General features: G+C 35.8%; 2 non-coding genes and 1 pseudogene across 2 annotated transcripts; 1 reads left to right on the top strand and 2 right to left on the bottom strand.

Annotated features, from left to right (window-relative positions):
• Window positions 1–728: 728 nt before the first annotated feature.
• LOC146937235 (small nucleolar RNA R71) lies at window positions 729–835 on the top strand. Its single transcript, XR_015033666.1, has one exon. It is a non-coding gene; the product is annotated as a small nucleolar RNA R71 (small nucleolar RNA).
• A 13,110-nt stretch (window positions 836–13,945) lies between these two features.
• Window positions 13,946–25,821, bottom strand: LOC146937234 (uncharacterized; annotated as a pseudogene).
• Window positions 25,822–42,586: 16,765 nt separating this feature from the next.
• LOC146937233 (small nucleolar RNA R71) lies at window positions 42,587–42,693 on the bottom strand. The gene has a single exon (XR_015033610.1). It is a non-coding gene; the product is annotated as a small nucleolar RNA R71 (small nucleolar RNA).
• Window positions 42,694–72,089: the final 29,396 nt, after the last annotated feature.

The following is a 72,089-nucleotide window of genomic DNA, read 5'->3' as shown; positions in this document are numbered from 1 at the left end:
GACCAGGAAAGACTCCCGGTGTTTGAGAAAGAGTGGACACTTGTTGGGATATTTGGGAGAATTGTGTTTCAAGCATTTTAGAATGAGTAGAGATAGAATCAACCTTGGTATTGAGTTTGGAGAGAGAGTCGTTTAGAAATCCGGTTTGGTTTTTAAGTTCTTGAAGTTGTTTATTTTGGTTGGCAATAAAATTTTCCAACAAAATTTCCAAATTAGATTTCTGAGCGACTCGTTGGTTGATTGCATAGCCAGGTGGTGCTACTTGTCCATAGGGATTTTGATTTTTATAAAAATTTTGGTTTTGTCTCATCCCTTGGTTGTATTGAGCATAGTTCATTTGCTCAACACCATTAATAGCACCACCTAGTTGGCAATCAGCACCAACACGACCAGTTATACCACAGATTTCACAAGAAGAAGATGCAGGAGTAGAAGAGATAGCACTAACATTGAATTTTTCAAATTTTTGGGTTAGTGTATCAATTTTAGCAGCAAGGTGATCATAGTTAGAGACTTCGTACATACCTGCCTCCTTTTTGGAGGATGAAGAACTAGTGATGGCTCTCTCGTCGGTCCACTTGTAATGATTTTGAGCCATATCTTCAATTAAGGCATATGACTCCTTGTAGTTCTTGTTCATTAGAGCTCCACCTGCAACTGCATCAACATCCATCTTAGTGGTATAAGACAAGCCATTATAGAAGGTGTGGACTATGAGCCAACTCTCTAAACCATGGTGGGGACAAAGTCTGAGCATTTCTTTGAAACGCTCCCACGCATCATAGAGAGACTCCCCATCTTTTTAATTGAACCGAGTAATTTGGTCCCTTAGTTTAGCAGTTTTGGATGGGGAAAGAACCGGGCAAGGAATGCTTGCCTCATCTGATCCCATGAAGTAATGGAACCGACTTTGAGGGAATGGAACCAAGCGCTAGCTCTATTCCTTAAGGAAAAGGGAAAGAGTTGAAGTCTTACAGCCTCTTGGTTCTCCTTCATGGTTCCACTAATTCGTAGGAAAATAGAGATGTGAAGATTGGGATCCTCGGTGGGGGATCCCGAAAATTGGTTTTGCTGCACCAAGTTAAGTAGGGCAGGCTTGATTTCAAAGTTGTCATCCTCAACCGTTGGGTACACAATAATAGCTTGTTGCTCAGCCGTAGACGGCGTTGCATACTCTTTAAGAGTGCGATTAGCCATGGCGGTATTATTTTGTGCCTCTCTCCTCCTTCTATGTAAAAACCTTTCGATCTCGGGTATGAGTACCACTCGATTTCTAGTTCTTCGCATAAAAGGTTGAGAACCCAAGAAGTTAATGGTGACCAAAATAAAAGAGAGATAAAAGAAGAAAAGAAAAGAAAAAGAAAGAGAATTCTAATCTAAAAGAAAATGTTAATTAAATTAGTTTACTCCCCGGCAACGGCGCCAAAAACTTGATAGGCCAAACCGCAAGTGTACGGTCTATCGAAGTAATAGTAGTAAAAGAGTATCGTTCCGCTAGGGAGTTGTTCAATCTAATTAACTTTTAGAAAATGATTAGAGGAGAAAAGAGATTAAAAAGAGGAGGTTCAGTTGGTTGAAATCAAATAACAATAATAAAAAGAGCCTTGAGATTATTGGTTTATCGTAATGACGAATCCTTTACTAGCCAAAACATTAACTTCTAATTTTATACCTAATTTCTAAAGACCGATTTTCCTTTAGCCCCTCACCTTTATAATCAAATCCGGTGAGAGTTCACCCCTAGCAACCAAGCCTATTTCACTGACTTGATTACTAGAAGATGCTTATAAGGATTGAAACTACACATGTCTCAAGAATTGCAAAGAATATTTCACTGCCTTTGCAATTCTTGTCTAAATTCACTTGTTCCAACATCAAAGCTCCGCTTTCGCATTATGAATTGATGTTTCAGATGATGGATTAACAATTATCAAACCCTCCACTTTCGCTTCTACAGTTTGATAATGGTTAATTCATGTTAAAACGGTGAATTTAGATTAGAAATTAGAGTTACATGAAATTAGGATTAAAGCTTGGTTCGATTAGGATTACGTCATTATACTTTTCCAATAATCCCAAAACAATGAAGTCTACTCACTCATGTACATTGTAGACATGGGGAAGAAGAGAGAAAGCATAAAATAAATTGCAAGAAAGAAAGAAAAGAAATAAAAGAACTTTAAAATAATTGTAACTCATAAATTCTAAGAATGAAAGGTGAATGTTTATGATGGAGTGCTACTCTATTTATAGCTTACAATTGACTTAAAATCTAAGCAACTATAAGGGCTAATCAGTAAAACTAAAACAGAGTAACTTAGGCCCGAAGAAAAAGCAGCAAAAAGCTTCCTGGAGGGTGGCACGGCCGTGCCAAGCTTCTGACTTGTGGGAGACATATTTTTGTCTCCGTATCTTCGTATTTTTGCACCGAATTTGCTCCAGACTCCTTTCTTTTGCTCCAAGACTCCTTCCATCATATATTCGTTCCTGAAATATAATAAAATGCAATTTGAAGTAAAAGATTCAAAAAGGAAATAATATTGAAATAAAATAAAACTAAATCTAAATAAAATGATACTAAATAATATATTAAAATAGACTAATTAATGACTCATCAAAAGAAAAGGGGGATGAAACCAAAACCTTCTCATCAAGTTGAAAATCTAAAGTTGGACATGCCCAACCTATTCCTTATGTACTCTCCCCTAATAAAATCAGGGATATCATTACTCCAAAATAGATCAAAATGGTAGTATACACGGTAGGACCGTACCAAAACGGTCCATATCTACAACAATCTAATTGTGTAACAGTAGATAATACATTTTTAATAAAACCTAAGAAACAATAATAAAATTTGTTTTTATTTAAAAATAAATAAAAAACAAATATTTTTTTTCTGCCAATAGAAAAATAATACATTGATTTTCTTTGATCAAACTAACCATAAATTCATTGGTTCAAAAATGGATCTAAAAGACATACCCATTATCTTATCTTAACCCAACGATCTAGGTCCACAATAGTGTAATGGAGTAACTGCAGACAATACATTTTTGATGAAACCTATGAAACAATAAGAACTTTTGTTTGTTCAACCTGAAGAAAAATCAGACAAAGATCACCCAGATGAAAGTTAACCATGATTTCGTGCAAACATATACCACCATATATGCTGAATCTTAACCAAAGTCTTGAATTACATTATTAAAAAATAGATCTAAAAACCGAAGTGGAAATTATACCCAAAATCTCAATCGAGCGATCTAGATCCATGATTATAGATATAAAAAGCTTGTATTTGTTTTAAAAAAATGGATCTAAAAAACAAGCGGAAATTATACACTGTCAGATCTAAATCAAACAACCTAGATCCATAGTCTAATGGTGTAACTGCAGAAGAAAAAAAATGAGTATTACTTTTCCCACCCTATGGCCTTCTCGCGCGCCTTACAAAAATTCCAAAAATACCCCTGGTCCGGATTACATTTTCCGAACAAGATTGTTAGTTTTTCCGGAACATAAATTCCGGACAAATACGGTATTCATATTTTTAACTGTCTTTTTGAAGAAATGTAAGAAAGGATGTGAAGAAGAATGAAGGAAAATGTTGAAGATCCAAGCCTTTTTATAGCCTAAAACAAGTACTAGGTGATTTGTAAGTAAAAGAAAACGTGTTTTTCATTCAAAACCGTCCAAAAAACGCTTTAAAACTCAACTAACCGGCCAAACCTTTTGGTGAAACGTCACTGGCCAAGTTGTTACTGAGTTCTTCCGGATTATATAATCCGAAATGTATGCAGTATTTCCGAATTATATAGTCCGAATGGCACCAGAATAACATAAATAATGAATCTTTTGGGAAGGTGGTTCGAAGAGGAGCTTTTGAACTCGATCTTGCCGGCCTGCCAACTGACATGTTACGATCGGCAGGCCGACATGATCGAGTTCATAAGAACCTCTTCTTATGAACAATGCAATAAAATCATAATTTTCATAACAATAAATACCAAACTTTTTTTTGTAAATCTAGAAGGACTATCTATATATTTTTGACAGCATGCTCAGGATCTTCATAATGCCGTCAAATAGAGAGCTAACTCATCCATTCGCGACAGCATTAGAAAGACCCTGAGCTTGATGACAAAAATTTGCATGGTTTGCTTTGGTGTGTTTGTGTGTTTTGCTGGTATTGAAGATCAAAACCGGAGAGGGTGTATTTATAGAGGTCCTTGGATGTTTTGGACCACATAAAATCTTAGTGCAATGTGGTCCATACAAAAGAATCCTATGCTGAAGCAATCCGGATTATACAATCTGAACCAACCCTCACCATACACAACGTCCCAAGTTTCACTTTGGGACACCCCATTATCGTCTTTTTCCGGAATACGTTATCTGGAATGCATGTGTTATCCGGATTATATCTTCCGGACTGCACCAGAAGCTTTAGGCCGGTGGTCTGCACCACAAAGAAAACGTTTTTCAAACGTTTTGGGCGGTGGTCAAGTGTAAAAACACGTTTTTTGACCGGCATTGATGGCCTCCCACACATTTTTTAACCCCCTCCCCTATAAACATGGTTCATTTTCTCAAAAAATTTCACACCTTCTTCTTTCTTCTCTTCTCCTCTTCTACAACGATGTGTTACCATCGTTGGCCTTTCATAGAAAGAGGCCTCTTTGGAAAAGCATCAGGGGTCATATGATCGGTCAATAGGGTGGGGGTCAGTTTGAATCTGAGGTTGGTTTGCCTGGGTGTCATGTTGACCATCATGGTCTCTTGTTCCCTAGAGGCCCCTGTGCCCCCTCTGTCTCCCCACCAACAGATTTTCTTCTTCACCGCCATCTTCTTTCCTCCCACCCTCTTTCCTCTTCATCAGTGGCTGGAGTTAGAGCTGGAGCCACTGGTATAGCTTATGTAATAGGATAGGATTAGAAATAGATTTAGGATATTATGTAATAAGCTTAAAAAGCTTGAAAGCTTGAAAATTATTGTAATGTATTGTTCTTATATTAATAAAATGATTTTTTTTTTATGTTTTTGTCTTTTTATTTATGTTTTTTAGTTTATTTGCATTTTCTTTTACGAATTGTAGACCTTACAATTGCAAAAGTTCTAATAAAACACTGTTCCGGAATATACAATCCAGATATATCTGCAAATAAATCCGGAAAACATAATCCGGACAAGGGGTAAAATTGGAAAAAAAATAGGGCGCGCGAGGAAAGGCATAGGGTGGGAAAAGTAAAACTCAAAAAAAATTTGTCGAAACCCAAGAAACAATAAATATTTTTATTTGTTCAACCTGAAGAAAAATCAGACAAAGATCACCCAAATGCAAGATAACCATGATTTCATGCTGACATATACAAATATATGCTAAATCTTAACCAAAACCTTTTTAATTTTTTTAAAAGTGAATCTAAAAAACGAAGCGGAGATTGTACACCATATCTTCATCGAACGATCCAGATCCATTAAAATGGATCCAACAAATCTTGTATTTCATTTTGAATAATGGATCTAAAAAGCATGCGAAAATTATACACTGTCAGATCTCAATCAAACGATCTAGATCCATAGTGTAATGATGTAACTACAGAAAATCAATTTTTGATTATTTTTTTATGAAACCTGTGAAACCATAAATATTTTGATTTGTTCAACCTTAAGAATAATCATACGAAGATCACCCAGAAGCAAGATAATCATGATATCATACAGACATATTCAACCATGTATGCTAACTATCAACCAAAACCTTGGATTTCATTTTAAAAAATGAATCTAAAATATGAAGCAGAAATTATACACCATCTGATCTTAATTGAACGATCTGGATTCATAATAGTGTGGCTATATAAGGTCAATCCATTTCCCTAAAATTCAACTCATTAGAGAGAAAAATTTCACAGAAGGGAGGATATTGAACGTTTTGCAAATATTCAACAAAAAATCGGACATCAACAAATAAAATCACATAATGGATTGATTTAAGCATATCTCGTCTCCTAAGCTCCTTGCAAAGGTTTAAGTTAATAAAAACCTACTAACAAAGGTTGAAAGGACCTAGCAATGTCACTCTTTTAGATATATGGGGACGAATGGAGTGAGTACTGTAATCGAAAATACTTTGAAATATATAGTCAAAGACCATGAAATGAAAATTAGACCACAACAAGGCAAAAAATATTTGATTTATTTTCTATCCTTAATTACTTGAATAATATATCACACCTATTTGGTAGTAAAATTATTTTACCTTGGAAATTAAAATATTGTTTCAAATGGCTATCCAACCTTTTTCGTCACCCTTTAAAAAAAAAAAAAACTTTTTTATCACTGCCGTAAATGATTGTAAAAAATAAATGTGGCTGGTTCGCATAAAAGTTAAAATGTTAAATATTTGTTTATGAATTTTTCCAACTCCTTATAAGGACTATCTTTGTTAGGAAACTAATGAAATTTTGTAATAATAATAATAATAATAATAATAATAATAATAATAATAATAATAATAATAATAATAATTGTAAAAGGGAAGATCCTCTCATAAAAAAACTGTAAAAGGAAAGATATGTAATATTTTATTAAATTTTAGAGCAAATTGCATTCATCTACCCTAAAGTTTTATTAAAAGACATTCACACCCCCGTCTAGTTTGAAAAAAAAACCATCCACCTCCTTAAAGCCATTAATAGTGATTATGTTTTTTTTAATCATCATGCTACTTGCCTCTAACATCAGATATTATACCCTAATTTGTTTCTTCTCACCATTGCTGGAAATATGAAACGTCCACACTGCGGCCCAAATTCATCACCTCGCCATTAATTGTCTCTTGGTTCTTGATACTTAGGTTTTTTTTTCTTTTTTACTACTAGTTCTGCTGTTGGACTGGTTTGCATTCTATGCTTAGCAGTTTCTGTTAGTGACATATATAGCTAGTGTTGTATAGCTAGTCTTTAGTGGTAGCCATTGGTGGAAGTGGTCTTTGTCCATTGGCCCGCTCTTGGCTTTTATTGCTTTCTTGTGCCCTTATAAACACTAAACACTCATGCTATAGTATTCCTGTAATACTTGTATTATAGCTTTGTTGTGTCATGAGTTTATATATTAATTAGCCAATTTTTAGTCAGGATACCAAACGAAAATACGCCATCAGTATCCATTCATTTGCAACCTGGACGTTCCTTTTAGTTTGATTGAGACAGCACCAAGAAATACATTTTTTTTGTGAAAGAAAACCAAAAAAATTCTATTTGAGGAATTCCAAACTACCGCAAATTAAAAATTACTGAGCACCAGACTTATATAGTCACATTATCAGCGACAAAACACACTAATTTTTTCAATAAAATTTTGTTTGAGTATTCCCAGCAATAGTATAAATGGACCACAATATTTGGAAGAGTAAGAAAATAAAACTGCAATAGTGCAGCTTATCTTAAAAAAACCGACGCTAGTGTCAATGGGGAAGGTGCTTTACTCATGGAGTAATTAAAGGGAGGTGAATGTTTTTTCTAAATTAGAGGAAGTGTGAGTGTCTTTTAGTAAAACCTTAGATGAGATGAGTGCAATTTGCTATAAAGTTTAATAAAGTGGGAAGAGCCCACCTTTAGACATTTTTTAGAGGTCCATATGATAGACCTATATTTTATATACACTTATATTTTTTTTTTTAACGGCAAAATTTATTAAAAACTAAATCTCTGTTCAAGACGGACAGAGAAAATAGTGACTACAAAGCAAACTTGAATCAAAGAACTGACTCCCGATCTCGAATAAAAAACGATTGGTCCACTAGACTCCAAAAAACAAATTAGTAAGGCACCCCACACCCTCAATGCACTGGAAAGGCACCATAACTAGCTAAACAAACTTGTAACTAGACACTAACTCCCAATATCGAAGCAAAATTAATCGTCACACTAGAATCCAAAACACAAATTTGAAGGCATTCGATAGGGATGCATTGTGGAGAAAATATTAAGCGTGACACCTACAGTCGAGGCACTCGAAGGGTTGTATGTCGCATCCATTCTTGATCAAAGAGAAAAAAATCCACGTCAGGTTCTATCAGAAAGTTCAGTGAATCTTTATCAAAAGGCATGGTTTTTGGTTTGATGAATGTTGAAGCTTCGGAATCAATGGCCAAAGCTACTTCTTGAGATGAAGATGCCATAGTTGAATAATTTTAGGGTTCTAAGGTTTTTGCGGGAAAAAAAATAGAGTTTTGAGAGTGAAGGCTTGAAAATAGAAAGTGTAGGGAGTGAAGTGAGAGGTGTGTTTTTGATGAAAACGGTTAGAATTCAGACAAAAAGAGAAAAGTAAAAACACATTAATGACAAAGGAGGCGCGAGACACTACATTCAAAGCATTTTCATCATTGCCCATCAGCTATTACGTCAGAAAAACTATCACAGTAACTGTTTTATTAGTGGGCTAGGTGTACAAAAAGTAACTTCCACCTTTTCCAATTACAAAGCTATCAGAGGCAAAGAGTCTAGAGTCTGGAGTTCATAGTCTAATGACTTCAGAAGCTAAAGTTCTTCAAAGTCTTAGTCAAAGTTTGATAGACCTTTGCTTCTGAACTTTTTCAAAGTCTGAATTCCCATTCAAAGGCAAGCATTAATTAGAGTCATAGTGCATGTTCAGAATTTTCTTTATAAAATCAAATCTTTCTTTAATTAGGGGTGTAGTGAATATATCAATCTACTGATGATCAGTATTAATGGATTGAATATCCAAAACTCTTCTCTGAACATAGTCTCTTATAAAATGATGTTTAATTTCAATTTGCTTGGCTCTTGAATGTAGAATTAGATTCTTTGACAAACAGATAGCAGCAATATTATCACAATAAATGGGAATATTGTTTTCATTAATTTGATAGTATTCTAACTGATGTTTCATATAGAGTAGTTGCGTGCAACAACTAGAAGCTGAGATGTATTCTACTTCTGATGTTGACAATACAATAGTGAATTGTCTTTTGCTAGCCTAGAATATCAGATTCTCACCAAGAAACTGACAGTTTCCACTGGTTTATTTTCTTTCAATCCTATCACCAGCATAATCAGCATCACAGAATCCAACAAACTTATAATCTAAATATTTCTTATAAATAAGTCCAAGATTAATTTTTCCTTTCAAATATCTAAAGATTCTCTTAACAGCAATTAAGTGAGATTCTCTATGATCTGACTGAAACCATACACACAAGCATACACTGAATAAGATATCAGGTCTAGACGCAGTTAGGTATAACAGTGAACCTATCATACCTCTGAACAACTTCTGATCTACCTTTGCTCCTTTATCTTCTTTGCTTACGGTGCAGGTTGGATGCATTGGAGTGGTCATCACCTTACAATCTTCAAGATTGAACTTCTTTTGAAGCTCTTTTGTGTATTTAGACTGATGAACATATACTCCATCTTTGCATTAGTTGATTTGAATTCCAAGGAAGAACTTCAATTCACCCATCATGCTCATTTCAAACTCATCCTGCATTAACTTAGAAAATTCCTTGCAAAGAGATGCATTAGTAAAACCAAATATTATATCATCAACATAATTATGCACAATTAAGATGTATTACTCAAGCGCCCTTCTGAAGAGTGTTGTGTCAACTTGACCTTTTTTAGATTCATTTTCAAGTAAGAAATTACTTAGTCTATAATAACAAGTTTTGGGAGCTTGTTTCAGACCATATAGTGATTTCTTAAGCTTATCAACATAATCAGGATGTTTTAAATCCTCAAAACCTGGAGGTTGTTTGACATGTACTTCTTCAGAGATCACACCATTGAGAAATACACTCTTAGCACATAATTGTTTTGACCATATATATTGTTCCATCACAAGAAGGATGTCCAAGTAACTTCAAGAATAATTATTTTATATAATGGGTGTACTATTTGACAATATTTGACAATAATTGTTTTTTAGACAAGGAAGTCATCTTGGAAAATATTTGAAATAATCAAATATCAAGTGTTCCATCACAAAACATTTCTCCAGGTAATAACTTAAAGATCACACGAATATATTGTTTACTATGCATCTTTCAATTTGTGGCTTTCTTTTTATGTTTTCAACCAATGAAAAAGATGAACCCAAAAAGATGTGCTTGCTAGCAGACATAATTAATGAATTAGGTCCCAAAGAGACAAAATGTCATCTGAATGAAAAATACATGATAATGGAAAAAATTAAGGATCAAAGGTAGAAAACCTAAATGGTCCGTGGAAGAAGGGGGCAAAAATATAGAAAATGGATTTCCAAAAATAAACGAGGGTCCAAAAGAAAATGTGATGAGCATAAAAAAGACTAATTTAGTGGGCGGTATTGTTATTTGTGAACCAAAGGAAAGTGAAATGGAGGGTATCAATAATGTTTCAATCAAAAATAATGATGATGATGCTCGCGTTGTTGATAAAGGAAAAGGGATACTATTCAAACAAATGAGGAGTTAGAATCTTCATCCTCTTCGGAGGAAGAAGTCGTAGCAATTGCATCACATTTCCTACCCTTTCCATATGATGCACTACAATTTGGGGAAGTTGCCTCAAAGTTTTTTGAAGATAGAATTGATTCTAAGCTCGAACTCAATATTCGTGAAGGTATCGAAGAAAATTTATTGGATGAATTTATTGGAGGGAAGTAAAATTCATCCAATAAATTTTCTTCGATACCTTCACGAATATTGAGTTCGAACCTAGAATCAGCTCCATCTTCAGAAAACTTTAAGGCACCTTCCCCAAATTGTAGTGCATCATATGGAAAGGGTAGGAAATGTGATGCAAATGCTTTGTCTTCTTCCAAAGAGGATGGCGATTTTAACTCCTTATTTGTTTGAATCATATTCCCTTTTCATTTATCAACAACACCAGCTTCATCATCATTATTATTGATTGAAACATTATCGATACCCTCGATTTCACTTTCCTTTGGTTCACAAATAACATAACTGCCCACTAAATTAGTCTTTTTGATGCTCATCACATTTGCTTTTGGACCCTCCTTTATTTTTGGGAATCCAATTTCTATATGTTTGCATCCTTCTTCCACACTATTTAGGTTTTCTACCTTTAATCCTTATTTTTTTTCCATTATCATGTATTTTTCATTAGGATGACATGTTGTCTCTTTAGGACCTAATTCCTTAATTATGTCAGCTAGCAAGCACAACTTTTTAGGTTCATCTTTTTTTATCGGTTGTAAACATAGAAAGCAAGCCACAAATTGAAAGATGCATAGTAAACAATATATTCCTGTGATCTTGAAGTTATTACTTGGAGAAATGTTTTGTGATGGAACACTTGATATTTAATTATTGCAAATATTTTCCAAGATGACTTCCTTGTGTAGAAAAAAAATATTAAATTACAAACCATATAAAAATATTATAAAATAGTACACCCATTATATGAAATCGATATTCTTAAATTTACTTGGACAACCTTCTTGTGATGGAACAATATATTTTGTGAAAATAATTATGTGCTAAGTTAATTATAAGGTGGGTGAACAAAATCACAATGACTTTGTGATACCAAATAAACGCATAATATATGAATATAAAAAAGAGGTTTAATGATGGACATCTTTAATTTTATCTGTTACAACAAGTTAACATAATTTTTCTTTTTAACATAAACACATTTATACAATAAACTTTAAAGTAAAAAACTATGTTAACATTTTAGAGGTCCACTGTTAGACCTATTTTTTCTAATGTATATTAAGTACACACAAAAATCAACCAACATAATATAAAATAGTAAAAAATATGAATAGCTAATGATCTTGGAAGTTACCTTTTTTTTAACAACTTGAGCATTATCTTCACTCTCATCGTCACTAATTAGCATATAATTAATCAAATCAGTAACTTTGTTGCTAGTCAATCCAATAACATTATTAATATTGATATCTCTTATTGTAAGAACAAAATTTTGGATTAAAGCTTACCGAGTTTATGAATTCACAACTTTTTATGTAATATAATCAGATTAAAATAAGAAGATAAATTAGAAATAAAACTTACCATATAGTTGATGCCTCACATTATTGCGGATCCGTGAGATCATATTGCGAAAAATCTATCCAGATTGAACCAATTTTGATAAATGATGCCATAAACTTGAAGACTACAAATAGAGTAAACATTAAAATTATTTTCAACACAAATCCTTGTCATTTTTCATGGACAAAACAATCAATTAGTGTATATATAATTACAAACATAATCTCTATATATACAAAGAAATCAAATATTTAAAAGGAAATAAAGTTTATAGTAATCAAATAAATATACTGTTAATCAAATTATTATGAGTACAAATATAATTTGAAAATATATACCAATAGGATACGAGAATAATATCGTAAGCAAACTTTGTATCAAACTGTTAGGATTTATGAAAAATAATAAAAGTAGGTTGATGTAATTTTATTTACTTAAGCAATCAAAAGTTGTACAATAAAATGTCCATAGCATATGTAATCAAAAGTAGTACAATAATATGTTCATAGCATATGATAAACTCAAATAAAATAAAATATAACTATTATCAGCCTTTTTTGGATCATCCACGGTCTATATGCACCATAAACTTGTTGTAGTGGATCTAATTTTCTCTTTCAAGTGCTACCAATTTAACAGAAAAATCAAAGAACCATTATCCTTTGGGCCTCAATGATAATGTATAAATAAGATGAACATTTATAACTAAGGTTGTCCAACAATTGATTATAACAAGAACCAATCCTCCATGTAAAAATGCACAACTCATTCTTCTTTAAATCTAGCAAATAGTTGATTTGTAATTTAAAAAATTAAAAATTTAGACGGTAAGCTTAACATGCCTCAATTGTCTACTAACTATTAAGGGCTGGGCTGATCAACAACAGGATAAACCAAATGTTGATTTCTCTACTTGCAAATTTGTAATTGGTCAAATAGTTAAAATTAAACAAACAATTTTAAAATAAGAAATAGAATAAAACCAAGAAAGTTCGAAATAGATATTTAAATTTCAACAATTTTTTTAATGGAAAATATATATTATAAATTAAGTATAAAAATGAGAAATCTCTTACAAGATTCCAAACATATATACAAATATGAGGACAAAAAATACTCAGGTCAAACGATAACAAAATTGAAGAATCCCTCCCTAAAAAACAGTAGCAAAAACTAAAACCACAACTGAAACACAAAACTCTTAACAAGAACATCAAACGGCAGCTGAACAAAAGGAAGACTGTGAGCATAGCCCCTCAGTCAACCAACCCCTAGACAAATCCGCCACAAGACACTAACGGTGCCTACACATAATGAGTTCATGATCCCACTCATAGAAGGAACATAAGTGACCATAACGTTTTCCTAAACACCACTTTCAAGAGGTGACTTTAACCATAGCCACCAACTGGAGCACAAACGTCTCCTTCCCCAAAAGGATGCGAGATTTTCAGGATCTCCACAAGGACCACACAACAGATTACCTAGATTAATAAGAAACCTAACCTCTCCATTTCCCCTCCACCTAAATCGAACATAAAACTATGAAGACTCGCTAGATCTGAAGGTAAAACCAACTCCTACCCCAACCATCTAAACACATGATACCACACCTGGCCTAAAAAAGGTGACAAACCGACTCTACAATCTCATTACAAAAAATACAAGAAATACCACCAGGATCAACTATAATTCTCTTAGAAAAAATATTTTGACGAGTCGAAACTCTATCCTGAAGCAGCTGCCAAGAGAAAACATTTACCTTGAAAGGAGACCAAGACACCCACACATTTGCAACAAATTGCGTAATATCTTCTGACCTCTCATCCACCACACTAGCTCTCATATGAAGAAATTTATAAGTTGATCTCACTGAATAAATGCTCGATGAATCATTGAAATATATATTTATTGGGGTGTACTAATGGCAGACAAAATGCGACTCGGCTTGACCATGGCAGTAACGGTGATGGATTCAAGGCCTTCCCATGATTTCAACGCAATATCTATTGCATTCTTGGACAGTTTGCCTTTGAACGGGAATGCTAATCTTTTTAGATTTGGTGTCCTACAAAATAGAAAAGACACATATTAAATTACCATATGTCTAATTAATAAAGAGTGATATATATATTGGATCCAGAAACATAAGGTTTGCAGACAAGTGTTGTTGTAAAATGATTCAATTGAAACAATACACTTCTTAAAGAAGCAACTACTTCATACAAATAAACAATTCGACTAGTACTGCAATAGGCTGGAGTACCCTTGTACTTCACTTTTCTATATATTTATTTTGTTAGTTTTTTATGAACAAAGGAGTGCGGCTAAATTTTAATAGAAGTGAAATATTTTTGTCTAAAAAACTAAAAACTTAGTCCCAAAAAGTAATGGACTATATATTCTTAGGTTATAAAACAAATCATCAAAATTAAACTATGAGAATTATTCTGTTAGCATGAATTCCATAAAATTAAGGAGATAAAAAAAATGGGATAGGAAAAGGAGAAATATATTGTCCTACATAACATACAAATTTTGTACAGTTGTAAATAAAAAATGATACCTTTCAGAATTATTCTGTTAACATACAAATTGTACTTTAATTGCTCGAACGTAGAGCATACTTCAAGCATGTGATCAATTTATTTTCGGAAGCTAAATCATCCCTCCAAGCTCCAGGCAGCAAGGGTATATTGAAAGCATTGGAACTAAGTCGAGATAAGTCGAGCTTAGCCCAGAGTAAGTGGTTACGACAAATTTCATTCCATGATTTGCAAACCATGGAGGCAACTGAAAGTTCAACAACATTCAGTTTCAAGAAAATTTTAATCAAGATATCATAGAACAAATCTTGAATTGAGATTCTACTAGTTGAGTTCTTTTTCTTCATTGTTAACGTTTCCTGCATGAAATATTTATTCAGACATTAATAAATATTTTACATTGAGTCAATTTTTCTCCTGTATGATCATGACATCAAAGAAAAGATAATAAATATTTGTTTACAGTTGGAATGTAAGCAAAACACATGCAAGCTTAAGAAAAATCAGATAAAGATCACCCAGTTGCAAGTTAACAATGATTTCATGCAAACATATACAACCATATACTAAATCTAAACCAAAATCTTGGATTTCATTTTAAAAAATGGATTTAAAAAAACGAATCAGCAAGTATACACCAGATCTTAATAGATCCATAATAACAGATCTAAAAAATCTTGTATTTCGTTTTAAAAAATGGATCTAAAAAACAAACAAGAACTATACACTGTCAGATCTGAATCAAACGATATAGATCCACAAGTATACACCAGATCTTAATAGATCCATAATAACAGATCGAAAAAATAATCTTGTATTTCATTTTAAAAAATGGATCTAAAAAACAAACGAGAACTATACACTGTAAGATCTGAATCAAACGATATAGATCCATAATAATGGATCCCGAAAATATTGTATTTCATTTTAAAAATGGATCTGAAAACATACGAAAATTATATACTGTCAGATCTCAATTAAACAATCTAGATCCATAGTTTAATGGTGTAACTACAGGTAATCAATTTTCGATGATTTTTTATTAAACCTGTGAAACCATAAATATTTTTATTTGTTCAACCTTAAGAATGTTCAGACGAAGATCACCCAGATGGAAGATAATCATGATTTCATGCAGACATATTCAACCATATATGCTAAATCGTAACCAAAATCTTGGATTTCATTTTGAAAAATAGATCTAAAATATTAAGCTGAAATTATACACCATCAGATCTTAATTGAAAGATCTAGATCCATTATATTGTGATTGTATTAGGGCAATCCATTTCCCAAAAAATCAACTTATTAGAGAGAAAAATTTCTTAGAAGGGAGCATATTGAACGTTTTAAAAATAATTCAGTAAAAATTCGGACTTCAGCAAAAAAAATCACATAGGAAATGGATTGGTTTAAGCATACCTCATCTCCTAATCTCCTTACAAAGGTTTGAGTTAATGAAAACCTACTAACGAAGGTTGAAAGGACCAAGCAATGTCACTCTTAGATATATGGGGGTGAACGGAGTGAGGACTGAAATCGAGACTACTTTGAAATATATAGTCAAACACCTTGAATGATCATTATACCACAACAAGGTAAAAAACATTTGATTTATTTTCTATCCTTAATTACTAGAATAATATATCAAACCTATTTGGTAGTAAAGTTATTTTACCTTGGACATTAAAATATTGTTTAAAATGGCTATCCAACCTTCTTCGTCACCCTTTAAAAAAAAAATCGTCACTGCCATAAATGATTGTAAAATGTAAATATGGTTGGTTCGCATAAAAGTTAAAATGTTAAATATTTTATATGGATTTGTCTAACCTTCTAATAAAGACTATTCTTATCTTTGTTAGTAAAATAATAAAATTTAATAATAATAATAATAATAATAATAATAATAATAATAATAGTAATAATAATAATAATAACTTCTTCAAAATAATAATAATAATAATAATAATAATAATAATAATAATAATAATAATAATAATAATAATAATAATAATAATAATAATAATAATGAGAATACTGCTCTTCTCCCAACAAATTTTGCTCCCACCCAACCAAACTGATCAAAATACCCTGCGTTAGTTAACTAACGCAAGTGTAAAAAAAACGTGACTTAGTTTTTACACATGCGTGAGTTAACTCACACCGCGTGAGTTAATTCCTCTCATAGCCACTTAGAGTTTGTCTATTTACTTGTGAGGAATAGTTTTTGTGCATTAATTGTTTGTTTTTAGTCTCCTAACTAAATCTGATTCATGGTGTTTGACAAAAAAAAAATCTAATTCATGGAATCAAATGCTGATTTGTACCAAATTAACATTGACAATTAAAAAATATATTATTCAATTTGGTTTTTATTTTGTATCTTTGGTGTGTTGTGGTATTGGTGAAAGTTGTCAGCCAGATTCTCGAACTTCCCATTGGATGCTTCTTAAGCCTTCTATTCCATTTTATCAATTCTTTATAGAAACCGCTTCCAGTTCTCTCATTACAGGTGATTTCGTGGTTTTTGTTGTCAAATAATGGTTCATTATCAGTTGTCTCTTTTCCTATGAGAGGAATTAATAGCATGCAGGACAATTGCAGCTGGTGTGAGTTAAATCATGCGGGCCAAAGTACCTCTATGTGAGTTAACTCAAGCAGCGTGTGTTAACTCACGCTGGGTATAACATTAGCGTGAGTTAACTCACGCAGAGTTATTTTGGGAAGTTCAGCTGGACGCGAGCAAAACTTGCTGTAAGAAGAGCAGAATTCTAATAATAATGATGTTGATGATGATGATGAATAATGATGATGATGATGATGATGATGATGATGATTGTAAAAGGGATGATATGTAATATTTTTAATAAATTTTAATAATAGTGGTAAGAGTCCACTTTTTGACATTTTTTAGAGGTCCATATGATAGAGCTATATTTCATATACACTACCATTAGAATAAATATTTGCTTACACTGAAGGCGAGAAAAACACAAGAAGGGGGGGGGGGGGGGGGAGGTTGAATTGTGTTAACTTTTTCTTCGTTTTCTCCTAAGCTGAAACACACTGGTCAGAAGCAAATATAGACTGCTTCTGAAGTGATGTTCAGGACAACTTGCAGCGTATAAAAACAAAGAGAGAGAGAAGAAAGACACAAAGCAATTATATAGGTTCCTTCCACAAACCGGAAGTAGTCCTGTCCCCCCTTGCACTTCCAAGGAGAGTTCACTATAATGTAATATCTGATTACAACTGCTCACTACTACAACTAGCAAGAGACTTCAAATTGCTCAGGCACAACTGCAAGAGACTTCCTATGCTCCTGAACACAATCAAGAGACTTCTAATCAAACAGAATTACAAAGAAAATTGTTTCAGGTTGAACAATTGATATACAATCAATGGTGTTCACAATACAAATCAGATACCGACTCTTAAGACTCTAGAATTTCTAAGATATGAACTTTGAAACAGAAATTCTAAATGAACTTTGAATGCAGAACAATTTCAGCAGAGTTTTGCCACTTGTAAATTGTTGTTTAGTCTGATACCAATTTCTACGCCTTCACTCCTTTATATAGAGGTGTGAAAGAGACGTGAAATTGCCAGCACATCAAAAAGAGTCGTTTGAAGCTTTGATCAATCACCAATGATCTTTTGGCTGATATGGTAGTTGTCCTATGAAGGATCAATTTCAAATCCATTCCCATTGTGAAGGAACATCGTTGCAGGCAGAGCTGTTTTTCTTGTCTTGTAGCAGAGACAAAAACAGAGTAGTGGAGATAGTGGTTGTACACTTCGTACAATTGTACTTTGTCAACGCTTTTTGAAGATAAGCATCCAATGCTTTCAAATCCATTCAAAATGACCGTTGCTTTACATTTCCAGTCTTCTGCAATGCTTAGATGATTTTGAATCCATTGAACAGCCCTTGAAGCTTTAAGTTTTGCATCTCCTGATGAACTACAACTTCTGGTGATATTCAGTTTCTGATGAGATGCTTTTGATGAACTTGTTTCTGATGACGTCATCACTTCAGGAGCACTTTGTCTTCAGGAGCACTTTTGGCTTCAGGAGCACTTCGCTTCAGACGCTTTAAGCTTCCTTTTTGTTGATACTTTAGCTCTCTTTTGTCCATCCAGAACCTTTTTAAGATGTCAAATTTTGTCTATGGTCATGTACACTTGAACAAATATTAGCTAGTCCAATTGACAATTTTTAATACCTTGTTATCATCAAAACTCTCAAAGGTTTATTGTTAAACACATTTTGTTCCAACATACACTACCTATAAATCATATTCATCATCGACTCAATTATTTGAAATGTTTGATTTAACTCAAAAATAATTCCAACGGTTTTTTTTTGGCCAAATATTTCCAACGTTGTACATATGATTTGTTTCCCGTGTCAAACTTTAAAATTAAATTCAATATATAATCAGGAGGATCCACCTTGAACTAGGTCCATATAGCATATCCCCAAACCAAAAAAATTAAGCTATATGAAAGTGATCGTATGATAGGCCAAACCGCAAGTGCACGGTCTATCGAAGTAATAGTAGTAAGAGAGAGTATCGTTCTGCTAGGGAGTTATGAATTTAATTAACTTTCAATAATGATTAGATGAAGGTTTCAAAGGTTAAAAAGTTTGGATTTTTAATTAAAAGAAATAACAATAATAAAATAAAGGAGTCTTGGAATTATTGGTTCGTCATAATAACAAACCCTTCACTAGCCAAGACTTTAACTTCTAATTTCATGTTTTACACCTTAATTTCTAAAGACCGGTTTCCCTTCAGCCCCTCACCTTTCTGATGAAAGTCCGATGAGAGTTTACCCCTAGTAACCAAGCCTATTTCGCTGACTTGATTACTAGAAGAAGCTTATAAGGATTGAAACTACACATGTCTCAATAATTGCAAAGACTATTTCGCTGCCCTTGCAATTATTGTCTAGATTCACTTGTTCCAATATCAAAGCTCCGCTTTCTCTTTATGAATTGATATTTGGGATGATGGATTAACAATTATCAAACCCTCCACTTTCTCTTCTACAGTTTGATAATGGTTAATTCATGTTAAAACGGTGAATCTAAATTAGAAATTACGGTTACATGAAATTAGGGTTAAAGCTTGGTTCGATTAGGATTATGTCATTAGACTTATCCAATAATCCCAAGACAATAAGAAGTCTACTCACTCATGTTCATCGTAGACATGGAAGAGAAGAAGAAGAAGAAGAACATAAAATAAAAGAACAATAAAATAAAAGTGAACTTTTATTCAAAGAAACAATTGTCACATATTATTTCCAAGAACAAAAGATGAATGTTTATGACGGAGTGCTACTCTATTTATAGCTTACAATTGACTTAAAATCTAAGCAACTATAAGGGCTAATCAGTAAAACTACAACAGAGTAACTTGGGCCTGAAGAAAAAGCAGCAAAAGGGGCTCTGGAGGGTGGCACGGCCGTGCCAAGCTTTTGACTTGTGGGAGACATATTTTTGTCTCTGTATCTTCGTATTTTTGCACTGTATTTGCTCCAGACCTCTTTCTTTTGCTCCAAGACACCTTCCACCATATATTCATTCCTGAAATAAAATAAAATGCAATTTAAAGTAAAAGATTCAAAAAGGAAATAAATTTGCAATAAAATAAAATAAAATCTAAATAAAACTAAACTAAATAATGCATTAAAATAGACTAACTTAGAACTTCTTAAATCATTGCAACTTAGACCGACTCATGCAACTTCAAGACATTTAAATGTACAACAGCATTAAACAACAGCAAAATACAACATGTAACAGTACTTGAATGTTTCAACATCATTTGAAGAATGAATTACATCAACATAAATTCCATAACACATCAAGATATCACTCATACAACATTACTAATAATCTCAGTCATCAAACAGACTTCTGGAACATCGTGAAGTATCCTAAACAACCCTCATTCTTACTCCTAAGACCAACTCATGACTACACGTGCGAAAGGATCGCAAGGGAAACAAATTGGGCAACTAGCAGCTTAACTCGCTATGGCGAGTGATTTGCTCGCAATGGCGAGTAATGGGTCTGCTCGCAGTGGCGAGCGATCTTGCTCGCAGTTGCGAGCGTCTAGGGTAGCTCGCAGTGGCGATTAATGTTGCTCGCAATGGCGAGCGATGAGTTCATAGCTCGCAGTTGCGAGTGTTGCTGCTCGCAGTTGCGAGCGATGAATGTCAGTACGGCCAGAAACATGTTTTTCTCAAAATTTCACCTAATCTCTTTGTTCTATCATCCAATCAACATCTAATTATCACCCTATGAAATATCTAAGGTCTGTATACGAGTTTTGCATCAATCTAACAACTTTTCACGGTTCAATCATCAAAATCGGTCTTAAACCCTAATTCTTAATTCTCACAAAAACTCAACCTAATCAAGCTAAACCCATTTTTCAGAATCATACCTTTAATAATATTGAAAGTTAGTCTCACCCTTACCTGGTTATGATGAAATCGCAGCTCTCCCTCTAGTTCTCCTCTTCTCTGACTTTTTCTCCCTTTTTCTCCAAAAGCGTTTCACGTAAAAACGTTTCTAACTTATGTTGTTATATTTATTTCTCCTTATTACTCTACTCACCTCTAAACTTACTCATTTTACCTCACAGCCCAACTTCTAATATTTTTATTTTATTTTTCATATCTTATTTTATTTAATAATAAAATAAGTCACACCAACATTATAACTTCACAAAATCATATACTTCACAAAATCATATACTTCACATCAATCTTGAAAATCACATAATTTATCTATAAATCATGTAAACTACTTAATTTCTTAAATCATATAAATCACGCATATATAAATCATATAAATATATGTTAAAACTCATCAAATAATTAAATAATTACGACGGGCGTTACAACTCTCCCCAACTTATAGAATTTTCGTCCTCGAAAATTTACCTCAAGCAAACAACTCTGGATAAGACTCCAGCATCTTACTCTCTAGCTCCCACGTCAAGCTTTCGCCAGTCGCTCCATCCCAAACGACTTTCACAAGAGGTATCTCCTTGCCTCTCAACTTCTTCACTTCACGACCTTCGATCCTCACTGGTAAGGTCTCCACCGTAAGGTTGTCTCTTACTTGCACATCATCTCTCTGGATCACATGGGACAGGTCTGGAACATACTTCCTCAGTTGCGACACATCAAACACATCTTGCAAATTTGATAAATGAGGTGGTAAACCCACTCGGTACGCCACCGTTCCAACTTCTTTGACTTCAATGCACGACCAACACCGGTCATCAGAGTAACTCTCAAAAACACGTGATCTCCTTCTTGAAATTCAAGGTCTTTCCTACGCTTATCATGGTAACTCTTTTGTCGACTCTGCGACGCTTTCATCTTTTGCTGAATCATCTTTACCTTCTCAGTAGTCTGCTGAACAATCTCTGGTCCTAAAACCGCACTTTCACCTGTTTCAAACCAACATAACGGAGTCCTACACTTCCGACCGTACAAAGCCTCAAAAGGTGCCATCCCAATACTTGAATGATAACTGTTATTATATGTGAACTCTATCAACGGAAGATGACTATCCCAAGTTCCACCTTGTTCAAGTACACAAACTCTCAACAAGTCTTCGAGTGACTGAATCGTTCTTTCCGACTGACCATCTGTTTGAGGATGATAAGCCGAACTCAATCTCAACTTAGAACCTAAGGCCTCTTGCATGCTTGAAGGAACACCATGCAGTTTCACAATGTCTCGAATATAAATTTCCACCAACTGGGCTACAGGGAAACTAATATTAATCGGTATGAAGTGTGCCGACTTCGTCAATCTATCAACAATTACCCAAATAACGTCATTCCCTTTAGGAGTATTCGGAAAACTTGTCACAAAATCCATGGATATACTATCCCATTTCCATTCTGGTACATCTAACGGTGTCATCAAACCAGCAGGTTTCTGATGCTCTACCTTCGACTTCTGACAAATCAAACAAGAGTACACGAATTGTGCTACATCATGTTTCAATCCGGACCACCAAAACAACTTCTTTAAGTCATGATACATCTTTGTAGCTCCCGGATGAATACTCAAGCTACTCCTATGACTCTCTTCAAGAATCATCTTCTTCATCTCATCGTTGTCTGGAATACAAATCCTACCTCGAAACCTCAACACACCTTGATCATCGACCTTAAAGTCACTATCCTCATTTTGATCACAAGAAACCAACAAGTCCACAAACTTAACATCAACTTTCTGCGCATCTCTAATACTTTCCAAGAAATCATTATCAATTTTCAGCATTCCTAGCTTAACACTCCGAGACGACATTTCACAAACTAAGCTCAAATCTCTAAACTGTTCAAGCAATTCAAACTCTTTAACCATCATAGCAGACATATGTAAAGTCTTCCTACTTAAGGCATCCGCAACAACATTGACTTTACCCGGATGGTAATTCAAACTAAAGTTATAATCTTTCAACAATTTGAGCCACCTTCGCTGTCTCATATTCAATTCCTTCTGATCAAACAAATACTTCAAGCTCTTGTGATCACTAAACACCTCAAATCTCGAACCATACAAGTAATGTCTCCAAATCTGAAGCACAAATACAACTGCAGCTAATTCAAGATCATGAGTAGGATAGTTTCGTTCATGAATTCTCAACTGTCTTGATGCATAAGCCCAACTTGGACGCATCACAATACACTACAAAAGGTTCATCTGGTTTCGGCAAAATCAAAACTGGAGCCGTCGTCAAACGCTTCTTCAATTCATTAAAACTGTTCTCACAATGAACACCCCACACAAAGGTTTTACCTTTACACGTCAACTGCGTTAACGGAAGTGCTAACTTAGAAAATCCTTCTATAAATCTTTGGCAGTAACCTGCTAAACCCAAAAAGCTTCTAATCTCTGTAACCGACTTAGGAGTCTCCCATTGTGATACTGCTTCAACTTTAGACGGATAGACTGCAATACCACTACCAGAAATAACATGGCCAAGAAAACTTACTTCCTTCAACCAGAATTCACACTTAGACAATTTAGCATACAACTTCTTCTCTTTCAGCACTTGCAAGACAATTTTCAGATGCTCAACATGTTCTTCTTCTGTCTTCGAGTAAATCAAAATATCATCGATGAACACAACCACAAAGCGATCCAAAAATGCATGAAAAATGCGATTCATATACTCCATAAACACGCCAGGCGCATTACTAACACCAAAAGGCATCACCTTATATTCATAATGTCCATATCGCGTCCTAAAAGCCGTCTTCTGCATATCTTCATCTTTTACTTTAATCTGGTGATAACCCAACCTCAAGTCAATCTTGGTGAACACACGTGCACCCACTAACTGATCCATCAAGTCATCAATTCTAGGAAGTGGATACCTATTCTTTATAGTTACTTTGTTCAACTGTCGATAGTCAATGCATAACCTCATACTACCATCCTTCTTTTTAACCAACAGTACCGGCGCTCCCCAAGGTGAAACACTTGGTCTTATAAACTTCTTATCAAGCAAATCTTCCAACTGTTTCTTCAACTCAGCCAACTCTGACGCTGTCATACGGTAAGGTGTCATAGACACAGGCTTTGTTCCCGGAGCAAGATCAATAGAAAATTCAACCTCTCTCTCTGGCGGCACATCAGGAATTTCATCAGGAAAAACTTCAGGGAAATCGCACACCACTTGTAACTTATCAATCTGCTTGACTTTCCAAAATAAGGATGCCATCAAAGAAAACATTAAAATTCAATCGCGTTCTAACTGCTTCAGCTGCTTAGTAGACAAAAACTCCGCTCCACTTTCCTCTTCAGCAGAAGAGAAATGCACTGACTTACTAAAACAATTAATGAGGACATGATTGTACTCTAACCAGTTCATACCAAGAATCACATCCATTCCACTCAAAGGCAGACAAAATAAATCAATCTCAAAATCACGATCAAACATAGACAAGGGACACCGTAAACAAACAAGAGAAGTGGTCACCGAACCCTTAGCTGGAGTTTCGACAACCATTTCTCCATTCATATCAGACATAACAAGGCCCAACTTAGAAGCACAATCAAAAGCAACAAAACAATGTGTAGCACCAGTATCAATAATAGCAACTAAAGGAGTATCATTAATATAACAAGTACCTCTGATCAAACGATCCTCAGTTTCAGTCTGAGTACCAGTCAAAGCAAAAACTTTCCCTCTGGTCTGAGCCTTCTTCGGATTCTTGCATTGAGACCCAATATGACCCTCTTCATTGCAGTTGAAACACACAACGTCTTCATGCTTACACTCTGCAAGTGTATGTCCTTTACTGCCACAACGAAAGCACCGTTTAATATCCTTTGTGCAAGCATTACTCTTATGGCCTTTCTTGCCACAAGCAAAACAAACGATCTCAGCAGCAGCATCTTTCCTATTCAACCTTCTTTCATCATTAACTCTTCTTTTTCCTTTATCAGCAGGGGCACTGTAAGGCTTTGGGCGACTTTGCTGACCCTTACCTCTCTTCTCACTCACAATCTTATAATGAGCTTTAGTATCATCTTCGTAGATTCTGCATCTGCTCACCAAATCAGAAAAATCACGGATTTGTTGGTAACCAATGGCTCGCTTGATGTCGGCACGCAAACCATTCTCAAACTTTATACACTTAGAAAACTCAGCATTGACACCAGTATAGTGTGGATAGAACTGAGCCAACTCCACAAACTTCGCTGCATACTCTGTCACCGACATGTCTCCTTGCTTCAGCTCAAGGAACTCGATCTCTTTTCTTCCGTGAACATCCTCAGGAAAATATCTGTTTAGGAACTCTCTCTTAAACACAGCCCAAGTAATAAATGCATCATCTTGCTCTAGGGTAGGTTGGAGGCTCACCCACCAGTCATCAGCTTCCTCCGCCAGCATGTGGGTACCAAAACGCACCTTCTGATCATCAGTACATTGCATAACTCTGAAAACTCTTTCAATCTCTTTGAGCCATGTCTGTGCTCCATCAGGGTCGTACCTTCCTTTGAAAGTGGGAGGATGATTCCTCAGAAAGGTCTCCAACATTCTCACTTCAGCATTAACACCAGCACCAGCATTTGGATGTTGTCCCACAGCTTGGACCACAGCTTCCAACGCAGCAGCAATCGCAGCATCATTCCTTCCAGCCATTCTAGTCCTCTTATAACAGATAAAATTTGCAGCCTCCAGGTCTCTTCTTCTTCACTGCACAACACACAACAATTATAATAACATAATAATGGTATTCCAACCGCTAAACGACACTACTTGACTCATCTACTTGGCCGGACGGACCGACCTGCTCTGATACCAATTGTAACACCCCGTTTTCCCAACATAAAAATTTCATATCAAATCAAAATATTTAAATCATAAACGGAATGTCACATACTACTTGAAAGTCTTAAAATGGATAATTAACATTATCCTTCAAAATTCAACATCATAAAATCTGAAACGTTGCAGCGGAAAATAGTTCAACATAAATAAAGTCTTGGCACGCAGGCCTTATCAGAAAATCTCATAATTTGGTTCAATACTTATTCATAAAAAAGTTCATAAAAGACATGTAAGGAATAGAAGTAAAGCAAGCCTCATCCCGTTACGTATCAGAGCACCTAGACACAATGTGAGGAGTCCACTCACGAACGCCTCTAGTCTTTGTTACCTGCAAGTTACCCATACGAAGGACAACATTTTCAAGCAGAAGGGGTGAGATTTCACAGTCAATAAATCAAACATATAATTCATCAAAATGCATTTAACAACATAAAACATTATCCATATTTATCACATAGCATAATATCAATTCATGATCAAATATCATCAGTAAATCATAATCAGCAGCATCTTTTAAATCATCATCAAACATCATATTCAACTTGATACTTAACTCGACAATGCGACACAACTTGACAAATGCAACTCTTAACAACTTATATCATCGTAATCTTCTTGATATGCAAATGCATGTGGTACCATTCGGGGCATCAAGCCCCCAACATAAATAAGCGTAAATACGCTCTTCAACCTGTGAGCATAAAGCTGCCGGGCCTCAAGCCCTCATCTTTAATGAGCATGCAATGGACTCAATCCTCCTACAACTTAGACAACTTAAAAACATCGAGAACATCTCTTACAATTCCATAAACATGGACAACTTCTTAAATCATTGCAACTTAGACCGACTCATGCAACTTCAAGACATTTAAATGTACAACAGCATTAAACAACAGCAAAATACAACATGTAACAGTACTTGAATGTTTCAACATCATTTGAAGAATGAATTACATCAACATAAATTCCATAACACATCAAGATATCACTCATACAACATTACTAATAATCTCAGTCATCAAACAGACTTCTGGAACATCGTGAAGCATCCTAAACAACCCTTATTCTTACTTCTAAGACCAACTCATGACTACAAGTGCGAAAGGATCGCAAGGGAAACAAATTGGGCAACTAGCAGCTTAACTCGCTATGGCGAGTGATTTGCTCGCAATGGCGAGTAATGGGTCTGCTCGCAGTGGCGAGCGATCTTGCTCGCAGTTGCGAGCGTCTGGGGTAGCTCGCAGTGGCGATTAATGTTGTTCGCAGTTGCGAGTGTTGCTGCTCGCAGTTGCGAGCGATGAATGTCAGTACGGCCAGAAACATGTTTTTCTCAAAATTTCACCTAATCTCTTTGTTCTATCATCCAATCAACATCTAATTATCACCCTATGAAATATCTAAGGTCTGTATAAGAGTTTTGCATCAATCTAACAACTTTTCACGGTTCAATCATCAAAATCGGTCTTAAACCCTAATTCTCAATTCTCACAAAAACTCAACCTAATAATGCTAAACCCATTTTTCAGAATCATACCTTTAATAATATTGAAAGTTAGTCTCACCCTTACCTGGTTATGATGAAATCGCAGCTCTCCCTCTAGTTCTCCTCTTCTCTGACTTTTTCTCCCTTTTTCTCCAAAAGCGTTTCACGTAAAAACGTTTCTAACTTATGTTGTTATATTTATTTCTCCGTGTTACTCTATTCACCTCTAAACTTACTCATTTTACCTCACAGCCCAACTTCTAATATTTTTATTTTATTTTTCATATCTTATTTTATTTAATAATAAAATAAGTCACACCAACTTTATAACTTCACAAAATCATATACTTCACAAAATCATATACTTCACATAAATCTTGAAAATCACATAATTTATCTATAAATCATGTAAACTACTTAATTTCTTAAATCATATAAATCACGCATATATAAATCGTATAAATAAATGTTAAAACTCATCAAATAATTAAATAATTACGACGGGCGTTACAACTCTCCCCAACTTATAGAATTTTCGTCCTCGAAAATTTACCTCAAGCAAACAACTCTGGATAAGACTCCAGCATCTTACTCTCTAGCTCCCACGTCAAGCTTTCGCCAGTCGCTCCATCCCAAACGACTTTCACAAGAGGTATCTCCTTGCCTCTCAACTTCTTCACTTCACGACCTTCGATCCTCACTGGTAAAGTCTCCACTGTAAGGTTGTCTCTTACTTGCACATCATCTCTCTGGATCACATGGGACGGGTCTGGAACATACTTCCTCAGTTGTGACACATGAAACACATCATGCAAATTTGATACATGAAGTGGTAAACCCACTCGGTACGCCACCGTTCCAACTCTTTCCGATATCTGATACGGACCGATAAACTTCGGAGTCAACTTCTTTGACTTCAATGCACGACCAACACCGGTCATCGGAGTAACTCTCAAAAACACGTGATCTCCTTCCTGAATCATCTTTACCTTCTCAGTAGTCTGCTGAACAATCTCTGGTCATAAAACCACACTTTCACCTGTTTCAAACCAACATAACGGAGTCCTACACCTCCGACCATACAAAGCCTCAAAAGGTGTCATCCCAATACTTGAATGATAACTGTTATTATATGTGAACTCTATCAACGGAAGATGACTATCCCAAGTTCCACCTTGTTCAAGTACACAAACTCTCAACATGTCTTCGAGTGACTGAATCGTTCTTTCCGACTGACCATCTGTTTGAGGATGATAAGCCGAACTCAATCTCAACTTAGAACCTAAGGCCTCTTGCAAACTCGTCCAAAATCTAGAAGTAAATCTTGGATCTCTATCTGACACAATGTTTGAAGGAACACCATGCAGCTTCACAATATCTCGAATATAAATTTCCACCAATTGGGCTACAGGGAAACTAATATTAATCGGTATGAAGTGTGCCGAATTCGTCAATCTATCAACAATTACCCAAATAACGTCATTCCCTTTAGGAGTATTCGGCAAACTCGTCACAAAATCCATGGATATACTATCCCATTTCCATTCTGGTACATCTAACGGTGTCATCAAACCAGCAGGTTTCTGATGCTCTACCTTCGACTTCTGACAAATCAAACAAGAGTACACGAATTGTGCTACATCATGTTTCAATCCGGACCACCAAAACAACTTCTTTAAATCATGATACATCTTTGTAGCTCCCGGATGAATACTCAAGCTACTCCTATGACTCTCTTCAAGAATCATCTTCTTCATTAGAATCCAACTAAAGTTTATTCTAACCCAAGATTCCGTCATCCAACATTCTATTCACCCCAATTCCATCTCTTCAACTATTACAACATACTCATCATACTTGCGCCTCAAGTCACCCCAATTCCTCACATAACTCATTCGCGGATAAATTTTACGATAATCCTAGCTCTTGTGATAAGTTACCGATAAATAATCTTTGTTGTTACACATGCATAATTTTATTTGACAAAAATTTTGCTCCACATTTCACAAAATTATAATGAGATCAAATTCTCATTATACTCCATACCTAAAACCCTTGTTTAAAATTTGGCGACAATTAGAGTCTACAAGAATTTCTGTAATCCAAATGACAATCATAGCAATTCTAAGGTTAGCAGACACTTTACTAGCACAAAATAAATATTTCACAAAATAACATCTTTGCACACATCATAAAAATCATATTCGAAATAAATAATTAAACAAGTAGAAACTCAGGTTCACAACACTTCAAAGCTTGGCAGACTAAAAATCTTAATACTAACTAGGGCTAAACTATGGTTTGAAAAAATATAGGAAAAAATAGATATCTCACTCTTTTACTTCAGAGTATAAATATGTGGATGTTAGGACTAAGGATAAGTACATAAAAGAATAAGGAGTTGTAAGAGTCCTCGTACCTAACTATTAAAACACTTTCTTGAAAAAACTCACAGAAACTTTTTAGCTATAAGGAGAGCATGCAAATAAATTATACACAGTTCTAAATATATTTTGATAGGGGTACACACAATTTCACATACAGGTTAAGCTAATTTTCTAATTATAGCATAATTAACACCACCAACAATAAAATCCTAGTTCTATAAATTGCTTCATGCATTAGAAATGAATCCGAATAAATATGCATGCATGCGTCAATGTTTGTCAAATTTTATTCTAGAAACAAAAGAAAAGGACATATTTAAAATTATCCGTCCTTGAACATATTCGTTAGAATTAATGTGCTAGAGACCTAATCTCATCCTCACTCCAAATATCCTTAAAAACCTTAAATGGTCCCCTTATCTGATCATTCCCATTTATGCACCGGAGGCACCTTCTTCTATTACAAAACATAAGCTTTTGTAGACACAAGAGACTGAAATGGTTTCACAAATCACGAACGGTGTACACTTTAACTACACCTTCTACTCGATCCCAAATAAAACTGTCAAAAAGGGTCTCAAATGTGTTTACGAAGCAATGTTACCTTTCAAAAAGGGTCTCAAATGAATAGAGATGTATTTGAAATGACACCTATTCAATAAATTTAAATTTTTGAAGGTGGTAACCAGTTACCATGGGAGGTGAAATTTAAATTTAATGACACCTATTCATTAAATTTAAGTTTTTTGAGCATTCTAAGTTGTAACAAACGTTAAGAATGATAAATCATAAGATAAGTGTCATACTTATAAAATGTATAACAATGCAGCCTCTGCCTTTAACATCATTCTTCAACTGAATCCTCCATAAATTTTTCTTCTTTTTGTGATGTGGCCATCATCGAATGTTTAATTCAACGTTAAATCTAGTATCACAATAAGACAATTCAATATGTCTAAAACCATTATCTATTGAACATTTGTCCTAGATAAAGTTTCAAAAGCTAGGGATAATAGTCATTTGATACTTGAATTCAATTCATAAATCCGTCAACTTATAGAAAGAGATTTTCTTAACACACAACACCCTAACTTCTTAGGTGAGTTCGTGATCATCGAATGTTTAATTCAACGTTAAATCTAGTATCACAATAAGACAATTCAATATGTCTAAAACCATTATCTATTGAAACTTTATCCTAGATAAAGTTTCAAAAGCTAGGGATAAGGGTCATTTGATACTTGAATTCAATTCATAAATCCGTCAACATATAAAAAGCATAACACTGAAGGATAACAGAATAATACTTGCATAAATAGTACTCTACAATTTTATGGTTCAAGTAGATCTGAAAATGTACATAAGCTGACATAATATAAAAAATCATGCTACTCATAATCAAAAGAGACATGACAATAAGATTAAGAAATACACATGAATACACGATGACAAATTTGCGCCAATGTTGTTTTCAAGTTGAATATTTAGCCTTGACCTCCTAGAAATCGAGTTTCTCACCTTTCTACAATATATTTTGGACCCTTGGTTATGAAGTTGACTGTAACATCCCTGATTTTTATTAACTATATTTTGATGTGTGTGTGTTCACCATCCAAATCCTTATTTATTAATTTTGTTAGGTCTGCAGCAATTTAACCTAATATTTTCCCGCTCATTTGCTGTATTAGGTTAGCAGTAATTTAATCTAACAAATTCCATCTAAAAAAATGCATCGCACCAATTTCATTCATATCATGTTGGCTGTATCCTTATTTATTAATTTTGTTAGGTCTGCAGCAATTTAACCTAATATTTTCCCGCTCATTTGCTGTATTAGGTTAGCAGTAATTTAACCTAACAAATTCCATCTAAAAAATGCATCGTACCAATTTCATTCCTATCCTCTTGCCTTTTTTTTACCCTTATTTAATACTAAAAAAATGCATCGCACCAATTTCATTCATATCTTGTTGGCTATATCCTTATTTATTAATTTTGTTAGGTCTGCAGCAATTTAACCTAATATTTTCCCACTCATTTGCTGTATTAGGTTAGCAGTAATTTAACCTAACATATTCCATCTAAAAAAATACATCACACCAATTTCATTCCTATCCTCTTGCCTTTTTTTTTGTACACTTATTTAATACGAAAAAAATGCATCGCACCAATTTCATTCCTATCTTGTTGGTTATATCCTTATTCGTATGTCAATTCCTTTACCATAAACTTGTGCGGAGCACGGGTCAAATATCTAGTTACTAGATATTATTTTAACTATTTTTACGTGTATTTGTGCGCCAATAATTATTAGGATATTTTCATATTTATTAGGAAAATGATAAATGTGAATATTAATACTTTAAATTACTCTTGGACATCGTTATATATTTCGATTAAGTAATTTATAATTAATCATATTTATATATATGTAATGTTATGATTAATTATCTTTTTGTTTGTACTTGCCATGTTGTCTAGGATCTGACTGAAACCATACACATAAGCATACACTGAATAAGATATCATGTCTAGACGCAGTTAGGTATAACAGTGAACCTATCATACCTCTGAACAACTTCTGATCTACCTTTGCTCCTTTGTCTTCTTTGCTTACGGTGCAGGTTGGATGCATTGGAGTGGTCATCACCTTACATTCTTCAAGATTGAACTTCTTTAGAAGCTCTTTTGTGTATTTAGACTGATGAACATATACTCCATCTTTGCATTAGTTGATTTGAATTCCAAGGAAGAACTTCAATTCACTCATGATGCTCATTTCAAACTCATCCTGCATTAACTTAGAAAATTCCTTGCAAAGAGATGCATAAGTAAAACCAAATATTATATCATCAACATAATTATGCACAATTAAGATTTCTTACTCAAGTGCCCTTTTGAAGAGTATTGTGTCAACTTGACCTTTTTTAAATTCATTTTCAAAAAAGAAATTACTTAGTCTATCATACCAAGCTCTGGGAGCTTGTTTCAGACCATATAGTGAGTTCTTAAGCTTATCAACATAATCAGGATGTTTTAAATCCTCAAAACCTGGAGGTTGTTTGACATGTACTTCTTCAGAGATCACACCATTGAGAAATACACTCTTAGCACATAATTGTTTTCACCATATATATTGTTCCATCACAAGAAGGATGTCCAAGTAACTTCAAGAATATTCATTTTATATAATGGGTGTACTATTTGACAATATTTTTATATGGTTTGTAATTTAATATTTTTTTTCCTAGACAAGGAAGTCATCTTGGAAAATATTTGAAATAATCAAATATCAAGCGTTCCATCACAAAACATTTCTCCAGGTAAAAAGATCACACGAATATATTGTTTACTATGCATCTTTCAATTTGTGGCTTTATTTTTATGTTTTCAACCAATGAAAAAGATGAACCCAAAAAGATGTGCTTGCTAGCAGACATAATTAATGAATTAGGTCCCAAAGAGACAAAATGTCATCCGAATGAAAAATACATGATAATGGAAAAAATAAGGATCAAAAGTAGAAAACCTAAATCATCAATGGAAGAAGGGGGCAAACATATAGAAAATGGATTTCCAAAAATAAACGAGGGTCCAAAAGAAAATGTGATGAGCATAAAAAAGACTAATTTAGTGGGTGGTATTGTTATTTGTGAACCAAAGGAAAGTGAAATGGAGGGTATCAATAATGTTTCAATCAATAATAATGATGATGATGCTAGCGTTGTTGATAAAGGAAAAGGGAATATTATTCAAACAAATGAGGAGTTAGAATCTTCATCCTCTTTGGAGGAAGAAGTCGTAGCATTTGCATCACATTTCCTACCCTTTCCATATGATGCACTACAATTTGGGGAAGGTGCCTTAAAGTTTTTCGAAGATGGAGCTGATTCTAGGCTCGAAATCAATATTGATGAAGGTATCGAATAAAATTTATTGAATGAATTTTACTTCCCTCCAAACAATGTCCAAGTAAGTATATCCTTCTTTGGACATTGTTTGGAGGGAAGTAAAATTCATCCAATAAATTTTCTTCGATACCTTCACGAATATTGAGTTCGAGCTTAGAATCAATTCTATCTTCAAAAAACTTTGAGGCAACTTCCCCAAATTTTAGTGCATCATATGGAAAGGGTAGGAAATGTGATGCAAATGCTTTGACTTCTTCCAAAGAGGATGACGATTCTAACTCCTTATTTGTTTGAATCATATTCCCTTTTCATTTATCAACAACACCAGCTTCATCATCATTATTATTGATTGAAACATTATCGATACCCTCGATTTCACTTTCCTTTGGTTCACAAATAACAATACTGCCCACTAAATTAGTCTTTTTGATGCTCATCACATTTGCTTTTGGACCCTCCTTTATTTTTGGAAATCCAGTTTCTATATGTTTGCACCCTTCTTCCACACTATTTAGGTTTTCTGCCTTTAATCCTTATTTTTTTTTCCATTATCATGTATTTTTCATTCGGATGGCATGTTGTCTCTTTAGGACCTAATTATTTAATTATGTCAGCTAGCAAGCACAACTTTTTAGGTTCATCTTTTTTATCGGTTGAAAACATAGAAAGCAAGCCACAAATTGAAAGATGCATAGTAAACAATATATTCCTGTGATCTTGAAGTTATTACTTGGAGAAATGTTTTGTGATGGAACACTTGATATTTAAATATTGCAAATATTTTCCAAGATGACTTCCTTGTGTAGAAAAAAATATTAAATTACAAACCATATACAAATATTATAAAATAGTACACCCATTATATGAAATGGATATTCTTAAAGTCACTTGGACAACCTTCTTGTGATGGAACAATATATATGGTGAAAACAATTATGTGCTAAGTTAATTTTAAGATGGGTGAACAAAATCACAATGACTTTGTGATACCAAAGAAACACATAATATATGAATATAGAAAAGAGGTTTAATGATGGACATCTTTAATTTTATCTGTTATAACAAGTTAACATAATTTTTCTTTTTAACATAAACACATTTATACAATAAACTTTAAAGTAAAAAATTATGTTAACATTTTAGAGGTCCATCGTTAGACCTATTTTTTCTAATGTATATTAAGTACACACAAAAATTCAGCAACACAATACAAAATAGTAAAAAATATGAATAGCCAATGATCTTAGAAGTTACCTGTTTTTCTAACAACTTGAGCATTATCTTCACTCTCATCGTCACTAATTAGCATATAATTAATCAAATCAATAACTTTGTTGCTAGTCAATCCAATAACATTATTAATATTGATATCTCTTATTGCAAGAACAAAATTTTGGATTAAAGCTTACCGAGTTTATGAATTCACAACTTTTTATGTAATATAATCAGATTAAAATAAGAAGATAAATTAACATAAAACTTACCGTATAGTTGATGCCTCACATTGATGCGGATCCGTGAGATCATATTGCGAAAAATCTATCCAGATTGAACCAATTTTGATAAATGATGCCATAAACTTGATGACTACAAATAGAGTAAACATGAAAATTATTTTCAACACAAATCCTTGTCTTTTTTCATGGACAAAACAATCAATTAATGTATATATAATTACAAACATAATCTCTATATATACAAAGAAATCAAATATTTAAAAGGAAATAAAGTTTATAGTAATCAAATAAATATATTGTTAATCAAATTATTATGAGTATAAAAATAATTTGAAAATATATACCAATAGGAGACGAGAATAATATCGTAAGCAAACTTTGTATCAAACTGTTAGGATTTATGAAAAATAATAAAAGTAGGTTGAAGTAATTTTATTTACTTAAACAATCAAAAGTTGTACAATAAAATGTCCATAGCATATGTAATCAAAAGTTGTACAATAATATGTTCATAGCATATGATAAACTCAAATAAAATAAAATATAACTATTAGGAGCCTTTTTTGGATCATCCACGGTCTATATGCAACATAAACTTGTTGTAGTGGATATAATTTTCTCTTTCAAGTGCTACCAATTTAACAGAAAAATCAAAGAACCATTATCCTTTGGGCCTCAATGATAATGTATAAATAAGATGAACATTTATAACTAAGGTTGTCCAACAATTGATTATAACAAGAACCAATCCTCCATGTAAAAATGCACAACTCATTCTTCTTTAAATCTAGCAAATAGTTGATTTGTAATTTAAAAAATTAAAAATTTAGACGGTAAGCTTAACATGCCTCAATTGTCTACTAACTATTAAGGGCTGGGCTGATCAACAACAGGATAAACCAAATGTTGATTTCTCTACTTGCAAATTCGTAATTGGTCAAATAGTTAAAATTAAACAAACAATTTTAAAATAAGAAATAGAATAAAACCAAGAAAGTTCGAAATAGATATTTAAATTTTCAACAATTTTTTTAATGGAAAATATATATTATAAATTAAGTATAAAAATGAGAAATCTCTTACAAGATTCCAAACATATATACAAATATGAGGACAAAAAATACTCAGGTCAAACGATAACAAAATTGAAGAATCCCTCCCTAAAAAACAGTAGCAAAAACTAAAACCACAACTGAAACACAAAACTCTTAACAAGAACATCAAACGGCAGCTGAACAAAAGGAAGACTGTGAGCATAGCCCCTCAGTCAACCAACCCCTAGACAAATCCGCCACAAGACACTAACGGTGCCAACACATAATGAGTTCATGATCCCACTCATAGAAGGAACATAAGTGACCATAACGTTTTCCTAAACACCACTTTCAAGAGGTGACTTTAACCATAGCCACCAACTGAAGCACAAACGTCTCCTTCCTTAAAAGGATGCGAGAGTTTCGGGATCTCCACAAGGACCACACAACAGATTACCTAGATTAATAAGAAACCTAACCTCTCCATTTCCCCTCCACCTAAATCGAACATAAAACTATGAAGACTCGCTAGATCTGAAGGTAAAACCAACTTCTACCCCAACCATCTAAACACATGATACCACACCTGGCCTAAAAAAGGTGACAAACCGACTCTACAATCTCATTACAAAAAATACAAGAAATACCACCAGGATCAACTATAATTCTCTTAGAAAAAAAATATTTTGACGAGTCGAAACTCTATTCTGAAGCAGCTGCCAAGAGAAAACATTTACCTTGAAAGGAGACCAAGACACCCACACATTTGCAACAAATTGCGTAATATCTTCTGACCTCTCATCCACCACACTAGCTCTCATATGAAGAAATTTATAAGTTGATCTCACTGAATAAATGCTCGATGAATCATTGAAATATATATTTATTGGGGTGTACTAATGGCAGACAAAATGCGACTCGACTTGACCATGGTAGTAACTGTGATGGATTCAAGGCCTTCCCATGATTTCAACACAATATCTATTGCATTCTTGGACAGTTTGCCTTTGAACGGGAATGCTAATCTTTTTAGATTTGGTGGCCTACAAAATAGAAAAGACACATATTAAATTACCATATGTCTAATTAATAAAGAGTGAGATATATATTGGATCCAGAAACATAAGGTTTGCAGACAAGTGTTGTTGTGAAATGATTCAATTGAAACAATACACTTCTTAAAGAAGCAACTACTTCATACAAATAAACAATTCGACTAGTACTGCAATAGGCTGGAGTACCCTTGTACTTCACTTTTCTATATATTTATTTTGTTAGTTTTTTATGAACAAAGGAGTGTGGCTAAATTTTAATAGAAGTGAAATATATTTGTCTAAAAAACTAAAAACTTAGTCCCAAAAAGTAAGGGACTATATATTCATAGGTTATAAAACAAATCATCAAAATTAAACTATGAGAATTATTCTGTTAGCATGAATTCCATAAAATTAAGGAGATAAAAAAAATGGGATAGGAAAAGGAGAAATATATTGTCCTACATAACATACAAATTGTGTACAGTTGTAAATAAAAAATGATACCTTTCAGAATTATTCCGTTAACATACAAATTGTACTTTAATTACTCGAACGTAGAGCATACTTCAAGCATGTGATCAATTTATTTTCGGAAGCTAAATCATCCCTCCAAGCTCCAGGCAGCAAGGGTATATTGAAAGCATTGGAACTAAGTCGAGATAAGTCGAGCTTAGGCCAGAATAAGTGGTTACGACAAATTTCATTCCATGATTTGGAAACCATGGAGGCAACTGAAAGTTCAACAACACTCAGTTTCAAGAAAATTTTAATCAAGATATCATAGAACAAATCTTGAATTGAGATTCTACTAGTTGAGTTCTTTTTCTTCATTGTTAACGTTTCCTGCATGAAATATTTATTCAGACATTAATAAATATTTTACATTGAGTCAATTTTTCTCTTGTTTACAGTTGGAATGTAAGCAAAACACATGCAAGCTTAAGAAAAATCAGATAAAGATCACCCAGATGCAAGTTAACAATGATTTCATGCAAACATATACAACCATATATATATATATGCTAAATCTAAACCAAAATCTTGGATTTCATTTTAAAAAATGGATTTAAAAAAAGAATCAGCAAGTATACACCAGATCTTAATAGATCCATAATAACAGATCTAAAAAATCTTGTATTTCGTTTTAAAAAATGGATCTAAAAAACAAACAAGAACTATACACTGTCAGATCTGAATCAAACGATATAGATCCACAAGTATACACCTGATCTTAATAGATCCATAATAACAGATCGAAAAAATAATCTTGTATTTCATTTTAAAAAATGGATCTAAAAAACAAACGAGAACTATACACTGTAAGATCTGAATCAAACGATTTAGATCCATAATAATGGATCCCGAAAATATTGTATTTCATTTTAAAAATGGATCTGAAAACATACGAAAATTATATACTGTCTGATCTCAATTAAACAATCTAGATCCATAGTGTAATGGTGTAACTACAGGTAATCAATTTTTGATGATTTTTTATTAAACCTGTGAAACCATAAATATTTTTATTTGTTCAACCTTAAGAATGTTCAGACGAAGATCACCCAGATGCAAGATAATCATGATTTCATGCAGACATATTCAACCATATATGCTAAATCGTAACCAAAATCTTGGATTTCATTTTGAAAAATGGATCTAAAATATTAAGCTGAAATTATACACCATCAGATCTTAATTGAAAGATCTAGATCCATTATATTGTGATTGTATTAGGGCAATCCATTTCCCAAAAAATCAACTTATTAGAGAGAAAAATTTCTTAGAAGGGAGCATATTGAACGTTTTAAAAATAATTCAGTAAAAATTCGGACTTCAGCAAGTAAAATCACATAGGAAATGGATTGGTTTAAGCATACCTCGTCTCCTAAGCTCCTTACAAAGGTTTGAGTTAATGAAAACCTACTAACGAAGGTTGAAAGGACCAAGCAATGTCACTCTTAGATATATGGGGGTGAACGGAGTGAGGACTGAAATCGAGACTACTTTGAAATATATAGTCAAACACCTTGAAATGATCATTATACCACAACAAGGTAAAAAATATTTGATTTATTTTCTATCCTTAATTACTAGAATAATATATCAAACCTATTTGGTAGTAAAGTTATTTTACCTTGGACATTAAAATATTGTTTAAAACGGCTATCCAACCTTCTTCGTCACCCTTTAAAAAAAAAAAATTCGTCACTGCCATAAATGATTGTAAAAAGTAAATATGGTTGGTTCGCATAAAAGTTAAAATGTTAAATATTTTATATGGATTTGTCTAACCTCCTAATAAAGACTATTCTTATCTTTGTTAGTAAAATAATAAAATTTAATAATAATAATAATAATAATAATAATAATAATAATAGTAATAATAATAATAATAACTTCTTCAAAATAATAATAATAATAATAATAATAATAATAATAATAATAATAATAATAATAATAATAATAGTAATAATAATAATAATAATAATAATAATAATAATAATAATAATAATAATAATAATAATAATAATAATAATAATGAGAATACTGCTCTTCTCCCAACAAATTTTGCTCCCACCCAACCAAACTGATCAAAATACCCTGCGTTAGTTAACTAACGCAAGTGTAAAAAAAACGTGACTTAGTTTTTACACATGCGTGAGTTAACTCACACCGCGTGAGTTAATTCCTCTCATAGCCAATTAGAGTTTGTCTATTTACTTGTGTCAACTAATGGTTCATTATCAGTTGTCTCTTTTGCTATGAGAGGAATTAATAGCATGCAGGACAATTGCAGCTGGCGTGAGTTAAATCATGCGGGCCAAAATACCTCTATGTGAGTTAACTCAAGCAGCGTGTGTTAACTCACGTTGGGTATAACATTAGCGTGAGTTAACTCACGCAGAGTTATTTTGGGAAGTTCAGCTGGACACGAGAAAAACTTGCTGGAAGAAGAGCAGAATTCTAATAATAATGATGTTGATGATGATGATGAATAATGATGATGATGATGATGATTGTAAAAGGGATGATATGTAGTATTTTTAATAAAGTTTAATAATAGTAGTAAGAGTCCACTTTTTGACATTTTTTAGAGGTCCATATGATAGAGCTATATTTCATATACACTACCATTAGAATAAATATTTGCTTACACTAAAGGCGAGAAAAACACAAGAAAGGGGGGGGGGGGAGGTTGAATTGTGTTAACTTTTTCTTCGTTTTCTCCTAAGCTGAAACACACTGGTCAGAAGCAAATATGGACTGCTTCTGAAGTGATGTTCAGGACAACTTGCAGCGTATAAAAACAAAGAGAGAGAGAAGAAAGACACAAAGCAATTATATAGGTTCCTTCCATAAACCGGAAGTAGTCCTGTCCCCCCTTGCACTTCCAAGGAGAGTTCACTATAATGTAATATCTGATTACAACTGCTCACTACTACAACTAGCAAGAGACTTCAAATTGCTCAGGCACAACTGCAAGAGACTTCCTATGCTCCTGATGAGTCATAGATAGTATTAATTATTGCCTTATTTAGTTTAGTTTTATTTTAGATTTGATTTTATTTTATTGCATTTTATTTTAGTTTAGAATATTTTACTTCAAATTGTGTTTTATTTTATTTTAGGAATAAATATATGGTGGAAGGTGTCTTGGAGCAAAAGAAAGAGGACTGGAACAAATACAGCGCAAGAATACGAAGATACGGGACAAAAATATGTTCCCACCAAGTCAGAAGCTTGGCACGGCCAGTGCCAACATGTGGCACGGCCGTGCCACCTCCCAGAGCCTCTTTTGCTGCTTTTTCTTCGGGCCCAAGTTACCCTGTTGCAGCTTTACTGTTTTACCCTTTTAGTTGCTTAGTTTCTAAGTCGATTGTAAAGCTATAAATAGAGTAGCTCTCCACCATAAACAATCACGTTTTACTTTGTTTATTTCAATTGCTATTTCAATAAAGTCTTTATTTCCTTTTACTTCCTTTGCAATTTACTTTTATCGCATTCTCTCTTCTTCCCCCATGTCTACGATGAACATGAGTGAGTAGACTTCTTTGTCTTGGGATCGTTGGATAAGTCTAATGACGTAATCCGGATCAAGCCAAGTCTTAAACCTTAATTAATTGTTACCCTAATTCCTAATCTAAATTCACCGTTTTAACATGAATTAATTATTATCAAACTGTGGAAGCGAACGCGGAGGGTTTGATAATGGTTAATTCATCATCACAGATATCAATTCATAAAGCGAACGCGGAGCTTTGATATCCGATCAAGTGAATTTAGACAAGGTTTGCGAAACATGAGAATAGTCTAGCAAACCTTGGGACACATAAAGTTTCGATCTTCAAGGGTCCCAAAGGCAATCACCCATGAGAATAGGTGTGGTTGTTGGAGGGATACACTCACTGACTTCGAGAGGAGCTGTGATATGCTAAAGAGAAACTTGTCCTTAGTAATTAGGATTAACGTTTAATTATAAGTTTAAGGCTTGCTTGTGAAAAGATTCGTTATTATGATGAACCAATGATCCCGAGGCTTTTTATTATCATTGTTATTTACTTTCAAAAACTGCACTCTCCAACTTCTTAATTCTTTCTCCTCTAATCAATATCTAAAAGTTAATTAGATTGACCAACTCCCTAGCGGAACGATACTCTTACTTACTACTATTACTTCGATAGGCCGTGCACTTGCGGTTTGGCCCTATCAAGTTTTTGGCGCCGTTGCCGGGGAGTTAACTAATTTAATTAGCTTTTTCTTAGTGATTAGAATTCTCTCTTCTTCTTCCTCTTTTTCTTTTTATTTTTAACTTTTTTTCTGTTATCGTTAACTTCTTGGGTTCTCAACCTTGTATGCGAAGAACTAGAAATCAAGCGGTATTCATACCCGAGATCGAAAGGTTCTTACATAGAAGGAGGAGAGCAGCACAAAATAACACCGACATGGCCAATCGCACTCTCAAAGAGTATGCAACGCCGTCTACGGCTGAGCCACAAGCTGTTATTGTGTACCCAACGGTTGAGGATGACAACTTTGAAATCAAGCCTGCCCTACTTAACTTGGTGCAGCAAAACCAATTCTCGGGATCCCCCACTGAGGATCCCAATCTTCACATCTCTGTTTTCCTACGAATTAGTGGAACCATGAAGGAGAACCAAGAAGCCGTAAGACTTCATCTCTTTCCCTTTTCCTTAAGGGATAGAGCTAGCGCTTGGTTCCATTCCCTCGAAGTCGGTTCCATTACTTCATGGGATCAGATGAGGCAAGCATTCCTTGCCCGTTTCTTTCCACCATCTAAAACCGCTAAACTTAGAGACCAAATCACACGGTTCAATCAAAAAGATGGGGAATCTCTCTATGAGGCGTGGGAGCGTTTCAAAGAAATGCTAAGACTTTGTCCCCACCATGGCCTAGAGAAGTGGCTTATAGTCCACACTTTTTATAATGGCTTGTCTTATACCACTAAGATGTCTGTTGATGCAGCTGCAGGTGGAGCACTTATGAACAAGAACTACACGGAAGCGTATGCCCTAATTGAAGACATGGCTCAGAATCATTACAAATGGACCGACGAGAGAGCCATCTCTAGTTCTTCACCCTCCAAAAAGGAGGCAGGTATACACGAAGTCTCTAACTATGATCACCTTGCTTCTAAAATTGATACACTAACTGAAAAACTTGAAAAATTCAATGTTAGTGCTATCAACTCTGCATCTACTTCTTCTTGTGAAATATGTGGTATAGCTGGTCATGCTGGTGTTGATTGCCAACTAGGTAGTGCTATTAATGGTGTTGAGCAAATGAATTATGCTCAATACAACCAAGGGATGCGACAAAATCAAAATTCTTATAAAAACCAAAATCCCTATGGACAAGTAGCACCACCCGGTTATGCAAACAACCAAAGATTCACTCAAAAATCCAATTTGGAAATTTTGTTGGAAAACTCTATTGCCAACCAAAACAAACAACTTCAAGAACTCAAAAACCAAACTGGATTTCTGAATGATTCTCTTTCCAAGCTCAATACCAAGGTTGATTCTATTGCTACTCACTCTAAAATGCTTGAAACTCAAATCGCTCAAATAGCCCAACAAGTGGCTACATCTTCCCAAACACCGGGAGTCTTTCCTGGTCAAACCGAAGCCAACCCCAAAGCCCAAGTTAATGTCATATCTTTTAGGGGTAGTAAGTTAGGCGAAACTTTTGCCAAGGTTAAAAACATTGGGAAAGAAAATGTCAAGCCCCTAGGTGATAAAGTTGTGATAGAAGAAGCTAAACCACTTGAAGAAAACAAAACTCCATCCCCCTTAAATCCCGAAAAGCTTAAATTAGAGGGTAAATTTGAAAAATTTGTTAACATACTTAGGAAGATTTGCATTAAACTTCCCTTTGCTGAAGCTTTGTCTAGGATGCCTCTTTATGCCAAGTTTTTAAAGGAAATTTTTTCAAAGAAAAGGGCTATAGAGCATAATGAGACAATAGCCTTGGCTAAGGAAACTAGTGCAAACATCCAAGAAGCACCCCCTAAGCTTAGAGATCCAGGTAGCTTTGCCATACCATGTGAAATTGGGAATGAAACCATAAACAAAGCCTTATGTGACTTAGGAGCTAGTGTTAGTTTGCTGCCTTTGTCTCTTCTTAAAAGGATAGGGATAGGAGAATTGAAACCTACCGAAATGGAACTGAAGATAGCTGATCGTTCTACCATGAAACTTGTAGGATTTGTCGAGGACATACCTGTTAAGATAGAGGGGATATACATCCCCACTGATTTTGTGGTCGTTGACATTGAAGAGGACGATGACGTCCCTATAATCCTAGGTAGACCCTTCCTTGCAACTGCGGGAGCTCTCATTGATGTGAAACTTGGTAGGATAGTCTTTCAAGTGAGTGATAAAATGGTAGGATACGAGTTGGAAAACGTTATGAAAGGTCCCGCTCTTTACTCTTGTTGCATGCTTAACGATCATGTTGTGAAAGAACGTTTTATAGCGTCATCTACACAATATGATATCTTTGATCCATTCTAAGGACTCTTTCTAACCGTCAAGCTAATGACATTAAAAGAGCGCTTCGTGGGAGGCAACCCACGCATTTAATTGCTTTTGTTTTGTTTGTTTTTCTTTGTTCTAGGATGTTTTGTAGGTAATTGTCCGAGTAAGATTCAAGAAAATGAAAATTTTTGAAGCCCCCTGGACCAGAAGGTTGGCACGGCCCGTGCTAAGACTGGCACGGCCGTGCCAGATTTTTAAGCAAAACTGAAGGTTCAAAGTCAGAATGATGGCACGGCCCGTGCCAATAGGTGGCACGGCCGTGCCCGACTTCTAGCACCCTATAACATCAAATTTTTCTTCCTTCTTCCTCATTCACAAACCACAACCCTCTTTCATCTTTCAAACTTCTCTCTAAACCTCCATAACCTTCAAACCTTCAAACCACCATATCTCCCTCAATTCTTAACCAAATCACCCCATTCTTTCACCAATCAACCACAAACTTTACCCAAAATAAAAACCACCAATCAAAAACATCTTTCATCCATCCAAACCCACAATTCACCAAAACCCTAATCCTTCAAAACCTAACCCAAACACCACAAAACCTTAACCAATCTCCATATCCAAACCAACAAAACTTCCTTAAACATCAACCCCAACCCTAAACCAATCCTTTCCACCAAAAATTTTCCCAAACCCTAAACCTTCAAAACCAATTCTACCAAAGGTCAATGGCTTCAAGAAGAAGTGGTAAAGAACCAGCAAGCTCTCAAGGAGGACCTCCCCCAAAGAAGCAAGCCCAAGTGAAGAATCATGGGATCCAGTTCAAAAACAACAAGCAAAGGGACAGGTATAAAAATCTTATCTCTAAACATCTGCACCCTTCTCGTTATCCTGATTCCCATACTTTAGATATGCTAGAGCTGCTTGATGATGTTTCTAGGTTGATAGGAAAGTTAGGTTGGACTGAATTGCTGAAACCTATGAGGGGTTATGAAAATTTCACTTATGAATTCTTGAGCTCAATAGATTTTACTAAAGATAAGATGAATTTTGATAACCCTAACCATAGAGTTGTTTTCCGGTTAATGAATATTGATTATGACATGTCACTTCAGCACTTTTGTGATGCCTTAGGCTTTGCAAATGAGGGATATATTCATGATCATTGGGATCCCAGCCTTAAACCGGATAACTATGACCCAGCTGCCTTTTGGAAACAAATCACCGGTCTTAACAAATACGTCCCTAGGGCGAACAAAGCAAGCAATATTCACAACCCCGTACTTAGGTACCTTCAGAGGGTAATGGCTTGCACTATTTGGGGTAGAACCGAGCTAGGAAACACTAGAACCGATGAGTTGTTCATGCTATGGGCAATGCTCCACAACCACCCCGTCAATACCTGTTTTTATTTGATTGATCACCTAGACTTTGTCGGTACTAGACCGGCCGGTAGAGGAGACATAGTGGTGGGTGGCATCATTACATATATAGCTAGGTGTTTTGGAGTGGGTGAAGATGAGGGGATCAAACCAATTGAGGGAAATAATAGGCTTAACATAGAAACCCTTATTGCTATGAATTTCATCAAACATCGTCCACCCCTCCATTACCAACTTAAGCTAAATGTGCCAATCATGTTTTTATTGCCTAACCCATCTCGGACTACCACCGAGGTGGAAGAAAATTGGTTGTATGTTAATGATGTGCAGGTTCTTGGTGATGATGAGGGAGAAGGTGCTAACTTGCACCGTGATGAAGGAGAAGGTGCTAACTTGCACCATGAAGAGGGGCACCATGGCCATGAAACCGGTGAGCTTCATGAAAATCAACAATGGACATGGATTCACAATGAAATCGAGAGGATGAGCACCGAGCAACAAAGGCAAGGTGTTGAGATCTCCGGCCTTCGCAATGAAGTTCAAAGGGGCAACCGTGTCAATGATGAAAATAATGAAATGCTCCGTCGGATGATGCAACACCTCCAACTTCAAGGTCCTCCTTACGGACCTCAATAAACAAATGTGAGCTTTCCTCTTCCTCTCTTCCCTTCTTCTTCTCCCTATCTCTCTCATTCTTCTACTCATCTCCTTCTTTCATCTTCTTCTTCCTCTTCTTCCTCTTCTTCTTCTTCTTTTAATTTCTTTTTCTTTTGAATCATTGAGGACAATGCTTCCCCTAAGTGTGGGGGGGGCCTAATAAAGTGTCTAGAGTCGTAGTGTTCCCAAACTCCCTTGAACTTTATTCTTTTGTTTTGTTTTTATAGCAAGAGGCATGACTAGTAGCTTGTTTTTAATGTAAATATGGCATGAAAATTTTTGTTTTGTCTCTTCTTTAGGTTGCTTCTTGTACATGAAAATAGTTTCTTGTGTTTCTTATGTTCTTGCTATACCCATATCATGTTTTATTGTGAAAATTCTCCAATGAGAAAAGCACCCGGTTGCAATCCTTGAGTAAATGTATGAATAGGTATTTTAAGGAACACGTTCTATCTTTAGTGTTAACTTAGACCCTTTAAAGTCTTAAGAGTAAAAGTAGTATAAGTTTGTGTGGGAAAATTAATCAAATTGTTCTTAATTGTTATATTCTTATTAATTTGTTAATGTTAAATGGGGCGGGAGAATGGCACCAACATGTGGGGGAAAGGACAATCCCTAACTTCCTAATTGTGGTGGTGACTCCTTAATTTGAACCTAAAGTGAAACAAATTCATCAATGCTAGGGGGAAAGGACAATTACATCCAAAAAGACTTCCTACGCGGAGATGAAACAAACAATAATTTTGCAGCACTACTTAGGGTGATTTTGAATCTAGGGGGAAAGGACAATTACATCCGAGAAGACTCCCTACGAGGATAGATAACCCCTAAGCATCTGCAGCCCCTTGTGCTTAATTGTTATATCTAATTTAATGTTTAACTCAAATTCCCATCACTCTTATATGAAATGAAGAAAAGACTTTTCTCGGTTACTTTAGCACTAAGGATAGAACCTATTCCTCATAATATCTGTCTTATACAGGAGCAAGAAAAGGGTTGGACTGCACACACACACTCACTTGAGACTTGATGTTGGGTAGAATAGGTTCATGAGAAGTATTTGAAATTGTAATTAGTGTACTTGAGGCAAGGCCTTTCTTTTGAGACATTTGTTCTTAATATTGCCATAATCAAATCTTTTGTTGCTACTATGTTTGCTGCCTTTTGCTTGAGGACAAGCAAAGATTCAAGTGTGGGGGAGTTTGATGAGTCATAGATAGTATTAATTATTGCCTTATTTAGTTTAGTTTTATTTTAGATTTGATTTTATTTTATTGCATTTTATTTTAGTTTAGAATATTTTACTTCAAATTGTGTTTTATTTTATTTTAGGAATAAATATATGGTGGAAGGTGTCTTGGAGCAAAAGAAAGAGGACTGGAACAAATACAGCGCAAGAATACGAAGATACGGGACAAAAATATGTTCCCACCAAGTCAGAAGCTTGGCACGGCCAGTGCCAACATGTGGCACGGCCGTGCCACCTCCCAGAGCCTCTTTTGCTGCTTTTTCTTCGGGCCCAAGTTACCCTGTTGCAGCTTTACTGTTTTACCCTTTTAGTTGCTTAGTTTCTAAGTCGATTGTAAAGCTATAAATAGAGTAGCTCTCCACCATAAACAATCACGTTTTACTTTGTTTATTTCAATTGCTATTTCAATAAAGTCTTTATTTCCTTTTACTTCCTTTGCAATTTACTTTTATCGCATTCTCTCTTCTTCCCCCATGTCTACGATGAACATGAGTGAGTAGACTTCTTTGTCTTGGGATCGTTGGATAAGTCTAATGACGTAATCCGGATCAAGCCAAGTCTTAAACCTTAATTAATTGTTACCCTAATTCCTAATCTAAATTCACCGTTTTAACATGAATTAATTATTATCAAACTGTGGAAGCGAACGCGGAGGGTTTGATAATGGTTAATTCATCATCACAGATATCAATTCATAAAGCGAACGCGGAGCTTTGATATCCGATCAAGTGAATTTAGACAAGGTTTGCGAAACATGAGAATAGTCTAGCAAACCTTGGGACACATAAAGTTTCGATCTTCAAGGGTCCCAAAGGCAATCACCCATGAGAATAGGTGTGGTTGTTGGAGGGATACACTCACTGACTTCGAGAGGAGCTGTGATATGCTAAAGAGAAACTTGTCCTTAGTAATTAGGATTAACGTTTAATTATAAGTTTAAGGCTTGCTTGTGAAAAGATTCGTTATTATGATGAACCAATGATCCCGAGGCTTTTTATTATCATTGTTATTTACTTTCAAAAACTGCACTCTCCAACTTCTTAATTCTTTCTCCTCTAATCAATATCTAAAAGTTAATTAGATTGACCAACTCCCTAGCGGAACGATACTCTTACATACTACTATTACTTCGATAGGCCGTGCACTTGCGGTTTGGCCCTATCAGCTCCTGAACACAATCAAGAGACTTCTAATGCTCAAGCACAACTGCAAGAGACTTCTAATCAAACAGAATTACAAAGAAAATTGTTTCAAGTTGAACAATTGATATACAATCAATGGTGTTCACAATACAAATCAGATACAGACTCTTAATACTCTAGAATTTCTAAGATATGAACTTTGAAACAGAAATTCTAAGTGAACTTTGAATGCAGAACAATTTCAGCAGAGTTTTGCCACTTGTAAATTGTTGTTGAGTCTGATACCAATTTCTAAGCCTTCACTCCTTTATATAGAGGTGTGAAAGAGACGTGAAATTGCCAGCACATCAAAAAGAGTCGTTTGAAGCTTTGATCAATCACCAATGATCTTTTGGCTGATATGGTAGTTGTCCTATGAAGGATCAATTTCAAATCCATTCCCATTGTGAAGGAACATCGTTGCAGGCAGAGCTGTTTTTCTTGTCTTGTAGCAGAGACAAAAACAGAGTAGTGGAGATAGTGGTTGTACACTTCGTACAATTGTACTTTGTCAACGCTTTTTGAAGATAAGCATCCAATGCTTTCAAATCCATTCAAAATGACAGTTGCTTTACATTTCCAGTCTTCTGCAATGCTTAGATGATTTTGAATCCATTGAACAACCCTTGAAGCTTTAAGTTTTGCATCTCCTGATGAACTACAACTTCTGGTGATATTCAGTTTCTGATGAGATGCTTCTGATGAACTTGTTTCTGATGACGTCATCACTTCAGGAGCACTTCTCTTCAGACGCTTTAAGCTTCCTTTTTGTTGATACTTTAGCTCTCTTTTGTCCATCCAGAACCTTTTTAAGATGTCAAATTTTGTCTATGGTCATGTACACTTGAACAAATATTAGCAAGTTCAATTGACAATTTTTAATACCTTATTATCATCAAAACTCTCAAAGGTTTATTGTTAAACACATTTTGTTCCAACATACACTACCTATAAATCATATTCATCATCGACTCAATTATTTGAAACGTTTGATTTAACTCAAAAATAATTCCAACGGTTTTTTTTTGGCCAAATATTTCCAACGTTGTACATATGATTTCTTTCCCGTGTCAAACTTTAAAATTAAATTCAATATATAATCAGGAGGATCCACCTTGAACTAGGTCCATATAGCATATCCCCAAACCAAAAAAATTAAGCTATATGAAAGTGATCGTATGATAGGCCAAACCGCAAGTGCACGGTCTATCGAAGTAATAGTAGTAAGAGAGACTATTGTTCTGCTAGGGAGTTATGAATTTAATTAACTTTTAATAATGATTAGATGAAGGTTTCAAAGGTTAAAAAGTTTGGATTTTTAATTAAAAGAAATAACAATAATAAAATAAAGGAGTCTTGGAATTATTGGTTCGTCATAATAACAAACCCTTCACTAGCCAAGACTTTAACTTCTAATTTCATGTTTTACACCATAATTTCTAAAGACCGGTTTCCCTTCAGCCCCTCACCTTTCCGATGAAAGTCCGATGAGAGTTTACCTGTAACATCCCGCCTGTCAGTGTCAGAATATTATCAGTCGAATGTGTTAGGGGATTATTTTCAAGAAAGGTAAGTATGGAGAATAATTTTATGTAAAGTCAGCTTACTGTAGGTCTAAGCATCAGTGTCGATTTTAATACGTTTGAGGCAAGGGCAGTTTGGTAATTTTCTAAGAAAGGGATATTTATTTGAGATAACCCCAAAAATATCTCATTTCTCATGTTCTTTCTCTGTCCTAGTCTTTGGAAAGATTTTCTTCTCCTTCCCTTTCTCTCCATCGGCCCTCTCTTCTTCCCTTACCTCACCAACTTATCAAATCTCTTCCCTCATGGATTCTTTATCAAGGTTGGTTCCTCCATCACCCTTTAAGAGATTGTGTAGCTTGGATTAAGCTTGTTTTCATTTTCTCTCCTCTCTCCACCAAACTTTTCCAAATCTTCTTTCTTCCATGGCAATCTTTAGATTATGTTTCCTTATGAACCTCTTGAACTTAAGGAAGCTTGGTTTTTGTTTGATTTCCTTCATTTCTCCTCTTAAGGATGGATACAAAAGTTAGGGTTTTGAAGATGAAAGTTTGAATTGGGATGGGAATTGAAGATTGATGGAAGAGGCAAAGATCATGGTGTCTTGGAGTTCAAGAAAATAACAAGAAATGGAATGGTATGATTAAAGAAAGCAAAAAGGGAACATGAAGCTAGGGTTTGGCTTGTTGATGCTTAGGAGCTTTTGGGAATCAAATGCATATCATAGGTGAGTTCCTTACATAGTTCCCACCCTTGGGATTATGTGTTTAAGCTTGCAAAGAAAACTATATGAATTTTAGGGTTTAAAGTATGAGTTAGTTGCCCATTTTTCTTGCCATGCTTGCTATACTTGTATGTACTTGTCCCATGACTGTTTTACAGGTTTCTAATGATCCTAAGGGTCATATAACACTTGGAGATGATTGGTTTGAGGTTTTTAAGTCAAAAATATCAGTTTTGAGGTGGCTGGACTGTCATTGCTCGCCACGGCGAGCTATTACTCGCCACAGCGAGCTGGAAGGTCGAATGGGGGTGTCCACTCGCCTTCTACTCGCCTAGGCGAGCAGCTGCTCGCCTCCCACACAAGATTACTCGCCTAGGCGAGCTACACAGTGGGGAAACCCATTGTTTGTTCGCCTTAGGTCGTTTCGGCGTTTCGCGAGCGGTTTTCTTGTGCAGTCTTTTTAAGAAAATTAAAACCCCTCAAACCAAGATCCTAATTGTTAAACTTTGAAAGGAGATTTCTTTATAGATGAAACAAGTATTTGGCAAGTATGGTGAAGCATGGTAAATGAGAGTTTTATGTTTGAATCGGGTAGTAAGCTAATCCTTAAGAAAGGGGAAGATCATAGAGCCTCGATATAGTTATCGAGAACTAGATAGTTAGCAAGAAATTAATTATGCTAGGTAGGGAGAGATTAGATATCTCTTCACAAGGAAGTTAAGCAAGAATCCTAAGTAAGGAATGACGCGAAGTGTAAACTCTTCGCATATGTTTAAGAAGATCATGCAAGTATGATAAGCTGTGGTTTGATAATTATATCTCTCCACTAAGATTAAGAATGTGCATGATCAAGTAAGTAAGTATGAATAGGTTTATCCTTTTGATATGTATAAGAGTAAGATAAGTTTAAAATGAATTAAGTAGGTGGCATGTCTCTTGCAATCCATGAAGGTATGGATTCAAGGGGTTCTCATGATGAGAACGATTCAAGCCGTAAGGGACCCGCATGTCACTGAGTATCAAGACGTAGGTGCTCGTGTCTCTTGTTATCCACGCCAAGGGGATACGGGAGGTTCTTGACCTAAGGGGAACGGTTTAAGCCGCAAGGGACCCGCACGACACCGAGGGAGTCCGATGTACCTACATCGGTCATGTATGGGATTGTACTCGGGGTTACTCCACCCGGGACTTTCCGTAAAATGAATCAAGATAATCATATTTGTTCAACGCTAACCAAGAATGACCCTGACTTTATATATGTTATGTTGCAAGAATGAATTTACGTAAGATTATGTTATGAGCAATAGCACGAGATGCTATTAGACAAGTATAAGGTATGAAATAGATCAAGTAAAGAAGGTTATGCCGATGACGACCTTAGGTTCCCCTAATCGTCCGGTTTAGGATTGTGTCATGAATATGTTAAGATAAGTCTTGATGCGTTTAACGTATCTTGAGTTGCGGTCCTAGGATCCCTTGACCGCCATGACACATATGATAATAGTAAGCCTACAACAAGTAAGATGGTTTATGACGGTCCTAGGATGCACAACCGTCTAAGTATGCAAATCCCCACACACGTATAATCAACCGTCAGGTTGTAAAAATAGACACGTGGTGACCGTAGGTTTCCCCCGTGGTTGCCTATAGCATAGGATTAGGTGGAACTCACTGAGACATTATGTCTCATCCCAATCCTTATTTGTTTCAGATATCAGGTGGATTAGCAAGCTAGTAGCCGAATGGATGATGCGACAAGTGTTCGTTCGTACCGCTGCCGGATGTTGTGGATTTTAAAGGAAGTATTTATTACACTTTAGCAAAGATGAGTTATGATTTTAATAGTACGAACGCATATTGTTGTAAAGTTATTCATTCGAAGTTTTATTGTTGTAAATTTTTAATGTATCCAATACTAAATTAACTCACATGCTGGACTTTCTAGATACGTCTAGTATGGGTGTTACATTTGGTATCAGAGCAGGTCGATTCAGACCGTGCCTTGGGTCATTAAGTTACAACGAGGTAGTGGGACCATTGGGTTCCGGGTAAAAGTTCTAGTTGTCAATGTTAGTTGAGCCTGATCAACTCAAATTAACATTCGACGTTTAGGATGGACGCCTGAGAGCTGAAGAGGACCCAGGAGGAATGAAGTAAGAGATGAAGTTGCACCGAAAGGTAAGAACTTGGGATGAGTATTAGTAAGAGTTATCGTGCGAGAAAGTGGACGGTGAACTAGGTTGTGGAAGTATAGATCCTCTGGGAAGGTAAGTTAAAGTTGAGAAGGAACGTTCCGAAAGTGTTCGGTAAGATGTGGAAGATTCTTCGCATACCCGTAAGTAAAAGTTTGGAAATGTCTATGTATGATCTGAAGTTTCAGTAAGAGCTGTTGTTGAACAGATTTATTGTACGGGAAGGAGTTGTATTCTTGAACGTAAGCACAAGGCTACCAGTTAGGAAGAAGTTGACGTTGTTGACGGAATTAGTAGGCTCGCAGGGATAGCGTTATGTAAATGAGCTGATGGATTTGTAAGATCAGGGTGGACAAGGTTCTAGTATACGGAAAGTGTAATAAGCGGCGACGTAACTAGGAAAGTTACTCGTAGTAGATGAAGATAAGGATTTAAGCGAAAGTTTATGATTGTCAGAGTTAAGGCGTTAATTTCCGACGTGCCGAGAATTGTATCGATATAGGTTGATGGTTGTTGTGCACATATTAAAGAACATTTTACGAGGATGGGAATGAATGACATGCATTGGGTCACTTGAGAAATAAGAATTTTATGCAAAGTAGTTTTGAGAAGAATGTTGAACGGAAGAAGCTCACCAATAGCGAACCTGGGGCGAGGTTTCTGTTTTTCCAAAAACGGTCAGTTCGACTCAAGGGTTTGTAGTAACTATTGGAGAGTTATTTTTCCAATAATATTTTAAGTAATGAAAACCTTTATGACAACAAGTGACGAATGCATGTCACACCCTTAGATTTTCAAAGGAAGAAGGCATGAGCAACTATCAACGGAATTGATTCGATTCAAGGTAACCTTGGAAGTTAATGTGTCAAGGGTCTAGAAGGAGTTCGGATCAAGAGTCTAGAGGTTCTGGTATTTAGAATGGATGTCACGAAATTGAAGACATGAAGTAAGAATTAAAGTGGTGCGGAGCTATAAGAAATCACAAGGTTCTTGGTTTTGTGGAGTTATGAGTATTCCTCAAACCTACGTTTTGTTTAACTGACTTGCAAAGGCTCGTTAGGATGTTGAATTATAAAGTTTACAAGATTTTAGAAAGACATACGCATATGGGTGATTGAAGTTGATATTTTTGGTAATTCAAAGAGAAATTTTGTAGGTACCGGTTGTTACGACTCGTATAGAGTAGACTAAACTCACTGGAACTAAGATTTGATAGCACGGTTGTGCTGTCAACTCGTTCTGTGAATTTAGAGTAACAACTGGGGGCCTAGGTTCGGTATAGTTTTTATATATAAACAATGGGGAAATCATCAGCGTCAATGGCCCGTGTGCTAGTTTATGAAATTTCCTTTAAAAGAAAAACTAACGAGCAAGCAATGGTAAGATTGAGCAAAACATAGCGTGAGAGAATGTCAAGTTGTAATGTTAGATGCATAAGGAAGGTACGTAAGAGTGCAAGATGAGTCTAACCTGGGAAGTCGGAAGGATGAATCATGGAAATAATAAGTATGTAATATCAAAGATGTATACTGTGAATTCAGATTACCGAGAATAAGTTGAGTGAGGCATGTGTATGTCAAGAGAAAAAGGTCATCTTGAGATTTAATCTTACAAGCCAAGGGTAGAGCAAGATAGCAGAGATGGTTGCAACATAGAAAGTTGAGAAAAGTTCACGAAGATATTATTCAAATGATAGAAGGAGTGTGAAGATCACTCGTCTCAACGGATTAGAAAACTAGTCAAAGCCAACCGGTGGGAAATCAGAGTAGCGCTGCGGAAATTAATTGTAAAGTTGTGAACGGTGACCATGGAACTTTGGTTGTAAGAATCTCTACGAAGAATATTTGGGAAAGTAATATAAGTTTTAATAAGAGGTACTATGAGACAAACAAGGAATTCTCGATGTAGCAAGTAAGTATTGATGTTTATGTGGTCAGTGATGATTAAGGTAAAAAGGATAAGAAGTGTATCTTCATTTAAATAAGACAAAGAAGACTAGAGTTGCCACAGATGAAGTAGTCGGGTTGTCTAATTGATGTTGTTGAATATGTAGAAGAACATATGTTATAAAAAAATGGAATAAGGTTCATGAGAATTACATGATGAAGTACATACCCTTCTATACCAAAATTGTTAAATGATAACGATACTTGCTAGAATAGTGACAAGATATGATTGTAGTTTTCTTAAAGTTAAGATTGGTATTAAGGAACTTGGAAACGAAATTGTTTTAAAAGTATAATGTTGAACATTGATGAAACCAATGAGGGGCGCCATAAGTGAACAATCTCACTTAAGACGTACCGACTTCAGGACCAACTTGATATAAACAAGTTTGTGGCGAGTTGTAAAACCTTTTTTTAATAAATTTAAAGACTCGTCCTGTGGTTCTGAGGTACCATTGCAAATTCGGTTTCAAAATGAGATTTTCTTTATTTAAGTAAATGTTCGTTCCAAGAACCTAAGTATCAGAGTTTAGAAATTTTTGAAATAAAGTACTAGATAGGTATCGTTATTGATTAACAAGAAGCGGTATTCGGAAGTATGCCAATTTTATGGAGATAACATGAGTTAGATGCACGAAAGCACTACAAGGCAAATTATGAGTGTTTCAGCTAATTATAAGTTACTTATTTGATGGTTAAGCTAAGTAGTTAAGATGTGAACTCAAAACAATTAATCCATAAGAAGCAAGGTAAGAATTAGTCATGATGTTCTAAGATAGTTCTGTGATTTGATAAAAGGTACTAGCATTAAAGAGGTTATGTTCGTTATGCGGAGTAAGAAAGAGGATGAATTACTCGTTTTGATGAAGGGAGTATGCTTTAAACTCTATGGAGTGAGTATGAACGGATTTTGTTAACTGAGGAAGACGAGTTTAATTTCAGGGATGGGAAGATGGTTTTCGAATTTCGAGGACGAAATTCTTTTAAGGGGGGTAGAATGTAACATCCCGCCTGTCAGTGTCAGAATATTATCAGTCGAATGTGTTAGGGGATTATTTTCAAGAAAGGTAAGTATGGAGAATAATTTTATGTAAAGTCAGCTTACTGCAGGTCTAAGCATCAGTGTCGGTTTTAATACGTTTGAGGCAAGGGCAGTTTGGTAATTTTCTAAGAAAGGGATATTTATTTGAGATAACCCCAAAAATATCTCATTTCTCATGTTCTTTCTCTCTCCTAGTCTTTGGAAAGATTTTCTTCTCCTTCCCTTTCTCTCCATCGGCCCTCTCTTCTTCCCTTACCTCACCAACTTATCAAATCTCTTCCCTCATGGATTCTTTATCAAGGTTGGTTCCTCCATCACCCTTTAAGAGATTGTGTAGCTTGGATTAAGCTTGTTTTCATTTTCTCTCCTCTCTCCACCAAACTTTTCCAAATCTTCTTTCTTCCATGGCAATCTTTAGATTATGTTTCCTTATGAACCTCTTGAACTTAAGGAAGCTTGGTTTTTGTTTGATTTCCTTCATTTCTCCTCTTAAGGATGGATACAAAAGTTAGGGTTTTGAAGATGAAAGTTTGAATTGGGATGGGAATTGAAGATTGACGGAAGAGGCAAAGATCATGGTGTCTTGGAGTTCAAGAATATAACAAGAAATGGAACGGTATGATTAAAGAAAGCAAAAAGGGAACATGAAGCTAGGGTTTGGCTTGTTGATGCTTAGGAGCTTTTGGGAATCAAATGCATATCATAGGTGAGTTCCTTACATAGTTCCCACCCTTGGGATTATGTGTTTAAGCTTGCAAAGAAAACTATATGAATTTTAGGGTTTAAAGTATGAGTTAGTTGCCCATTTTTCTTGCCATGCTTGCTATACTTGTATGTACTTGTCCCATGACTGTTTTACAGGTTTCTAATGATCCTAAGGGTCATATAACACTTGGAGATGATTGGTTTGAGGTTTTTAAGTCAAAAATATCAGTTTTGAGGTGGCTGGACTGTCATTGCTCGCCACGGCGAGCTATTACTCGCCACAGCGAGCTGGAAGGTCGAATGGGGGTGTCCACTCGCCTTCTACTCGCCTAGGCGAGCAGCTGCTCGCCTCCCACACAAGATTACTCGCCTAGGCGAGCTACACAGTGGGGAAACCCATTGTTTGTTCGCCTTAGGTCGTTTCGGCGTTTCGCGAGCGGTTTTCTTGTGCAGTCTTTTTAAGAAAATTAAAACCCCTCAAACCAAGATCCTAATTGTTAAACTTTGAAAGGAGATTTCTTTATAGATGAAACAAGTATTTGGCAAGTATGGTGAAGCATGGTAAATGAGAGTTTTATGTTTGAATCGGGTAGTAAGCTAATCCTTAAGAAAGGGGAAGATCATAGAGCCTCGATATAGTTATCGAGAACTAGATAGTTAGCAAGAAATTAATTATGCTAGGTAGGGAGAGATTAGATATCTCTTCACAAGGAAGTTAAGCAAGAATCCTAAGTAAGGAATGACGCGAAGTGTAAACTCTTCGCATATGTTTAAGAAGATCATGCAAGTATGATAAGCTGTGGTTTGATAATTATATCTCTCCACTAAGAATAAGAATGTGCATGATCAAGTAAGTAAGTATGAATAGGTTTATCCTTTTGATATGTATAAGAGTAAGATAAGTTTAAAATGAATTAAGTGGGTGGCATGTCTCTTGCAATCCATGAAGGTATGGATTCAAGGGTTTCTCATGATGAGAACGATTCAAGCCGTAAGGGACCCGCATGTCACTGAGTATCAAGACGTAGGTGCTCGTGTCTCTTGTTATCCACGCAAGGGGGATACGGGAGGTTCTCGACCTAAGGGGAATGGTTTAAGCCGCAAGGGACCCGCACGACACCGAGGGAGTCCGATGTACCTACATCGGTCATGTATGGGATTGTACTCGGGGTTACTCCACCCGGGACTTTCCGTAAAATGAATCAAGATAATCATATTTGTTCAACGCTAACCAAGAATGACCCTGACTTTATATATGTTATGTTGCAAGAATGAATTTACGTAAGATTATGTTATGAGCAATAGCACGAGATGCTATTAGACAAGTATAAGGTATGAAATAGATCAAGTAAAGAAGGTTATGCCGATGACGATCTTAGGTTCCCCTAATCGTCCGGTTTAGGATTGTGTCATGAATATGTTAAGATAAGTCTTGATGCGTTTAACGTATCTTGAGTTGCGGTCCTAGGATCCCTTGACCGCCATGACACATATGATAATAGTAAGCCTACAACAAGTAAGATGGTTTATGACGGTCCTAGGATGCACAACCGTCTAAGTATGCAAATCCCCACACACGTATAATCAACCGTCAGGTTGTAAAAATAGACACGTGGTGACCGTAGGTTTCCCCCGTGGTTGCCTATAGCATAGGATTAGGTGGAACTCACTGAGACATTATGTCTCATCCCAATCCTTATTTGTTTCAGATATCAGGTGGATTAGCAAGCTAGTAGCCGAATGGATGATGCGACAAGTGTTCGTTCGTACCGCTGCCCGATGTTGTGGATTTTAAAGGAAGTATTTATTACACTTTAGCAAAGATGAGTTATGATTTTAATAGTACGAACGCATATTGTTGTAAAGTTATTCATTCGAAGTTTTATTGTTGTAAATTTTTAATGTATCCAATACTAAATTAACTCACATGCTGGACTTTCTAGATACGTCTAGTATGGGTGTTACATTACCCCTAGTAACCAAGCTTATTTCGCTGACTTGATTACTAGAAGAAGCTTATAAGGATTGAAACTACACATGTCTCAATAATTGCAAAGACTATTTCGCTGCCCTTGCAATTATTGTCTAGATTCACTTGTTCCAATATCAAAGCTCCGCTTTCGCTTTATGAATTGATATTTGGGATGATGGATTAACAATTATCAAACCCTCCACTTTCTCTTCTACAGTTTGATAATGGATAATTCATGTTAAAACGGTGAATCTAAATTAGAAATTACGGTTACATGAAATTAGGGTTAAAGCTTGGTTCGATTAGGATTATGTCATTAGACTTATCCAATAATCCCAAGACAATAAGAAGTCTACTCACTCATGTTCATCGTAGACATGGAAGAGAAGAAGAAGAAGAAGAAGAAGAAGAAGAACATAAAATAAAAGAACAATAAAATAAAAGTGAACTTTTATTCAAAGAAACAATTGTCACATATTATTTCCAAGAACAAAAGATGAATGTTTATGACGGAGTGCTACTCTATTTATAGCTTACAATTGACTTAAAATCTAAGCAACTATAAGGGCTAATCAGTAAAACTACAACAGAGTAACTTGGGCCTGAAGAAAAAGCAGCAAAAGGGGCTCTGGAGGGTGGCACGGCCGTGCCAAGCTTTTGACTTGTGGGAGACATATTTTTGTCTCTGTATCTTCGTATTTTTGCACTGTATTTGCTCCAGACCTCTTTCTTTTGCTCCAAGACACCTTCCACCATATATTCATTCCTGAAATAAAATAAAATGCAATTTAAAGTAAAAGATTCAAAAAGGAAATAAATTTGCAATAAAATAAAATAAAATCTAAATAAAACTAAACTAAATAATGCATTAAAATAGACTAAATTATGACTCATCATCGTACCTGATCAGAAGGTGACTGCCGGTGCTTTAAATGCGGTGGTTTGTGTAACACCCCATTTTCCCAACATAAAAATTTCATATTAAATCAGAGTATTTAAATCATAAACGAAATGTCACATACTACTTGAAAGTCTTAAAATGGATAATTAACATTATCCTTAAAAATTCAACATCATAAAATCTGAAACGTTGCAGCGGAAAATAGTTCAACATAAATAAAGTCTTGGCACGCAGGCCTTATCAGAAAATCTCATAATTTGGTTTAATACTTATTTATAAAAAAGTTCATAAAAGACACGTAAGGAATAGAAGTAAAGCAAGCCTCATCCCGTTACGTATCAGAGCACCTAGACACAATGTGAGGAGTCCACTCACGAACGCCTCTAGTCTTTGTTACCTGTAAGTTACCCATACGGAGGGCAACATTTTCAAGCAGAAGGGGTGAGATTTCACAGTCAATAAATTAAACATATAATTCATCAAAATGCATTTAACAACATAAAAGATTATCCATATTTATCACATAGCATAATATCAATTCATGATCAAATATCATCAGTAAATCATAATCAGCAGCATCTTTTAAATCATCATCAGACATCAGATTCAACTTGACACTTAACTCGACAATGTGACACAACTTAACAAATGCAACTCTTAACAACTTATATCATCGTAAACTTCTTGATATGCAAATGCTTGTCGAACCATTCGGGGCATCAAGCCCCCAACATAAATGAGCGTAAATAGGCTCTTCAACCTGTGAGCATAAAGCTGCCGAGCCTCAAGCCCCCAACTTAGTTTGAGCATTAAGTTGTCTGGCCTTAAGCCCCCATCTTTAATGAGCATGCAATGGACTCAATCCTCCTACAACTTAGACAACATAAAAACATCCAGAACATCTCTTACAATTCCATAAACATGGACAACTTCTTAAATCATTGCAACTTAGACCGACCCATGCAACTTCAAGACATTTAAATGTACAATAGCATTAAACAACAGCAAAATACAACATGTAACGGTACTTGAATGTTTCAACATCATTTGAGGAATGAATTACATCAACATAAATTCCATAACACATCAAGATACCACTCATACAACATTACTAATAATCTCAGTCATCTAACAGACTTCTGGAACATCTGGAAGTATCCTAAACAACCCTCATTCTTACTGCTAAGACCAACTCATGACTACACGTGCGAAAGGATCGCAAGGGAAACAAATTGGGCAACTAGCAGCTTAACTTGCAACGACGAGTGATTTGCTCGCAATGGCGAGTAATGGGTCTGCTTGCAGTTGCGAGCGATCTTGCTCGCAGTTGCGAGCGTCTGGGGTAGCTCGCAGTGGCGAGTAATGTTGCTTTCAATGGCGAGCGATGAGTTCATAGCTCGCAGTTGTGAGTGTTGCTGCTCGCAGTTGCGAGCGATGAATGTCAGTACGGCCAGAAACATGTTTTTCTCAAAATTTCACATAATCTCTTTGTTTTATCATCCAATCAACATCTAATTATCACTCTATGAAATATCTAAGTCTGTATGCGAGTTTTGCATCAATCTAACAACTTTTCACGGTTCAATCATCAAAATCGGTCTTAAACCCTAATTCTCAATTCTCATAAAAACTCAACCTAATCATGCTAAACCCATTTTTCAGAATCATACCTTTAATAATATTGAAAGTTAGTCTCACCCTTACCTGGTTATGATGAAATCGCAGCTCTCCCTCTAGTTCTCCTCTTCTCTGACTTTTTCTCCCTTTTTCTCCAAAAGCGTTTCACGTAAAAACGTTTCTAACTTATGTTATATTTATTTCTCCTTATTACTCTACTCACCTCTAAACTTACTCATTTTACCTCACAGCCCAACTTCTAATATTTTTATTTTATTTTTCATATCTTATTTTATTTAATAATAAAATAAGTCACACCAACATTATAACTTCACAAAATCATATACTTCACAAAATCATATACTTCACATCAATCTTGAAAATCACATAATTTATCTATAAATCATGTAAACTACTTAATTTTTTAAATCATATAAATCACGCATATATAAATCATATAAATATATGTTAAAACTCATCAAATAATTAAATAATTACGACGGGCGTTACAACTCTCCCCAACTTATAGAATTTTCGTCCTCGAAAATTTACCTCAAGCAAACAACTCTGGATAAGACTCCAGCATCTTACTCTCTAGCTCCCACGTCAAGCTTTCGCCAGTCGCTCCATCCCAAACGACTTTCACAAGAGGTATCTCCTTGCCTCTCAACTTCTTCACTTCACGACCTTCGATCCTCACTGGTAAAGTCTCCACCGTAAGGTTGTCTCTTACTTGCACATCATCTCTCTGGATCACATGGGACGGGTCTGGAACATACTTCCTCGGTTGCGACACATGAAACACATCATGCAAATTTGATAAATGAGGTGGTAAACCCACTCGGTACGCCACCGTTCCAAATCTTTCCGATATCTGATATGGACCGATAAACTTCGGAGTCAACTTCTTTGACTTCAATGCACGACCAACATCGGTCATCGGAGTAACTCTCAAAAACACGTGATCTCCTTCTTGAAATTCAAGGTCTTTCCTACGCTTATCATGGTAGCTCTTTTGTCGACTCTGCGACGCTTTCATCTTTTCTTGAATCATCTTTACCTTCTCAGTAGTCTGCTGAACAATCTCTGGTCCTAAAACCACACTTTCACTTGTTTCAAACCAACATAACGGAGTCCTACACCTCCGACCATACAAAGCCTCAAAAGGTGCCATCCCAATACTTGAATGATAACTGTTATTATATGTGAACTCTATCAACGGAAGATGACTATCCCAAGTTCCACCTTGTTCAACTACACAAACTCTCAACAAGTTTTCGAGTGACTGAATCGTTCTTTCCGACTGACCATCTGTTTGAGGATGATAAGCCGAACTCAATCTCAACTTAGAACCTAAGGCCTCTTGCAAACTCGTCCAAAATCTAGAAGTAAATCTTGGATCTCTATCTGACACAATGCTTGAAGGAACACCATGCAGCTTCACAATGTCTCGAATATAAATTTCCACCAACTGGGCTACAGGGAAACTAATATTAATCGGTATGAAGTGTGCCGACTTCGTCAATCTATCATCAATTACCCAAATAACGTCATTCCCTTTAGGAGTATTCGGCAAACTCGTCACAAAATCCATGGATATACTATCCCATTTCCATTCTGGTACATCTAACGGTGTCATCAAACCAGCAGGTTTCTGATGCTCTACCTTCGACTTCTGAAAAATCAAACTAGAGTACACGAATTGTGCTACATCATGTTTCAATCCGGTCCACCAAAACAACTTCTTAAAATCATGATACATCTTTGTAGCTCCCGGATGAATACTCAAGCTACTCCTATGACTCTCTTCAAGAATCATCTTCTTCATCTCATCGTTGTCTGGAATACAAATCCTACCTCGAAACCTCAACACACCTTGATCATCGACCTTAAAGTCACTATCCTCAGTTTGATCACTAGAAACCAACAAGTCCACAAACTTAACATCAACTTTCTGCGCATCTCTAATACTTTTCAAGAAATCATTATCAATTTTCAGCATTCCTAGCTAAACACTCCGAGACGACATTTCACAAACTAAGCTCAAATCTCTAAACTGTTCAAGCAATTCAAACTCTTTAACCATCATAGCAGACATATGTAAAGTCTTCCTACTTAAGGCATCCGCAACAACATTGGCTTTACCCGGATGGTAATTCAAACTAAAGTCATAATCTTTCAACAATTCGAGCCACCTTCGCTGTCTCATATTCAATTCCTTCTGATCAAACAAATACTTCAAGCTCTTGTGATCACTAAACACCTCAAATCTCGAACCATACAAGTAATGTCTCCAAATCTTAAGCACAAATACAACTGCAGCTAATTCAAGATCATGAGTAGGATAGTTTCGTTCATGAATTCTCAACTGTCTTGATGCATAAGCCCAACTTGGACGCATCACAATACACTACAAAAGGTTCATCTGGTTTCGGCAAAATCAAAACTGGAGCCGTCGTCAAACGCTTCTTCAATTCATTAAAAATGTTCTCACAATGAACATCCCACACAAAGGTTTTACCTTTACACATCAACTGCATTAACGGAAGTGCTAACTTAGAAAATCCTTCTATAAATCTTCGATAGTAACCTGCTAAACGCAAAAAGCTTCTAATCTCTGTAACCGACTTAGGAGTCTCCCATTGTGATACTGCTTCAACTTTAGACGGATCGACTGCAATACCACTACCAGAAATAACATGGCCAAGAAAACTTACTTCCTTCAACTAGAATTCACACTTAGAAAATTTAGCATACAACTTCTTCTCTTTCAGCACTTGCAAGACAATTTTCAGATGCTCAACATGTTCTTCTTCTGTCTTAGAGTAAATCAAAATATCATCGCTGAACACAACCACAAAGCGATTCAAAAATGCATGAAAAATGCGATTCATATACTCCATAAACATGCCAGGCGCATTACTAACACCAAAAGGCATCACCTTATATTCATAATGTCCATATCGCGTCCTAAAAGCCGTCTTCTGCATATCCTCATCTTTTACTTTAATCTGGTGATAACCCGACCTCAAGTCAATCTTGTTGAACACACGTGAACCCACTAACTGATCCATCAAGTCATTAATTCTAGGAAGTGGATACCTATTCTTTATAGTTACTTTGTTCAACAGTCGATAGTCAATGCATAACCTCATACTACCATCCTTCTTTTTAACCAACAGTACCGGCGCTCCCCAAGGTGAAACAGTTGGTCTTATAAACTTCTTATCAAGCAAATCTTCCAACTGTTTCTTCAACTCAGCCAAATCTAACGCTGTCATACGGTAAGGTGTCATAGACACAGGCTTTGTTCCCGGAGCAAGATCAACAAAAAATTCAACCTCTCTCGCTGGCGGCACATCAGGAATTTCATCAGGAAAAACTTCAGGGAAATCGCACACCACTTGTAACTTATCAATAACTGCTTGACTTTCCAAAGATAAGGATGCCATCAAAGAAAACATTAAAATTCCATCGCGTTCTAACTGCTTCAGCTGCTTAGTAGACAAAAACTTCGCTCCACTTTCCTCTTCAGCAGAAGAGAAATGCACTGACTTACTAAAACAATTAATGAGAACATGATTGTACTCTAACCAGTTCATACCAAGAATCACATCCATTCCACTCAAAGGTAGACAAACTAAATCAATCTCAAAATCACGATCAAACATAGACAAGGGACACCGTAAACAAACAAGAGAAGTGGTCACCGAACCCTTAGCTGGAGTTTCGACAACCATTTCTCCATTCATATCAGACATAACAAGGCCCAACTTAGAAGCACAATCAAAAGCAACAAAACAATGTGTAGCACCAGTATCAATAATAGCAACTAAAGGAGTATCATTAATATAACAAGTACCTCTGATCAAACGATCCTCATTTTCAGTCTGAGTACCAGTCAAAGCAAAAAATTTCCCTCTGGTCTGAGCCTTCTTCATATTCATGCATTGAGACCCAATATGACCCTCTTCATTGCAGTTGAAACACACAATGTCTTCATGCTTACACTGTGCAAGTGTATGTCTTTTACTGCCACAACGAAAGCACCGTTTAATATCCTTAGTGCAAGCATTACTCTTATGGCCTTTCTCGCCACAAGCAAAACAAACGATCTCAGCAGCAGCATCTTTCCTATTCGACCTTCTTTCATCATTAACTCTTCTTTTTTCCTTTATCAGCAGGGGCACTGTAAGGCTTTGGGCGACTTTGCTGAACCTTACCTCTATTCTCACTCACAATCTTATAATGAGCTTTAGTATCATCTTCGTAGATTCTGCATCTTCTCACCAAATCAGAAAAATCACGGATTTGTTGGTAACCAATGGCTCGCTTGATGTCGGCACGCAAACCATTCTCAAACTTGATACACTTAGAAAACTCAGCATTGACACCAGTATAGTGTGGATAGAACTGAGCCAACTCCACAAACTTCGTTGCATACTCTGTCACCGACATGTCTCCTTGCTTCAGCTCAAGGAACTCGATCTCTTTTCTTCCGTGTACATCCTCAGGAAAATATCTGTTTAGGAACTCTCTCTTAAACACAGCCCAAGTAATAACTGCATCATTATGCTCTAGGGTTGGTTGGAGGCTCACCCACCAGTCATCAGCTTCCTCCGCCAGCATGTGCGTACCAAAATGCACCTTCTGATCATCAGTACATTGCATAACTCTGAAAACTCTTTCAATCTCTTTGAGCCATGTCTGTGCCCCATCAGGGTCGTACCTTCCTTTGAAAGTGGGAGGATGATTCCTCAGAAAGGTCTCCAACATTCTCTTTTCAGCATTAACACCAGCACCAGCATTTCGATGTTGTCCCACAGCTTCCAACGCAGCAGCAATCGCAGCATCATTCCTTCCAGCCATTATAGTCCTCTTATAACAGATAAAATTTGCAGCCTCCCGGTCTCTTCTTCTTCACTGCAGAACACACAACAATTATAATAACATAATAATGGTATTCCAACCGCTAAACGACACTACTTGACTTATCTACTTGGCCGGACAGACCGACCTGCTCTGATACCAATTGTAACACCCCGTTTTCCCAACATAAAAATTTCATATCAAATCAGAATATTTAAATCATAAACGGAATGTCACATACTACTTGAAAGTCTTAAAATGGATAATTAACATTATCCTTCAAAATTTAACATCATAAAATCAAAAACGTTGCAGCGGAAAATAGTTCAACATAAATAAAGTCTTGGCACGCAGGCCTTATCAGAAAATCTCATAATTTGGTTCAATACTTATTCATAAAAAAGTTCATAAAAGACATGTAAGGAATAGAAGTAAAGCAAGCCCCATCCCGTTACGTATCAGAGCAGCAAGACACAATGTGAGGAGTCCACTCAAGAACGCCTCTAGTCTTTGTTACCTACAAGTTACCCATACGAAGGGCAACATTTTCAAGCAGAAGGGGTGAGATGTCACAGTCAATAAATTAAACATATAATTCATCAAAATGCATTTAACAACATAAAACATTATCCATATTTATCACATAGCATAATATCAATTCATGATCAAATGTCATCTGTAAATCATAATCAGCAGCATCTTTTAAATCATCATCAGACATCATATTCAACTTGATACTTAACTCGACAATGCGATACAACTTGACAAATGCAACTCTTAACAACTTATATCATCGTAAACTTCTTGATATGCAAATGCATGTGGTACTATTCGGGGCATCAAGCCCCCAACATAAATAAGCGTAAATAGGCTCTTCAACCTGTGAGCATAAAGCTGCCGGGCCTCAAGCCCCCAATGTAGTTTGAGCATTAAGCTGCCGGGCCTCAAGCCCCCATCTTTAATGAGCATGCAATGGACTCAATCCTCCTACAACTTAGACAACTTAAAAACATCGAGAACATCTCTTACGATTCCATAAACATGGACAACTGCTTAAATCATTGCAACTTAGACCGACTCATGCAACTTCAAGACATTTAAATGTACAACAGCATTAAACAACAGCAAAATACTACATGTAACAGTACTTGAATGTTTCAACATCATTTGAGGAATGAATTACATCAACATAAATTCCATAACACATCAAGATATCACTCATACAACATTACTAATAATCTCAGTCATCAAACAGACTTCTGGAACATCGTGAAGTATCCTAAACAACCATCATTCTTACTCCTAAGACCAACTCATGACTACATGTGCGAAAGGATCGCAAGGGAAACAAATTGGGCAACTAGCAGCTTAACTCGCTATGGCGAGTGATTTGCTCGCAATGGCGAGTAATGGGTCTGCTCGCAGTGGCGAGCGATCTTACTCGCAGTTGCGAGCGTCTGGATCACATGGGACGGGTCTGGAACATACTTCCTCAGTTGCGACACGTGAAACACATCATGCAAATTTGATAAATGAGGTGGTAAACCCACTCGGTACGCCACCGTTCCAACTCTTTCCGATATCTGATACGGACCGACAAACTTCGGAGTCAACTTCTTTGACTTCAATGCACGACCAACACCGGTCATCGAAAGTAACTCTCAAAAACACGTGATCTCCTTCTTGAAATTCAACGTCTTTCCTACGCTTATCATGGTAACTCTTTTGTCGACTCTGTGACGCTTTCATCTTTTCTTGAATCATCTTTACCTTCTCAGTAGTCTGCTGAACAATCTCTGGTCCTAAAACCACACTTTCACCTGTTTCAAACCAACATAACGGAGTCCTACACTTCCGACCATACAAAGCCTCAAAAGGTGCCATCCCAATACTTGAATGATAACTGTTATTATATGTGAACTCTATCAACGGAAGATGGCTATCCCAAGTTCCACCTTGTTCAAGTACACAAACTCTCAACAAGTCTTCGAGTGACTGAATCGTTCTTTCCGACTGACCATCTGTTTGAGGATGATAAGCCGAACTCAATCTCAACTTAGAACCTAAGGCCTCTTGCAAACTCGTCCAAAATCTAGAAGTAAATCTTGGATCTCTATCTGACACAATGCTTGAAGGAACACCATGCAGCTTCACAATGTCTCGAATATAAATTTCCACCAACTGGGCTACAGGGAAACTAATATTAATCGGTATAAAGTGTGCCGACTTCGTCAATCTATCAACAATTACCCAAATAACGTCATTCCCTTTAGGAGTATTCGGCAAACTCGTCACAAAATCCATGGATATATTATCCCTTTTCCATTCTGGTACATCTAACGGTGTCATCAAACCAGCAGGTTTCTGATGCTCTACCTTCGACTTTTGACAAATCAAACAAGAGTACACGAATTGTGCTACATCATGTTTCAATCCGGTCCACCAAAACAACTTCTTTAAGTCATGATACATCTTTGTAGCTCCCGGATGAATACTCAAGCTACTCCTATGTCTCTCTTCAAGAATCATCTTCTTCATCTCATCGTTGTCTGGAATACAAATCCTACCTCAAAACCTCAACACACCTTGATCATCGACCTTAAAGTCACTATCCTCAGTTTGATCACTAGAAACCAACAAGTCCACAAACTTAACATCAACTTTCTGCGCATCTCTAATACTTTTCAAGAAATCATTATCAATTTTCAGCATTCCTAGCTTCACACTCCGAGACGACATTTCACAAACTAAGCTCAAATCTCTAAACTGTTCAAGCAATTCAAACTCTTTAACCATCATAGCAGACATATGTAAAGTCTTCCTACTTAAGGCATCCGTAACAACATTGGCTTTACCCGGATGGTAATTCAAACTAAAGTCATAATCTTTCAACAATTCGAGCCACCTTCGCTGTCTCATATTCAATTCCTTCTGATCAAACAAATACTTCAAGCTCTTGTGATCACTAAACACCTCAAATCTCGAACCATACAAGTAATGTTTCCAAATCTTAAGCACAAATACAACTGCAGCTAATTCAAGATCATGAGTAGGATAGTTTCGTTCATGAATTCTCAACTGTCTTGATGCATAAGCCCAACTTGGACGCATCACAATACACTACAAAAGGTTCATCTGGTTTCGGCAAAATCAAAACTGGAGCCGTCGTCAAACGCTTCTTCAATTCATTAAAACTGTTCTCACAATGAACATCCCACACAAAGGTTTTACCTTTACACGTCAACTGCGTTAACGGAAGTGCTAACTTAGAAAATCCTTCTATAAATCTTCGGTAGTAACCTGCTAAACCCAAAAAGCTTCTAACCTCTGTAACCGACTTAGGAGTCTCCCATTGTGATACTGCTTCAACTTTAGACGGATCGACTGCAATACCACTACCAGAAATAACATGGCCAAGAAAACTTACTTCTTTCAACCAGAATTCACACTTAGACAATTTAGCATACAACTTCTTCTCTTTCAGCACTTGCAAGACAATTTTCAGATGCTTAACATGTTCTTCTTCTGTCTTAGAGTAAATCAAAATATCATCGATGAACACAACCACAAAGCGATCCAAAAATGCATGAAAAATACGATTCATATACCCCATAAACACGCCAGGCGCATTACTAACACCAAAAGGCATCACCTTATATTCATAATGTCCATATCGCGTCCTAAAAGCCGTCTTCTGCATATTCTCATCTTTACTTTAATCTGGTGATGACCCGACCTCAAGTCAATCTTGCTGAACACACGTGCACCCACTAACTGATCCATCAAGTCATCAATTCTAGGAAGTGGATACCTATTCTTTATAGTTACTTTGTTCAACTATCGATAGTCAATGCATAACCTCATACTACCGTCCTTCTTTTTAACCAACAGTATCGGCGCTCCCCAAGGTGAAACACTTGGTCTTATAAACTTCTTATCAAGCAAATCTTCCAACTGTTTCTTCAACTCAGCCAACTCTGACGCTGTCATACGGTAAGGTGTCATAGACACAGGCTTTGTTCCCGAAGCAAGATCAATAGAAAATTCAACCTCTCTCTCTGGCGGCACATCAGGAATTTCATCAGGAAAAACTTCAGGGAAATCGCACACCACTTGTAACTTATCAATTACTGCTTGACTCTCCAAAATAAGGATGCCATCAAAGAAAACATTAAAATTCTATCGCGTTCTAACTGCTTCAGCTGCTTAGTAGACAAAAACTCAGCTCTACTTTCCTCTTCAGCAGAAGTGAAATGCACTGACTTACTAAAACAATTAATGGGGACATGATTGTACTCTAACCAGTTCATACCAAGAATCACATTCATTCCACTCAAAGGTAGACAAAATAAATCAATCTCAAAATCATGATCAAACATAGACAAGGGACACCGTAAACAAACAAGAGAAGTGGTCACCGAACCCTTAGCTGGAGTTTCGACAACCATTTCTCCATTCATATCAGACATAACAAGGCCCAACTTAGAAGCACAATCAAAAGCAACAAAACAATGTGTAGCACCAGTATCAATAATAGCAACTAAAGGAGTATCATTAATATAACAAGTACCTCTGATCAAACGATCCTCATTTTCAGTCTAAGTACCAGTCAAAGCAAAAACTTTCCCTCTGGTCTGAGCCTTCTTCGGATTCTTGCATTGAGACCCAATATGACCCTCTTCATTGTAGTTGAAACACACAACGTCTTCATGCTTACACTCTGCAAGTGAATGTCCTTTACTGCCACAACGAAAGCACCGTTTAATATCCTTAGTGCAAGCATTACTCTTCTGGCCTTTCTCGCCACAAGCAAAACAAACGATCTCAGCAGCAGCATCTTTCCTATTCGACCTTCTTTCATCATTAACTCTTCTTTTTCCTTTATCAGCAGGGGCACTGTAAGGCTTTGGGCGACTTTGCTGACCCTTACCTCTCTTCTCACTCACAATCTTATAATGAGCTTTAGTATCATCTTCGTAGATTCTGCATCTGCTCACCAAATCAGAAAAATCACGAATTTTTTGGTAACCAATGGCTCGCTTGATGTCGGCACGCAAACCATTCTCAAACTTGATACACTTAGAAAACTCAGCATTGACACCAGTATAGTGTGGATAGAACTGAGCCAACTCCACAAACTTCGCTGCATACTCTGTCACTGACATGTCTCCTTGTTTCAGCTCAAGGAACTCGATCTCTTTTCTTCCGTGAACATCCTCAGGAAAATATCTGTTTAGGAACTCTCTCTTAAACACAGCCCAAGTAATAACTGCATCATCTTGCTCTAGGGTAGGTTGGAGGCTCACCCACCAGTCATCAGCTTCCTCCGCCAGCATGTGCGTACCAAAACACACCTTCTAATCATCAGTACATTGCATAACTCTGAAAACTCTTTCAATCTCTTTGAGCCATGTCTGTGCTCCATCTGGGTCGTACCTTCCTTTGAAAGTAGGAGGATGATTCCTCAGAAAGGTCTCCAACATTCTCACTTCAGCATTAACACCAGCACTAGCATTTGGATGTTGTCCCACAGCTTGGGCCACAGCTTCCAATGCAGAAGCAATCGCAACATCATTCCTTCCAGCCATTCTAGTCCTCTTATAACAGATAAAATTTGCAGCCTCCAGGTCTCTTCTTCTTCACTGCACAACACACAACAATTATAATAACATAATAATGGTATTCCAACCGCTAAACGACACTACTTGACTCATCTACTTGGCCGGACGGACCGACCTGCTCTGATACCAATTGTAACACCCCATTTTCCCAACATAAAAATTTCATATCAAATCAGAATATTTAAATCATAAACGGAATGTCACATACTAATTGAAAGTCTTAA

The sequence above is a fragment of the Medicago sativa genome, chromosome 3, assembly GCF_051527215.1.
Source record: "Medicago sativa cultivar Bolivia chromosome 3, Bolivia_mono, whole genome shotgun sequence".
Lineage (NCBI taxonomy): Eukaryota > Viridiplantae > Streptophyta > Magnoliopsida > Fabales > Fabaceae > Medicago > Medicago sativa.
The sequence above is the reverse complement of the archived record's forward strand: the minus strand, read 5'-3'. Positions and strand labels throughout refer to the sequence as shown.